Source organism: Lissotriton helveticus, chromosome 9 (genome assembly GCF_964261635.1).
Source record: "Lissotriton helveticus chromosome 9, aLisHel1.1, whole genome shotgun sequence".
Lineage (NCBI taxonomy): Eukaryota > Metazoa > Chordata > Amphibia > Caudata > Salamandridae > Lissotriton > Lissotriton helveticus.
Genome location: NC_136070.1, coordinates 439,793,406 through 439,865,494, shown reverse-complemented (window position 1 = coordinate 439,865,494; position 72,089 = coordinate 439,793,406).

The following is a 72,089-nucleotide window of genomic DNA, read 5'->3' as shown; positions in this document are numbered from 1 at the left end:
ACACTCATCTGTCCACATGAAATTAATTTGCCACAATCTAAACATGTCATTTTAATCTTTCCAAAGTTCTTCTAAATATTTGGGACCGTTTCCCTTGCCTCTGAAGCTCTCAGTGCCACTTCTTTGATGAATGTACTAGCAGGTCAGGGGTTCTCCTCCAAATCTCTCTTTTATGCAGCACTATAATTAATTGGTGCCACCTCTCCATATGACGATGCATGGTATAGTTACCACAACTATATTTTTTTTCGGTTCCTCTGGAGAGTTCATCGTGGCACATGAAGCGTGTAACGTACCGGGCATTTACCATTTTTTGCATGTACAGGAAAGGAAAAAAAAATCGAGCGTCCGAGTTCTAAGGTGTCCCAGGGCCATTTTAGTGGACCAGGCCCAAATCCAAAGAACAGCCATCTCACAGGCTAATGGGGCGACCCACGCCGAGTTTCAGCATTGTAGGATGACCACACCAGTACAGCAACTTGCTAGACATCACCTCGGTGCCATCCGGATCTCGGCGCCCCACTGCAGATGAAGTGCCTCTCAACTATGAAACCACCACGGTGACATCCGGATCTTGGCGCGTTGTGCTGCCTTCGGCCTATTCGCACATCGGTCCGCTACTGACGCCATCTCACAGGCTAATGGGGCGACCCACGCCGAGTTTCAGCATTGTAGGATGACCACACCAGTACAGCAACCTGCTAGACATCACCTCGATGCCATCCGAATCTTGGCAACTCAACGCCTACTGGTATCTTCCATACAGAAAATATTGTTACGCTGCCTTTGGCCCCATTCGCACATCAGTCCGCAACTTAGACATCACCTCGGTGCCATCCGGATCTTGGCATCTCAGCGCCTTGTGGTGTCAGTCAGAAAATATTGTTGCGCTGCCTTTGGCCCCATTCACACATCGGTCCGCTACTGACGCCATCTCACAGGCCAACGGGGCGCCCCACGCCGACTTTCAGCATTGTAGGATGGCCACACCAGTGCGGCAACTTACTAGACACCACCTCGGTGCCATCCGGATCTTGGCGCGTTGTGCTGCCTTCGGCCTATTCGCACATCGGTCCGCTACTGACGCGAACTCACAGGCCAACGGGGCGCCCCACGCCGACTTTCAGCATTGTAGGATGGCCAGACCAGTGCTGCAACTTGCTGGACACCACCTCGGTGCCATCCGGATCTTGGCGCGTTGTGTTGCCTTCGGCCTATTCGCACATCGGTCCGCTACTGACGCCGCCTCACGTGCCAACGTATTTTCTCCGCATTTTATACCCTATGCCGCATAACCGGTCATGTGACTTGTTTATAAAACTTTTCATTGGTTCATTTTACTTTTGGTTTCCTAATGATGGAAGGCTTGATCATATGACCTAAAAACAACACTTTTCATTGGATGAAAACTTTTTTTTTTTCCCAAACGATGAAAGCCCCACCTTGTTTCTGGATGTTTCAGACTAAACTGGCGTCAGCATCAGAGCACCACCATCTCGTAGCTCCGTCGTGGTCATTCCGCGAGCAATCATGGCAGCCGCTCCCTACCAGAAGCCTGCAGGAGTCGGGGCCCCCAAAACTTTTGATGAATTCTCAAGGCGGAGGGGACGCTTTCGAGAATGGGGTCCAAGACCTAGCAGACAAGCGTCCGATTTCCAAGGTGTCCCAGGGCCATTTCAGTGGACCAGGCCCAAAAAGGAAAGAGCCTGCCGCCATTTTGAGAGTCCTGTGACAGCCGCCTATCGCTGCACCGCAAGAGTGGGCACAACTCAGCTGAATTGCGGCTTTTGACACAGTGGACCAAAAACGGACGGAATGGCAACTGAAACGGTAAAGGGGCGCCCCACTACAACAGACACTCCACCTGGAGAGGCCCGTTCACACCGCCTCCCCCGGGGCGCCCCACGCCGTTATTCGGAGCAGCATTGTAGGATACCAAAACCAGTGCGGCAACTTACTGGACATCACCTTGGTGCCATCGTTCTGCTGCCTTGGAACTATTCGCACAACAGTTTGCTACTGATGACCCACCCCCGCGACGCCCCACGCCGTTATTTGCTGGGTGGCAACTTACTAGACATCACTTTCGTGTCATCTAGATTTCGGCGCGTTCTGCTGCCTTGGAACTATTCGCACAACAGTTTGCTACTGATGACCCACCCCCCGCGACGCCCCACGCCGGAAATCTGGACGTTGTGCTGCGTTGGGACTATTCGCACAGCCGACCGCTACTTCGTTGTTTTTCCCTAAAAATGTTTATATGTTATTACTATTTTTGTTTTCTTGTATATATTTATAAATTATTAAAGTTTTATAATCTTACTACTTTGTCGGAGTGCTATATATTTTTAATGTGACACATAATTGTAAAAACTTTGATGTACAAAGAGTCATCCCTGGAATCTACCGCTTCATGCTCGGTCCCCTCCCCAATCACAATACAGGATGGTTTTCAGATAATAGCAACGCTTCTGCTGTGACGGATCTCATCGAGTGTGGGCCTTGATCTACTATAACTCCTTTGAAGAGGGGTGATTCTTTACAGCTGTGGCCATAAACTACATCTGCAGGGCTAGCTGATAGCCTAGGACCGGCCTGGACAATCGGACACAGAGGAAGAGGAGTGTCAGAGGGTGCGGTAGTGAATAGGGCGAAAGGGAGGTGTCGGGCGGGCACAGGGTGTGATTCTCAGGGAAGAGCAGCGCAGATGGGGGGAGGTTTATTACCCATGCATAAGACAGAGAGCGGGGGTGACCACTGCCTGGGTGAGATGCTTGCGAGGGTGGGGAGCCATGCTAAGGATCGACAGCGTGCACAGAGTGGGTCTGGTCAAGGCATCTAAAATGGCTGCCGTGCACGACAAAAGTGTGGCATTTGAAAAAAGACAAGATGGCGCAGACAATGTTTTTCAACACTTCCTGATTTCCTTCGAATCGAACGTTAACAGACGTTGGGGCATATTACCAAAGTTAAGCGATATTTATCCCTAACGATGCATTGCAAAGATTTTTTTACCGTCAGAAATTATCGCACATAAACCTTGCTATTATCAAGGTTTATCGCAAATACGATAAAAAACGACCGCAATGCATTAATATCGCTGAAAACTCAGCGATATTCATGCATTACCGAGCTAATGCTCTTAGCCATGTTATCCACCTCCCATTGGATAACATGGCTAAGAACTGCTCAGGGCAGCTGTTACTTTTTGGAGATATTCGCGCTTATCTCGAATATTTCTAAAAGTTGATAATAGGAGATAGCGATGTTAGCGACTGTTTCCAGTCGCTAACATCTTGGCATGCCCACTTTGCATGTCATTAGTGATAAATATCACTCACATGCAAAGTGGGGCCCAAGATGGTCGCTATCTCCTACTAGCCGTCGCTAACTGGTGTTAGCAACAGCTAGGTAATACAGATATAATTTTATCTCCGCGAAGCGGAGCGCTGTTACAGATATATATCTTGTTTTTGAACGTTAATTTCTCAAAATGCACTGAAGCACATATATTGAGACCTAGCAAAGGCACATCGGGCTACCAGTCCCTAATATTTTACCAAGTTTCGTGCAAATCCATTCAGCCGTTCGATTATTATTATTATTTTTTTTTTTTGCCCCGCGGGGCCCTTTTAAAACCTCCACATCAAACCTAGGGGGTCAGCGAGGATCTACTATTCCCCCTTATGGTCATTTGCCCCTTCGCTTTGGCCTCCTCTTGTCTCTCGATCCTACCGAGAGACAAGATGGCGGCCGCTACGTACTGTTTGGAATGTTTACAGACACCGGAGAGCCAATCAGCTTCGTTTCGCAAAGCTCCGTAACGCGAAAAGTACGCGAAGCGGTGCGCTGTTACAGATACATATCTTTTTTTGAACGTTAATTTCTCAAAATCCACTGAAGCACATATATTGAGACCTAGCAAAGGCACATCGGGCTACCAGTCCCTACAATTTTGCCAAGTTTCGTGCAAATCCATTCAGCCGTTCGATTATTATTATTATTTTATTTTTTTGCCCCGCGGGGCCCTTTTAAAACCTCCACATCAAACCTAGGGGGTCAGCGAGGATCTACTATGCCCCCTTATGGTTATTTCCCCCTTTGTTTTGGCCTCCTCTTGTCTCTCGATCCTACCGAGAGACAAGATGGCGGCCGCTACGGACTTTTTGGAATGTTGACAGACGCCAGAGAACCAATCAGCTTCGCTTCACAAAGCTCCGTTGCGCGAAAAGTACGCGTCCTGGGACGCTGCCCGGTCCGCTGTTACAGATATATATCTTTTTTTAAACGTTAATTTCTCAAAATCCACTGGAGCACATATATTGAGACCTACAAAAGGCACATCGGGCTACCAGTCCCTACAATTTTGCCAAGTTTCGTGCAAATCCATTCAGCCGTTCGGGCTAAAAGTGAGGCCAACCGCCCTATGGAAAACTCAATGTTAAAAACACGTTTTGGGACCCCCCCTTTTTTCTCAGCCCCCCCTTGACGAACCCCCCCCAAATTTTCAAGGGCTGCTCAGAAACAAAATGTGCCATTTTCCTGAAAATTTCAGCCAATTCCGTCCACAAACGCCAAAGTTATTAGACATAGAATTTTCAAAAATCCCAAAGAGAAAAAATCCTAACTATATATACCTACTGGCGACCGCCAGTAGGTAATATATATATATATATATATATATATATATATATATATATATATATATTGCAGAAAAACTCCCTCCAAGAAAAGAGTAGAAGCCACAACGGGGGAACAGGAAGGAGGCAGCTTTATTCAAACACAAGGCAAATGCATTTCGGCGAGGTTGCCTTCTTCAGTGCCAGGTGAGTGTTTCAGGAGGCGTGTCCCTTCCCCGTTTAAAATAGTCCTGCTCTCTGCTGATTGGTACACCCTTACACCTATGCTCCAAGTGGATAGGTGCGCCCTTACGAAGCTGGTCCACCGTGTAGCAGTAGACCACAAGTATATATATATATATTTTTTTTTTTTACAGCACTTTCTCCCCCTTCAAGGAAACGATGAGCCGCACACGCAACACGGTGCTTTCAAAGCATTTATTCGAGCAATTTTGGGCGATATATATATATATATATATATATATATACATACATATATATATACACAGTATGTACATTGTGCTTTGTTTGTAAAAATAATGCCTGTTCAGAGATTATCATATTTCACGAGATATACATGCAAGATCCTCATTTTTTCTCTCTTTCTTTCTCTTTTGTCTTTCTTTTTTTTCTGACCTATGGCAAGCATTTCACTTTGTTCGTCAAGTACTGTCATCCTTTATTATGGCACTCGCCATGCTATGTAGAGTACAGATTTATATATGAACAAATAGTAAAGTTTAAGTTGACCCTGTCCAATCTTTCACTGTGTCGTTTTTATTTTCTTGTTGGTTCCTAAGACCTCTTTACGTGTCTCAGAGCTGTCCTCTGGGTAAGCTTCTATTGATCAAATTCACACAGGGTCAGTACATCCCACGTTTTAATCTACTTTTACGATCTCCTTCCTCTGGAACTAAGACCTTGTACTGGAGGGACAATGCAATGATGTGGCAATGGCCTTTTCCGAAAAAAGTAGTCGAGCCGCGGCCTGTGCAGGTAAGAGCGATGGGGCCGGGTGAAGGGGGATTTTGAAAGACAGCAGGGGGAAATTAAATACAAAATTAATTTCCCCTCGTCATCATGTGTCGAATACCCCCCCAACCAGCCTCACTGCCCCAATGCTCTTACCTGCATAGGCCGCGGCTGTAAAGTACTCATTAAAGATCAAATCTCACCACATCCTTTTATATAAATTTCTCTGTGCGATCTGTCTACAATGAATTGTGAGCATTGCTTACTGTAATCTATAAAGTTTATAGACAATCTTCCCTTTCTGTTTTAGCCATCTTCAGTCATAGAGAAAAATAGGAAGTGTTCCATACTTTCTGGCTGTTAAATCAGAGTTATTGATCACTAATTCTGGGTCGGCAGTCGGCTGGGCAAGGGCTGAACGGGAGGTAGGCAGGGGAAGACGCGCCGCAGCAAAAATAGCTCTGAGAGCTGGAGGCGGCCGTGGCAGGGGACAAGAGCAATTACCTACCATAGACGCCAAAGCAGGGAGTAGCAAACCAGCTCCCTTGATTGGAACTCACACTACAGGTACGAGGGCGGATTCGGGGAGGGCCGCATATGTATTAAGGAGCGCAGGCTTGATAGCAGTAAATAAGGTAGAGGAGGGAGATTCTCAAAAACAACTAATTCTGGGTTAACTAAGGTGCAATAGTGTCAGAGTTAAGGTGTTGTATTATATAGTGCATAAGACGAAATTCTCATTATTAGATCTACATTTCTCAGGGTTATCCTAAGGTGCAAATTACTTATTCAAATGCCTGATGTCATACTTTATCTCCAACTCTGGATACTATTCAGCACACAGCAAAATTGCTATATCTTCTTTTCTTCCATTCTGATTGACTAAAGTGCAATAGTATCAAATTTTTAAACATCATAAAAATAAGTACATAAACCGAAGTTCCCTATTATTTGATCTAAATTTAACAGGGTTCTTCAAAAGTGCATTATGCTTCAGTCAAAACGCTTAATTCACTTATTCTTCCTAAAGTTCAGGATGCTTTTTTACGTATAGTACTTGATCTTAAAGTGCTCTGAAATAAAGTGCTATATATTCCTTTGCTTTCTTTTATCTATGAGTACCATGGAAGTTCTAGATACCATGTGATAAAACATCCAGATAAGATAACAAGTGACAAGAGAGAAAAAATAATTGTAACTTAAATACCCATGTCTCAAACAAACACTAAGACATGCTTTCCTTATTTCATATATAAATACATATCATAAAACCTCTTAAGTGCAATGCAATAATCTAGATATTCATATCCTGTATACCAAAGCTGAGTCATAACTCCTCCGAGAAAAGAGCGGAGGATGGATAAAAGGGAGGTAACTTTTCATTTAAAGAGGTAAAAACCTTAAATAAACAGTCCCATCAGCTGATATAGCGAAGAGAAAAAAAACCAGGGGAGATGATATTCACAAATGTATATATAGTTCAGCATCTGTATTTAGGCCCCACGGTATTTCAGTCCCAATGGTAACCATCCATCTTGACTCTGTGCTTCTTAATGCTGACTCACAATCTCCACCTCTTGGTTTAGCTCGGATGTGTTGGATTCCATTATAACATATTCTACTTTTGTCACCATTGAGTTCCTCCCACATGTGCTTAGCCATCACATAAGTGTAATCTCTGTTAGCACATAGACCACATGTGATGTTTCACAGAGTGTTCATTCTTTAATGTTTCTGATCGTAAAAGTTATTCTGTTTTGTCCATATTGGCAGGCCTTACATTTTTGACACTTAAAAAAGACAGATATTTTTAACTAGCTGCCATTCTCTGCCTTTCGGGCCGGTAGATAGCTTTGAATCAGAATGTCACCCAATGAAGATGTTTTTCTGTACGTGATGTTTAAATAGCCTGGAATCCATTCTTTTAAATCTTCATCCTTTTTTATAATACTCCAATTATTTCTCAATACCTTTTTGATTTCTCCATCTGAGAGGTTGAAATCCATAATGTATCTTGTTATTTTTTCCTTTCTATCTTTTTCTGTGATTTTTGGAACTAACAAGTCTTCTCTGCTTCGTTCCCTTGTTCTCTTCCATGCATCTTCCAATACTGAGGTTGGATATCCTTGTCGTTTAAACCTCTGGAACATCTCTTGCCCGTGGATCTCAAATTCATGTGGCTCCAAACATATGTATTGCCATTGGCTGGCGAGCGTTGCGTCTCCCGCTCGTCCTAGAGCCGGGGATTCTCGTCTGTGAAGAAGATGCCTGCCATCTTCCCCGAGGTTGGTGAGGGGATACATGGTCCTCTTGTGATGGACACTGGCGTGTCTCGCCCAACCTATCCATCTATGTTGTTGCCATCGCTCTTTTGAGACCCAGAACAATGAGTTTGCCCTCAGCAATGCTGTGATGGTTTTCGGCAGCTCTCAGGACTCTGCCCAGACGCCCTAGAGGCTGCAGTCCCAATGATCGCTTGTCTGCAGTGAGCATCCAGTTGCGCACGTTTCTGCAGCTCACCGAGTAGTTTACCTCCCTGACTTCCACACCACTTCAAGGCACCCGCCCTGGCACTCGCAAGCCCAGGTGAGCTCTACAGTGAGAAATAGTGGAAAGCAGCCAAGCACTAAGGGAGACTGTGAAGTCGACTAGCTGTCTAGTGACCTGGACACTCAAACAGGAGCTGACCGGCGAAGCACGTAGCTGACTCCGGGGTTGCCACCATCCTGGGAGCGGACTAGGCAGAATATACAAGGACACCATTCTGGGCTTGCTCTCCCTGCTAAAACCACGAGGACTAAATCGGAATATGGAGCTCCCCTCACACTCTGACTAAAACTAATGTAGGACTGAGGCCATGAAGTCTACAGAAAACATCGAAAGACTAAGTTCCGTGGTATGTTTATCCCTAGTTGCTAAAATACGGGCCATTTTGTAATGGTTTAGATGGTGATCCCCTTTTCTATTTATTCAACCTCTACAAGCCTTAATGGTGCAAGGTCTTTTGCACATTTTTATTATTTGTCATAGTTTACACTTTCACCGCCCCCTTATACATACTGTATCTGTAAACATCTAGAGGCATTTCGCAAGTACCTTTATGCCTGTTGACATTTGGGTCCGTCCCTCTTTATTATTGCTCCCTGTTTCACACACCATATCAGTAGGTGAGATCATATTTGCCTTTCCCGAGGTCCGGGGCACAGTTGGTATGTGCACCCACTAGGTCCATTGTTAACCCATTGATCGGGACGCATATGGCACAGAGAGTACTCTGCATCAGTACCATCTTCACCCCAAAACCAAGTGGACTCTGCTTAGTTACTAGGATAACAACAGAACACAATATCAACAGTTATAAATTGGTCCCAATTGACCCGTCCATTTAGTGGTTCTTATTCTGGTCACCCAGATGTAGAGACTAACCACACTAGAGCTCACAACATTATTTTGGAACAGGTAGGCTTAAAATGCCTTCAGAATTATTTACCTTCCTAGTCTATCAAAAAAACCTTTCAAAACCTTAAAAAACAGATTTCTCAAATTACATCCAGAAACAGTGATTTTGGACCCTTATTTCTGCTCCAAAAAGGAGTTATAATTACCATTCTTATTTTCTACACAAAAAAGAAAAGCTCAATGGAGGAAAGCCTTGGTCTCTCAGCTCAGGATCGCAACATCTAAATTCCACATAGACTCAAACTCTTGGTAGCCCACTCACCGAATTACAGAGCTGACGCAACCATCACACTATACAGTAATGGGATAATCCTCATACAGTCCTCAAACCACAACCTAGAAGTTTTTGATTAAACCTTCTCTATCATCAAAAACACTACAAAGCGATTATCAGGCCACCGACCGAGGCTCACTTGTCTCCAAGGATACCCTTACCTCACACATCTCCCCCATGTTTACAACACACATTACATCACCACTCAACCAACACATGGGGAACCGGAGACCGTACCCTTGAATCAACAATCTGGAATAATCCCTTACTACACCTCTTTAGGAACGACAGCAGAGATACACACCAATGAAAACAACCATTTCATCATGACTATTCCATTGTTGGCTGAACACACTCCTGGGGATTCAACGACTACACCCAAGACACCACACGGGATCCAAACAAATGCTCCTGCGAGGCCTGAAAGCCCTAATATGAGCAATACCTTACACCAAAAGACCCAAACGCTCCTACCCAACCAGCTCACATGCTCTCCACCTCAACTCACTATGTCCCAGTCTATCCACAATCCAACATCTACTCCACTGGTACACCCTGGCCAGATGCACACTTACACTACAGTCATTAGCACCCTCCCTTCCGTGGGCATTTGGACTCAATTATCGTCCACCTCTTCTCACACATCTTTAGAAGCCAGACTTAGCCTGATGGCACAGGACCTCCAACTACTTAGGTCAGATCTAAAAAGCCTCATAAGCATCACCTCAGAGTTGGTGAGCAACAGAGGTAACAACCTTACTCCTGAGAGGATTAGACTCAACCATATCCTAGATTTTAATTTCCGCACTATGCCGAATTCACACCCTACAGACAACGGGATCTCAACTGTCTTGGCATACCCCCACCTGAAATGGCAAACGATACCCTACCCCAATGCCTATTCGCTGCACCACAAACTGAAGGATCACCTTTCGGATAGGGACATTCACTCCCTCCTCCTCTCATATGATCCTACTTACTCAGCTAACAGAGGAGGTGTGGCCCCTATCGAAACAGTCCCTACAGACCCACTCAGAGATACAAGGCACAATCACAGAGCCGTACACAAGTCAAAGCTTAAGCAAGTGCCCAGCACTTAGCTATCCTCCGCTGCCACCAAACCATACCTGAAATGCATGCTACTCAATTGCAGATCGGCAGTGAAAAATGCAGCGGACATTGGGAACCTCATCCTCACATACGAGCTAGACATACTAATCCTGAATGAAACATGGATAAATGAGGCCTCCTCACCTACACATGACCTTCTAGTTCCACCTAATCACAACATCATTAGATTAGATAGACCAAGCAGGCCTGACAGAGGTATCGCCTGCATATGAAGAAACAATATGGTAGTGAAATAGTCACATAAAATGGACATATCCTCATGCGAATACCTACGCATTGACATTTGGAGTAACAACAATCCACGGTGCAAACTGCACAAATTCTATCACCCTCCAGGTGACAACAACACTTTTATAGAAAAAATATGGAAACCATCTCAACCAATGTATGAAAACATGGCACCCAAATCTACCTTGGTGATTTTAACCTGCACTGGAACAACTCTAATGACAAAGCAGTCAACAGCCTGAAAACCTTCCGAGCAGACCTCATCCTGACTCAATTCTGTGACTGTCCTATACAGTAGACCTTTGTACTCTCTACCATTCCTATGTGACTCTTAGAGTATATCCATTTGTATCCCTTCCCTTTGTATATAGAGATAACTCTAATCACTATTATATGAAGTAGACCTTTGTACTCTCTACCATTCCTATGTGACTCTTAGAGTATATCCACTCGTATCCCTTCCCTATGTATATAGAGATAACTCTAATAACTAGCATATGCAATAGACCTTTGTAGTCTCTACCATTCCTATGTGACTCTTAGAGTATTTCCATTCGTATCTCTTCTTTCTGTTTGTATCTCTTCCTTGCGTGACTCTACATCTTGTACATTTGCAATTTTTTCTGTATGTATCTTTTATGTAACACATATAATCCTTAGTCCTTATGTTTTGCAACTGGTTCTTATGTAAAGCGCTCTGACACATTCAGGTAAAGTTCACGCTATATAAAATCGCATTAAATAAATACATTTAAAAAATGTAAAAACCTGGGTGCGATCCTGGACCTTATCATTGCCAAGAGTAACACCATCCAACTTGAGTCTCTCATCCTCTGTCACTGGACAGATAATCACTGTATTACCTTCCTCATCACAGAATCAGTGAAGACACAAATCTACCTTGGTGATTTTAACCTGCACTGGAACAACTCTAATGACCAAGCAGTCAACAGCCTGAAAACCTTCCGAGCTGACCTCATCCTGACTCAATTCTGTGACTGTCCTATGCAGTAGACCTTTTGTACTCTCTACCATTCCTATGTGACTCTTAGAGTATATCCATTCATATCCCTTCCCTATGTATATAGAGATAACTCTAGTTACTAGTATATGCAGTAGACCTTTGTACTCTCTACCATTCCTATATGACTCTTAGAGTATATTCATTTGTATCCCTTCCCTATGTATATAGAGATAACTCTAATCACTAGTATATGCAGTAGACCTTTGTACTCTCTACCATTCCTATGTGACTCTTAGAGTATATCCATTCGTATCCCTTCCCTATGTATATAGAGATAACTCTAATCACTAGTATATGCAGTAGACCTTTGTAGTCTCTACCATTCCTATGTGACTCTTGGGGTATATCCATTCATATCCCTTCCCTATGTATATAGAGATAACTCTAATCACTAGTATATGAAGTAGACCTTTGTACACTCTACCATTCCTATGTGACTCTTATATCCACTCGTATCCCTTCCCTATGTATATAGAGATAACTCTAATCACTAGTATCTGCAATAGACCTTTGTAGTCTCTACCATTCCTATGTGACTCTTAGAGTATTTCCATTCGTATCTCTTCTTTCTGTTAATATCTCTTCCTTGTGTGACTCTTCATCTTGTACATTTGCAATTTTTTCTGTATGTATCTTTTATGTAACACATGTAATCCTTAGTCCTTATGTTTTGCAACTGGTTCTTATGTAAAGCGCTTTGACACCTTCGGGTAAAGTTTGCGCTATATAAAATCGCATTAAATAAATAACTAAAAAAAAAAAAAAAACTGGGTGCGATCCTGGACCTTATCATTGCTAAGAGTAACACCATCCAACTTGAGTCTATCATCCTCTGTCACTGGACAGATAATCACTGTATTACCTTCCTCATCACAGAATCAGTGAAGACACAAAAGGGTCAAACAAAGAAACACAAACAATGGAAAAGTAGCATGCATAATATTAACTGGAACAATCTGATATCCATCAGCAACAACATCCTGATACCTCCCTTGGATGTGGCAGACGTCCATGATCTCACAAATCATTACAACAACTGCATGTTGAACATTTTAGACTCAATAGCAACCCTCCAGCTTAAAAGAATGTCTACCAAAGACTCCAAACCTTGGTTCAATGGCAGCCTTAGTATAGAAAGACGTAAGCTTAGACAAGCTGATTGAGAATGGAGAACCGCACTGTCCCTTGAAAAGCTTAAAACCCTGAGAACACGGAGGAGCATCTACAACTAACAAATCAGAAGCTTGAAAGTAAACTTCTTCAGAAGTCAATTAACTGTTCGAACTGGTCAAGTACAATATAATAAGCAACCCAAAACTTCCCCACAAGCTCTAAACTTCAGCCAAATTGTGAGGATTTTGCCTCTTTAATTGAAAAGACAAGAAAGATCTGAAATGACATGCAATCAGCTACAGAGCACCTTCTTCTAACACCTCCTTGTAACACCCCACAGCCCTGATTGCGGCGATACCAGGTATCCCAGCATACTCCACCAAAAACAATGCTACTTGGAGCATATTCAAAACTTTTGATGAAAGTGTCATCCACAAAATCCTTACAACACTAAAACCCTCAAACCACTTTAGCAACTCTCTACCAACGATCATCTTTAGTGAGATCAAAATGTCCTTACTGCCTCTCTTGACTAAAATCGTCAATGCCTCATTACGTCAAGGATCAATACCTGACTGCCTTAAAGCGGGGCAGGTTACCCGCATTGTTAAAAGCTGACAGCGGACCTCTCAAACCTAAACAACTTCTGCCCAATCTCCACGATTGGAACACTAGCAAAACTCCTTAAAAATGTGTACATGTTCAACTGTGCAACCACATTGACCAATTCAGTCTCTTAGATCAATCCCAATCCGTCTTCCGCCATGGCCATAGCACTGAATCGGCACTCACATACATTGTTGATGTGTCACTAAAATTTTTGGATAAGAACAAATCCAGCCTTCTTATCCTCCTTGACTTCTTGTCAGCCTTCAATGATGCCAAACATGACAGCCTCCTAAACCTACTTAAATGTAGGAAGGGACTATCGGGGACCTTTCTTAACTCATTTGCCTCTTTTCTCCAGAACAGAACTCAAAGAATCAAGGTGAATATGTCCCTTTCCACCCCCTCACAGGTCACTTTAAGAGTCTCTCAGGGATATGCGCTCTCACTCACTCTTTAATCTATTCATGGAACCTCTAACCAATTTGCTGAATTTATCTAACATCTACTATCACATGTACGCAGATGACACTGAACTGTACTTAAAAATCTCTTCCCCTGAAGATATTAGGTCCCTGAACTCAACCCTACAAAATTCTCCCAGGTGCTATTATGGGAGTGCAGCCCTTTGTGGCCTACCCAGAGCTAAGCTGGAGCCACTAAGGTCCTCTCTTAACACTGCTGCTAGGCTCATTACAATCATGACAATGATTTTGAGAGCAATCTGTTGGACATGTCAAATAGATTTCGTAACAGAGGTTACAATGAGGAGACAATCAGATTAGCTGTATCTAAAGCTAGAAAAATTAAAAGAGAATCCACCCTGAAGAGACACAATAAGGATGGTAAAATTGGTGATCAGAAAGTGAGACTAATTACGAATTATGGCGTAGACAGCTCTAAACTATTCACAATTTTGCAGAAACACTGGCACCTTCTTACAATGGATAATGATTTAAAACCACATTTGTTTGACAGACCAAGCCTAACCTTTAGGAGAGGTATTACTTTGAGGAATTTATTAAGCCCAAGCTACCCTAACAAATTGAACAAAACTGATTGGCTCAATAGTTTCAAAGGGTTTTATAAATGTGGCCGATGTGTGTCCTGTAGATGGGCCAAAAAGAAGGTGTTAACCTTTGAATATAACAATTCTGGTATATATACAATTGGGATGTTTATGAACTGTGACACCACATTTGTGGTTTATGTGATATCGTGCTCCTGTGGGATGATTTATGTAGGGAGCACCATCAGAAGACTTAGGGACAGAATTGCAGAACATTTTAGAGCTTTAAAAAATGGTGATACACGCTATCCGATTGCATCCCATCTAGTACAGAATTTTGCAAATAAAGATCAGCATTGTTTTACATATCATGGTATAGACCACATTAAAGCAGACCCACGTGGTGGGAACAGACTTTTGCAGTTGAGAAGACGTGAAGTTCAATGGCTGATCAAATTGAAAGCTGTAGAATGCGGTCTTAACGTGGATCATGAATTTGAATTCTACCTGGGTAATTAAATTTTAGTATTATGTACATTTTACAATATGAATGAAGAGCTGGAACATGTCCTTAGACATGTCATGTTGTTGTTGTGTCGCCTCGAAGACATACTCAATATCCGATGTGTACATTATATTACATAGTACTGTGGAGATGCTCTATTGTAAATTTGACCAAAAATTATAGCGCTAAGGACACCTATCTTTCAGCTACCTCTCACCTTGTGTTGGTAATTTGTGACTTTGATATGATACATTATGGTTCGTGTAACTCACATGTATCGTGGACCGCTTGGTTATCGCATTGCAGTAAATACTTGTGCATTAGAATACTATTGGGATATAGACATATTAATAATTTGAATGAATATAATTAATTGAATTTGGCACTCCCATCACATTTATTTGTAATACATCATAATTAACAATTTATAGGTAGAATATGGCACGTAAATATAAACTTGATTACTTCGATTTATTGGATATGGTGCCCCGGCCAATGCAATGTAGACAAACGATTGTGTGTTTTTTCATAAGGACCTCACCATTCGTAGATGGCGCCCGTAACACTGGTGCGTTTTACGCGCTTTTGGTTACTTACATGAAGTCTTTATATGTTGGCGTAATTAGTTTATTTAGCCGCCAAGGCTCAAAGATAATTTCGTATCAGTATTATATATCACTATACTAGTGAAATGTCCAAATTAGGGTCCGAGTACAGTCAGGTAACGAGAAGTCGATATATTATATAGGGCAGTAAACACCACTACAAGATGGCGCCCGTAATAATGATGCTTTACACGAGGTTAACTTTTCTATATTAAGCCATTACAAGATGGCGCGCATGCAGTACGCCACGAACTACGCGACTCGGGAGATACTGAAGGGTAAGTCTTAGACTGGTGGGACTATTATGAGAGATAGCATCAATAGATATATTTATAATTGTATGGTTTGACTTTCAGATACGTACTCGTATGGATTTAGAATTTTGGAGTTTGAGAACTAGGAATATAGAAATATTCAGAAGGATTGACAACGTACATTAGGTGAGATTAAGTACTTAACGGGCTATAAGGTGCCAGATACAAACCTATTTATGTAAGCTGGTTTTTCTGATATTCGATAGGAGACTCACATAATTTATTATATTTTTTGTAGATGTGCTCTTACCCCATAAACATGTGTGGAGAATATGACTACTTTTTGAATCTGAATTGAGAACCTTGGATATTGAGATTTGGCTTGACATCGTACATTAGGTGAGGCCATGATCCAATTAAGGGATATAAGGTGCCATGTATCTATTGATACATGAGCTAGATATGCAACTCATTTATTTAATGCATTTTTGTAGAAATGTTCGTACTTCACTACGTTTGAGGAGAATATGATTATTTGAACCTGGACTGAATGAAATAATAATGACCCGGTCAGTTGCTGATCTGCTCTGACAGATAACGCCAATATACACTTTTTGGTGAGTTCCTACTGACTTTCTGTCTCATGTATGAGACATTATCAACTTTTATACTTAGTTGAGGAGTTATCTTATTACTATGGACTTTTTTGTAGGGTTAGATATATATTTATACCTGCATTGAAAATTACTGCTTAACGCAGGCGGAATATTGGATCAATTGTGACAGTTTCTGATTGGATCACGTGTGATTACACAGAGTTAAGGGTGAGTGTATTATCTCATTTATAGATATTATGCAATGCCATATCCGGCTAACCATGCATCATGTGGTGAACACAAACCATTCATTAGATTTAATTAATTTAAATAGTTAATGCATATATATATTTATTATATATTTTTTATGAATACAGAATCACGAATTTGGCGATTGTTTCTTCTTTATCATTCACATTGATATAGCTGTGAATTTACCTTTGGTTTGAGGGTGTTTCCCCTTTATTTATTTTGACTGCTTCTTGTGGAAGCAAATGTTGACAACGTATTTGATACTGTACTTAGAATTAATTGTAACTGTTTTGGGTTGCAGCCCTGAGGAAGTCATTGTCTTACAGACAGACGAAACACGTGTTGGCTGCGCATTTGAATAAATTGGAACTTTTCAGAACTTTTCAAGACAATTTATCTATTTTGGATTGAAGATTTGATGATACTGATGATTGATGATCACTACTGACAAAGACATTGATTGCTGAGTGCTCGGAGGATTATCTTTACATTGACTTTGGTCTCTTCAGAGGTTGTGGTAACCAATCTCTACTCTCTTCCAGAGCACCAAACGTACAGATTACTATTGTTATAGACTTGATACCTATACTTTGCTGTGCGCTCCTATAAACCGTTACCATTTGCTATTGTAGGCTCATTACATGATCAAAAAGGAACAATCACATCACTCGTGACCTGAAATCACTAAATTGGCTCCCATATAAGGCTAGGATTCATTTGAAAATTTCCTGCATGACACTTAAAGCCCTACATTTCAACACTCCGAGATACCTTGCACAAAAACTAGAGCTGTCTGGTGGCATAAGAGCCTCAAGAAGCACCAGTTCCCTACTGCTGAAACCACCAACATTTTCATAAAAAGAAAACTTACAACCAAACCTTTTCAAGCGTGGCCCGAAAATCTGGAACGCCCTTCCCTATGAAATCAGAATGAATCCCTCAACTGCTTTATTCAAGAAACAAGCCAAAAGGGTACTGATGAATTAATCTATGCTGGTGAATGCATGAACTATACTCCAGACCATGATTTAACCCTTGCCTGCACGCATGATTATTTCTTGCAAACTATGTTCTTACTCTGTTTCACTGGTTGTTCTCCTCCTGGAACCTGTGGTTTTCTCTCTAGGAGATTCTGTCATATCATGTCCATCCTTGATGCACCACCATGCTGCAAAGACACCTGCTGGTTCACTACTGGTTGGGGGATGAAGTCTCCTTGGATGATGAGGGTCCTTGGGGGGCCACAAACTCCTTCTGTCACCCACAATAAGTCCCACACAGAGGGATTCCTGAGAGGCGTTTGGAGGCAACTCCCCCTTTCTCAACCACTCTGCAAACACGCCTCTTGGCGCACTACTGGTTTGGGGTGAAGTCCTCTTGATTGTTGAGGGGCTTGGGGTCAACAACCCCTCCTGTTACCTCCAGTAAGTCCCACACAGCGAGATTGCTGACAGGTTGTCGAAGGCCATGCTCCCTTTCTCCACTACTCTGCAAATTTGAATACTAGTTAAAAAACCATTGATTTTGACTTAAAAAACAAAGGTTACAAGGACTTTATATTTAGGAAATAGAATTTAATAATAATAATAATAATACTGTAATTTGTTAAGCGCGACAGCTACCCCCAGCACAGGGGTGTCCCGGCGCTGAAAATACAATTTAAAAAACCTTAGGAATTCACTGAAAGAACAAAAGGTTACAGGGACGTTATAGTTAGGCTTCAGATATATATATATATATGTACACACATATATACTATATGACAGCGGGCAGGGAAACAGATGAAAACTCCACTATCAGCAAGCGGCAGTGATTTCACAGCTCTCGCTTGCTGAGATGGAGTTCGTGTATTCTCTGACTTGGCGGGAGCTGCCAAAGCTCCCACCAAGTCTGGGCAAACAGCAATGTCTTGGGGTGGCAACCCAGGGACATAGCAGGAGCTGGCCCTGGGTGGTGGCTGTCCCCAGGGCCATTAATAGCTCCAGGAGGGGGCAGTGTGCACCCCTCCTTTGACCTGCAAGGGCTGGTCCCAGGGAGGTGGTGGTCCTCGGGCTGTATATGGCTGGGGAGGGGGGCAGCACAGCCCCCTCCCAGTTTTTTAAGTGATTTGGCCCCAGGGAGGTGGTGCCCTCCCTCCATTGATCTGTCCAGGCCACCCCCGGGGAGCTGGTGGCCCCTTGGGCCATATATGGCCACCACTTCTCCTGGGCCAAATCTCTTAAAAAACTGGGAGGGGGGCTGACTTCATATGTAGCCCCCAGTGGTGGTCACCGGGGCTTGTAGTAAGCCAAGGAGAAGGGTCCACACGTCCCCCTCCATAGTTATAAGGAAAGCCCCAGAGGAGGTGGTGGTCCCTGGGGCTCTCAGAAAGCCCAGATAGGGGTCTGTGTGACCCCCTTCCATTATTTAAATAAAGCCCCAGGGAGGTGGTGGTCCCCGGGGCTCTAGGAGCCTTAGGAGGGGGGCCTGTGCATTCCATCCTTATTTCTAAATTGCCCCTGGCCTTGGCCCACCCGGGGGCCCATTTCAAAACAAGCACGGGAAGCCACGCTTGGTTTTTTGTTTTTCAATTTTGCTGCAAATCCACAGACCCACCACCGATTTTGTGGAAAGATTGAAAAGAAATGCTTTTTAACCTCGGCGGGGTCCCTCTGGGACGCCACCAGCACATCTAGGGGGCCATCTAGAGACCCCACAACCATATCATATTTTTTACATTTTTTGTGGTATTCGGATGACTTTCAACACTTCCTGGTTGAAGTGTTGGCAGCCAATCAGATTACAGCACGGAGACTGTCAGATCCGCGGAAGATCCACGCCCACAGATGCACAAATTTGGATTTCAGTTAATATCTCTAAAAGTACTAAACGGATTTACATTAAACTACCAAAAGACACTACTCTGGGCCAAGATCTTCTGCCAAATTTGCTGTAATTCCGTCCAGCGGTTCAGGCTGAAGTCATGTTTAAAGTCCCTATCGGAATTAACATGGTAAAACATGTTTTGGGACCCCCCATTTTTTTCAGCCCCTGCTTGATGGACCACCCTAAAAACTTTCAGACAGCAGCTGAAGAGGGTGTTGAATTAGTTTGGAAGATTCATTAAACAGAGCCAAAATTATGGACAACTACCTAATGGTGACTGCAGTACGTTATATATATATTACCTACTGGTCGCCAGGAGGTAGTTATAATTAGGACCCTGTTTCAATTGAAAAAGCGTTTTTTCTTTGCAAATATCTTTGGCGCCGTTTGACGTTCAAAACTAATGGCCAGCTCACTTCAGCTGCGTGTGTTGAAAGTTTTGGGGTGATTCGTGAAGCGGGGGCTGAGAAAAAGGGTGTTCCCAAAATGCTTTTTGCTATGGCACTGCTCCTGCCATGCCATAGCAAACTCTGTTTTGCTTCATGGAAGCGAGAGCATTGAACATCCATGAAGCGAAGCAGAATTACTTCTGGGCAAAGGGAGCTGCGTGTTAGCAGCTCACTTTGACCAAAAGCAATGCTGACTCCCGCAGGAGTCGGGGAGGCGTCAGAGACCGCGGGGGCATTGAAGCTCCTCCTGTGGTCCCCAACGAAGTGGTCATACCCCAGGGGATGGGGTCCCCGGAGCCATTGTAATAATTTTTTTTTAATAGCTGGGCCCAGGGGAATGGGGTCCCCAGGGCTGAAATCGGCCTGGAGAGAGGGGCCATGCAGCCTCCCTCCTTAAAAAAAAGTTAATAAATGGCCAAGCGCTGGGGGATGGGGTCCCCACGGTCGAAAATAGCCTGGGGAAGGGGGGCACTTAGCCCCCCTCCATGAAAATAAATATATAAACAAAAATGAATGAGCCTCAGGGGATTGGGTCCCCAGGGTTGAAATCAGCCTGGGGAGTTGGGCCCTCCTCCCCTATGAAAAACAAAGGGTCAGCTTGGGAGATGGGGTCCCTTTGGCATATATCGGCCTCTGGAGGGTGGCCCCCTGCCTTTCTAATTATTTAAAAATGTAAAAATAGGTCGGGCCACAGGAGATGGGGTTCCCGGGGCCCAGAAGAGCCAAGGGAAGGGGGGCTACACAGCCCCGTTTCCTAAATTAAAAATAAAATAGATGAACCGGCAACTCACCAGAAGCCCCGCCCCCTTTCACCACAACTCTACAAATGCACCTCCAGGCACACTCTTGGTTGGGGGATGAAGTCCCCGTCGCTACTGAGGGTCCTTAGGGGCCAACTAGTCCACCAGGGTACCTCCAGTAAGCCCCATGCAGTGGGATTGCTGAGAGGTGGTCCGAGGCCATGCCCCTTTTTACAACACTCTGCAAATGCGTCTCTGGGCGCACTGCTGGTGGGGCGATGAGGTCCCCTTGTGCTATGAGGACTTCAGGACTAAAGTGGACGTAATCCCCCAAGCAGCAGTGCGCCAGGAGGGGCTTTTGCAGAGTGGTGTAAAAAGGCGGCGTGCCTTCTGACCACCTCTCAGCATATCAGCTGTGTGGGGCTTACTGGAGGTAACAGGAGGGCAAGTTGACCCCCAGGGACTCTTAAGAGGCAATGGCCATTTCACCCCCCAACTTAGAGCTTGCCAGGAGGCGCGTTTGCAGAGTGGTGGAGAAAGGGGGCATGCCCTGCAACTACCTCTTAGCAATCTCACTGTGTGGCGATCACTGAAGGCAACAGGTAGGCTAGTTGGCCCCTAAGGACCCCCAGGAGCAAAGGAGATTTCACCCCCAACCAAGAGCATGCCCGGATGCGCGTTTGCAGAATGGTGGGTCAAAGGGGGTGTGGCATGGTATCAGAACTCAGCAATCCTGCTGTGTGGGACTTACTGGAGGTAACAGGAGGGGTAGTTGGCCCCCAAGCATGTCCTTGGGGGCCAACTACCCCTCCTGTTACCTCCAGTAAGTCCCACACAGTGGGATTGCTAAGAGGTTTTCGGAGGCCACGCCCCCTTTTTTCCACCACTCTGCAAACGCGCCTCCTGGCACACTACTGGTTGGAGGATGAAGTCCACTTTACTCCAGAGGGGCCTTGGGGGCCAAGAAGCTCTCCTGGTAGGTCCTGTAAGTCCTACGCAGCGGGATTCCTGAGCGCTGCTTGGAGGCAAGGCCCCCTTTCTCCACCACTCTGCAAAAGCCACTGCTAGTTAAAAAACCTTAGAAATTCACTGAAAAAAACACAGGTTTCAGGGACGTTATAGTTAGAAATTAGCATTTAAAAAATCTTATAAATTTACTGAAAAAACCCCAAGTTACAGGAGTATTATAGTTAGGCTGACATTTTACTGGTACAAAACCAGAGAAATTCAGCTGTTATAGTTATCTGAGTTAACTATAACTCGGGCCCCCGCAATGCACTGCTGATGACATCACATATTGCATCACTCATGACCTCGTGACCGAGCCCACGCACTCAGCAGGACACACCCTCTACCCCCTCTTCACTACAGGAAACTCCATCACCTTCAGCCACACCACCGAACTCCCATGGACCGACCATCGTTGCGTCCACTTCACCTTCAGAACACCCACCATCCACAGACACCAGCACCTGCTTCCACAAAGAAACTGGACCAAAATCACCGATGACCAGCTCACCTCCTCACTCAACAACTCCACCCCAACCATCGCGGAAAACGACGACCCCAACACCGCAGCCCGAACCCTGCATAGATGGATCTCGGACAGCACCAACACCATAGCCCCCCTCAAGAAAAACAACAATACCAGTGCCAAGAAAGCCAGATGGTTTACCACCGAACTTCGAGAGTCCAGGCGCACATGCCGCAGCCTCAAAAAGGCCTGGAGAAACACCAAATCCACAGAAGCCCACAATAACTTCAGAGCCGCCACCAACGCCCACCATCAACTCATCAGAGAAACGAGGAAAAAAGCGATTGAAGACAGAATCTCCACCCACGCACACAACAGCAAGGAACTCTTCAGCATCATCAAGGAGTTCGCCCAACCCACCAGCGAGTCTACCGACATCCCTCCCTCAAAGACCTCTGCGACAAACTCAGCATCTTTTTCCACCACAAAATCAAGAGCATCTACGACAACTTCGACGAAGACAACCAACACACTGAACCCTCACCAACCACCCACGACACCCGGAAACCAGCGATTGATGACTGGACAGCCCTCACCACCGAAGACACACTGAAGACAATGAAGTCAATCCACTCAGGGGCCCCCACGGACCCCTGCCCCCACCACATCTTCAACAGAGCCGCCAACACCATCGCACCCATGCTCCGCCAAACCATCAACCGCTCCCTGGCGACCGCCTCATTCCCCGACGACTGGAAACATGCCGAGGTCAACCCCCTCCTAAAGAAACCCTCAGCGGACCCCACCGACCTCAAAAACTACAGACCCATCTCCCTGCTCCCGTTCCCAGCAAAAGTCATCGAGAAAGCCATCAACAGCCAACTCGCCACATTCATTGAAGAACACAACATCCTCGACTCCTCCCAATCCGGCTTCAGAAAAAACCACAGTACGGAAACCGCCCTCCTCGCCGCAACAGACGACATCCGCACCTTACTGGACAAAGGAGAAACAGTAGCCCTCATCCTCCTCGACCTATCAGCGGCGTTCGACACAGTCTCCCACCGCACCCTAATACGCAGACTCTACGATGCAGGAATCCAGGACAAGGCCCTCGACTGGATCTGCTCCTTCCTCTCCAGCAGGACGCAGCGGGTCAGACTCCCCCCTTTCCTCTCGGACCCCACACCTATCACCTGCGGAGTCCCCCAGGGCTCCTCCCTCAGCCCGACGCTCTTCAACGTCTACATGGCTCCACTTGCCCCCATCGTCAGAACCTACGGACTCAATATCGTGTCATATGCAGACGACACTCAGCTCATCCTCTCCCTATCCAACGAGCCCAACACCGCCAGACGCAACTTTCGAGAAGGCATGGAAGCCGTCGCCAAATGGATGAAAAACAGCTGCCTACAACTAAACACCAACAAAACAGAAGTACTCATCATGGGCCCAAACCCCGACGCCTGGAGTGACACCTGGTGGCCCACCGCCCTCGGAAACCCGCCAACCCCCACAGACCACGCACGCAACCTGGGCATCATCCTGGACTCCGAGCTCAAAATGGACCGCCAGATCAACTCTGTCTCATCTTCCTGCTTCCACACCCTCCGCCTCCTTCGTAAGACCTTCAAATGGATCCCCCTCGAACACCGAAAGACAGTCACTCACGCCCTGGTCACCAGCAGACTCGACTACGGCAACGCACTCTACGCCGGAATAAACAAAAACCTCATCCGCAAGCTACAGAACATCCAGAACGCCGCCGCAAGACTGGTCCTCAACCTGCCAAAACACTGCCACATCTCCCAGCACCTGCGCACACTCCACTGGCTCCCCGTCGAGGTGAGAATCACCTTTAAGATGCTCACCCACGCACACAAGGCCCTCCACGGCACCGGACCAGCATACCTGAACAGCCGACTCAAATTCCACGCACCCCAAAGGACCCTACGATCAGCCCAGCTTTCCTACGCTGTGGTCCCCCGCACCAGAAAGACCAGATCGGGAGGCCGCTCCTTCTCCTTCCTCGCGGCCAAGGCATGGAACGCCCTTCCGCTCCACCTCAGACAGACAACCTCGCTCCCCATCTTCGCAAGAAACCTCAAAACCTGGCTCTTCGACAGACCCCCTCCTTGATGGAATGGAACCTGCACCCCCCCAACTCCCCCCCACCCCTAGCGCCTTGAGACCCTTACGGGTGAGTAGTCGCGCTTTAACAAACTCCTGATTGATTGATTGACTCATGACATGTTCAGTGACATTACTGATGACATCACTGATGACATCTCAAATGACTTCACTGATGACATCATCCAGTGGCTGAGTGTTTCTAAAAAGTTTAGGAATTTTATATATATATATATATATATATATATATATATATATATATATATATATATACAACAAGGTGTATTAGAAGAATGAGTGGGTGTATGAGTGTCTGTATGGATGATTTAGGGGGTGCGTGACTGACTGCATAAGTGATTAAATGTGCCTTAGTGAATGTGTGGGTGAGTGACTCTGTGTGAATGTGTATATCAGTCTCAGTTGGTGTGTACATGGTGGCATGGTTGGTGAGTAGGTGCATGAGTGTCTATATGGGTTATTGATTAGTTGTCCGAGTACCTGTATGGGTGCCTGGGTGTCTGTGTGGGTGGGTGAGGGGGTTGTGTGACTCCCTGCATGGAGGTATGTGTGTGTGAATCCCTGGGTGTGTGGGTGAGTGAGTGTGTCTGTGATGGACTGTATGGGTGAGTGAGTGTGCGTATGGCTGTGAGTGAATGGATGTCTCAGTGGTATGTGTGGTATGTGTGTGAGTAACTGCATATGTGAAAAGCAGTATATGAGAGTGTTTGAGTATATAAGTGAATTGCTGTGTGAGTGAGTGATTGTGAGAGTGGCTGCATGGGTGAGTGTATGCTTGTGTCAGCGACTGTATAGGAGAGTAAGTATTTGTTAGTATCTGTATGAGTAGTGAGTGTGTGTGTTTCTGTATGGGTGTGTCAGTGGCTGTGTGATTGAGTGCTTGGGTGACTGAGTAGGTGTGTGAGTAGCTCTATGGTTGACTCACGGTGTATGAGTGGCTGTATGGGTGCATGAGTGGATATATCAGCAGCTGTATTGGTGAGTGACTGGCTGTTGAGTGCCTGTATGGGTGAGTGAGTGGATGTGTATGTAGACCTGACTCAGTGAGTGGGTATGTGCATTCAGGTATAGGTTTCAAGAAGGGTAGTCTGAAATTTGGAGTGGGTGTATGAAAGGTTATATAAGGGTGTAAGTAGGTGCATCAGAGATTATGTGGATGATGTCATCAGTGATGGCCTTTGAGATGTCATCAGTGATGTCATTGACATGTCATGAGTGATGTAATATTTGACCTCATCAGCAGTGCATTGCGGAGGTGCGAGTTATATAACGGCTGAATTTCTCTGGTTTTGTACGAGTGAAATATCAGCCTAACTATAACGTTCCTGTGTGTTTTTCAGTGAATTTCTAAGGTTTTTAAATGCTATTTTCTAACTATAACGTCCCTGAAACCTGTGTTATTTTCAGGAAAAAAATATTTTAAAAAAAAAATATATATATATATATATATATTCACTGAAATAACCAAAGGTTACAGGAACGTTATACCACCGATTGGCCCTGGCAATGCCCCCCTAATCACCACTTTGAAGGCTTCTCACTCAATCCCGGTGATCAACCTGGTGTCCGCTAGAGCCGTTGGATGCAGCCTCCAAGTAGGTATTATGGAGCACTCCGCAGTCAGACGGAGTGTCAGCAGGAGTGGGTTGTCTTACATAGCACGACCAAGGTATTCTGAGTGAGAAACAGACTCACTCAATGCCCACAAGCACACAACTCAGTCAATCTTGGTATGCACCTGGTAGAGGGTGGAATAAAATAAGTAGTCTCTCTATGCAGATTGTTGGGTGCGCCAAGTGTCCTCCAGTGTGTAAGCCAGACCCTGCAAAGTGGCAGCCGCCCTATGCATCTGTGCTCCGGGCAGCATAGTGGTGGAGCATTCCAGGGTGGTGTTGAGAACGCAATTAAAATCGCCTCAGAGAAGCAGTGACCCCTCCCCCCCACCCCAAGTGGTTCAGTTGTGCCAAAAGAGAAGCAAGAAAGAGAGCCTGGTCTTGGTTAGGGACGTAAATGCTACCTAATACTATCTGTCTGCCATAGAGTCGTCCCTCCACAAACACAAGCCGACCGTCCTTATCTATGTCGATCATCAAGACCTCAAAAGGGACCCTCACCCAGACAAGTGCTCCTTTAGCATAGGCTGAGTAAGTTGTGGCATGTAATTGGCCCCTTTCAACAAAGGTGGCTGAATGCACACTGCATTAATAATGTTTAGTTGATGATCAAAGGCTTATTTGAATGTTAAAGCGTGCTACCCTTGAAACATGCTCTGTCCTTGCGCGTGAATTAATTTTGAAAATAAGCTGGAGCCTCATCAGGTTTGTTCTCATGCATTCACATTTGCGTAAATGTATTTAGTATGTTTTGTAGTTTAGCCATTGAATTAATTTTATATTTTTGGGGGACTGAGAGACATTTGATCTTTTGTGTTCTAAAGTAGCACATTACTTTCACAGTAGTTTCTTTAGCTTCGTGGTGTTAGTAGTCACGCGTCTTGGTCTACTCACGTGGTATGATTTAAATTTGCTCATGTCTATTTAATCAGCACACACACTTCGGTGTTCAGAAAGTTTTGGTGCAACCTTATTTGAAGGTAAAATGAGTCTTTCGACAAGCAGTGCATTTAAGTTTTTGGTTTTTAACATGCTTTGTTAAGATAGGTTTTCGTTGGGTACACTAGTGTAGCAGCACATTATGGTTTCAACTTTGGGTGATTGTGTCTGTCACAGCAGATTTTTTTAAATATTAGGCACATGTATCTTTTCACAATGAATGTAATGTTTACTATTTTCAGATTAAATGTACGTGTATATTGGATGCATGATACCTGTGGTTAGATGACATTAGAGGGGTCTTATACCCGGCAACAAAAGTATACATGATCCTGCGATCGGTATTTGTGATCTGTTTTATCGTAGTCACCCCTAAGGAAGGGCATTGGTTTCTCAAAATGCATTGGTTTATACATAGCTCCATGTGAAACGGTGAATCTCTATGTACTTTGGATGAAGCCTGGAGGGACATCTGTTGAATCTTTTGTCAAATATTGCATATGAAAATGCTTGGATTAAATATGGATTCCGGATCACACATTTGAGAAATTAAAAGGATTAAAAAGTGAAGGAATTGTTTGAACTAATTTGTTCGTGTAATTTAGCTGTGTGTCCTTTAGTGGGACCGGACGAGGCTCCGCAGGCGCATTGTCTCTGAGACTGTGAGTTGGGTCTCTCGGAGTAAAGCAATATGCCCCCCCACCACTTGAGGTACATCCAGACTTTATGTCAATCAATAAAATCAATCAATCCACTTTATTCAATTTTTGTAAAATCATAAAAGTACAAAAAGACAGGATTCAATAACACATTGAAATCTCCCCCGAGGATGTAAGGCGGTGACTCCAAAGTCAATATAGATTGTAATTTGAGCAAATATGAGGGGTCATCAATGTTGGGGCCATAGAATGAGGCACATGTTATGTCTACGTTATTTAGTGTCATTTTGACCACTAACCATCTCCCAGATGTATCTGTTTGAATCCCCTTAATGGAGCATGAAATGCCTTGTTTCACCAGTATTGCTACACCTCTACTATGTGAGGTCTGATGGGACACATTAAAGTATTTAATCCAATGGGCTTTGGAGAAAATTAGCCGACTTTCTATTAGGCTCAGATGAGTCTCCTGCAATAGAAAGATTTGAGCACTTGACAATTCCAAATATTTAAGGATTAATCTCTGTCTACGGGGACACCTCATATCATTAACATTCCAAGTGATAAAAGTGGTCTGTCTGCCCCTTAATCCTTGGTCCCCCGACATCTCTTCTGTTGCCTGCACAGCTTATATTCCTGACTGTGATGAGGTGAGGCTACATTTTTTCCCCCTATGCTCCCCACCCATGTGACCCCCCCCCTCCCCTTCCCCAGGACCCCGGTGCCTATACCACTTTACCCCATGAGGAACCCTCCCTTCCAATAGGCTAAGCCTATTTGGCTCTCCCTCCCCTCCTGGGATGCAGGTGTTTTTATAAAATTATGTTCCTGCGGATATAACACTCTGAAGTACTATATTATCTACAGATGTGAAATTCTTATCTTCTCTATTTCAATCACTATTTAGGTAAGGTGTACCAATCCACTACCTCTTCACTCCCTGTTCCTCCCTAATTTTCGCAATCAAATCGCCGACCTCCTCTCCGGATTTAATCAGATGCATACGGTTATTCCACATCCCCCGAAGGTGTGCAGGGAATTTAAGCTGTGCCTTTGCCCCCAGTCCATTCAGCTCTTCCAACCTTTTCCTTAACTCCCACTGTCTAGTTGCTGTTACATGGGAAATGTCAGACCTAATTTGGAAGGTGAAAGGGTTAGAACTATTGAATATGATTGACTTTTCCTTCAGGGCCAAAGACAAGATCTGTTCCTTTAATGAGTAGGTCAGGAAGTTGGGCAAAATTTTTCTTGGTTTCTGCCTAGCTCGATTCCTTCTAAAGGGGTCCCGATGTAACCTTTGAATTTCTCGGGCTAAATCCACATCATTGACTCCTTTTAGGACAGTTCCCATCAACAGCGAGATCACATACACCTTCAGGTCTGCTCCTTCAAGAGACTTGGGGACATTTAATAGTTTTAAGTTGTTCCACGGAGAATGGTTTTCTAGGCGCTCAATATCTTCTTTTAACTCTTTATTCTGTGCACACAGTTTCGCTACTTCCACTTCTGTAGTTCGAATCGAATCCCGCATCTTCGGAATTTCCTTTTCCATAGCTTCTGTTCTTAAAGTGACATCGTCCAATCTCTTGGCTAGCACTTCACAGGAAGCCTGAATTGCAGCCTGGTTTGCTTCGGAAGTTAAGAATCTACTTGCCATCTCGGCTTGATTGGATTCTGAGACAGTAAATCTGCTGGTTATTTCCTCCTTCATAGCCAGGAGGATGTCCGCTAATGTGGATGACGTCACGTCTAATTTACTGACATCTGATTTGCTGGAACTTGCCAGAGTTGTTGATGGGAGCTCACCGGAGGTGTTGTCGTCATTTTCTACTTCCACTGAAGCTTCCCCTGGTGCTCCTTGCTTTTTCAGCTCTTCTGGAGATAATCGGGCTGTAGGGCAAGCTTCGGAATTGCTGATTGCCAGAGCTAAATATTTATTAGACAGACTTACATCTGAGTGTATCATCATGGAAACATCTGCCGCTTCCGTTTCACTTGATGCTTTATTTGCTGCTCCGCTTACTGATTTTATTTTGTTACCAGGACTACTAGTGTCAAAAATTGTAAATTTCCCCCGCTCTGCTTTGAGCTGTGTAGGCGTTTTTAAAGGTATTGAAGCTGTAGGCGCTATTAGAGGTGTTTTAGTGCTACTGGTGGCCATGACCTTATAATAGGTTTTAAGTGAGGGCGTTACTTTTATCTGGGGTGGTGTACACTTCTTGGCCTTCCCCCTCCTTCTACTGACACCAGTGTCACTCTTTTTTGCACTAACCTCAACACCCTCATTAGATTTACAAGCTTTAGATTTGCCCTTTCTGTTACTGATTCTGACCTCAGAGACGGGGGGAGATATACGAGGTGGGTACCCTGATGTTTCCTGTAGGGGTCTAAAACCAACCTAACTCGAAGGGAATATCGATTAAATTTATTATTCTGTGCCTGAGCAGGAACTTTTTTTTTTGGTGTCCCTTCTGCAGATTTTGTGACCTCCTGTCCAGCTGTATCAGCAAGCTTACTGATAGCACCATCCATCCATCCATCTGGCTGTACCCCCGGGGTCACTTTCCTCTCTTTTAAATCGATGGATCTCTCTATATGTAAAGAGCTTCGGTGGGTACTTTTCAGAATATACTTTCTTATATGCCGACTTCCTACCTTTTCAGCAGCATTCTCCTCGATGTCTCCTTCTAAACCCACAGATCTCTCTGCCTCCGTCCCCACAGTACTCACGCCACCTCTTTCTCTGCCATTGCCGTCTCCCCCACTAGCGACCCGGAACAGGAACAGGAGCACAGCCGAGTTGCGTCTCCTTTGCGCTAGAGCCGCCTCCGCCCACCGCGCACACCGGCCGCGTCCTCCAAAGCCATCGATGCCGTGACTGCCCTTGCTGCCCTCGCCGATCTCCTCGGACCTCTCCATCTCCTCGTGGCACAGTAAGTTTACTAAATTCATAACAATTGGGGAAAGGAATCTCCGCAGTCCGATGGCTATCCGCAGAAAACACACATTAAATCCTTCACATTACTGCATCCCCCGGGGAGCCGAGCCCCGGCCGCTCAGCTGGCGGCCGCCATGTTCCTCCAAGAATCCTCTTTCAATGTGTTATTGAATCCTGTAAATGATAGGTCTAACTTGAGCCACTATATAGGGGCTCCTAAGATACGTGGAACGCTGTTAAATCTGATCCATGATTTAGACTTAGTGGGTGTTTGGAGAGCTAAGGAAGGTGCCCGACAGGGCTTTACATTTTACAGTAAGAAATTCGGGCATTCTTCCAGGATCGACTATGTCTTTACAGATAGACAATCTCTTATTAATATCAAGGAGATAGTCGTCAAGCCTAGTCATCTCTCGGATCACGCTCCCCTGCAGTTCGCTCTCCTGAGCAGAAGTTTGCAGGTACAGTCCAGATGGACGTTGAAAAGAGCCATGCTTCTTAACACGGATGTAATCGAATCCATCAAGTCCTTTTGTCTAGAATTATTTCCACAAAATATTGGGTCTTCAACCTTTGATTTTATCTGGGACGCCTATAAGGCCTGTTTAAGGGGGAGATTACACGGCATCATATGTGCTAAGAATAGGGCAGAGGCTAATATATTGAAGGACATTGAGGGAAAAATTAGTCAGCTAGAATTGGATAGAATCGGCCTTAATAGAGAAGATTCGGAATTACTTTTGCAAAATCTGCAGGAACTGGACGAGGCAAGACAGCAGTATAGAGGAAAACTAGAAGCAAGATGTAAAGCTCAATGGGATTCCAGGAATATGGAACATTTTGAGTATGGGGAGAAGGCAGGAGCATTATTGGCTTGGAAAGCCAGAGTAGATCGAGGTAAGAACGATATTAAAGAACTAATCGTAAATAGCAACGGGGATACATCGAGTAAAGACGAGGACATTCAAACCTGCCTTCTCTCGCTCTTCACAGATCTATATAAAGAAAATACTGCCCCATCCCTCGAAAATATACACATATGGCTGAGCAATAAAACACTGCCAACACTGTCTGAGGAGGGCAGGAACAGTTTAGATGCCCCAATCACTGTGGATGAGATAACAGAGCAGATTAAGAAATCGAAAAACAAAAAAGCTGCAGGCTCGGATTCCAAGTGAAGTGAAGTTTATAAACATCTAGTAGAAGAGCTGTCCCCTATGTTGGGTACAATTTTTATTTCAGTGTATTCTCCTGCAGGAAGAGTGCCCAACTCATGGAAAGAGGCAATAATTGTTTTGATTTTGAAGCCAGGTAAGGACCCCTTACGGGCGGACTCATATCGGCTAATCTCCTTGCTGAATGCCGACTATAAGATCTTTATGGGCGTTCTAGCTGGGAGATTGGCCAAACTGGCTCCCAGGTTGATTCACACAGACCAGAAGGGGTTTGTGGCAGGAAGGCATATTGAAGATCAGACTCACCTCTTGATTGGGAATATAGATCTAGTCATACAAAGATCAGATCCCTTGGCCGTAGTCACACTGGACGCGGCTAAGGCGTTCGATAGAGTCTGCTGGGTGTACCTCTGGGCAGTCCTGGAGAAAATGGGGTTCGGCCCTGTATTCATTCAGACTTTACAGAATTGCTACAGGGGTGCTTCTGCGCGGATCCTCCTCAATGGCTTATTAACATCTAGCTTTAGCATACAGCGTGGAACCAGACAGGGGTGCCCTATTTCCCTGTTACTATTTAACATATATATCGAACCCTTAGCACAAGCCATAAGGTTAAAAGAATCATTTTCCCCGTTCCAGTCTGGGACTTATAGCTCCAAATTGGCCTTATACGCAGACGACCTGATACTATATACAAGTGATCTGGTTGCGGCGATACCTCAGATTGAGGAGTTGCTGGCAGAATTCGGGTCTATGTCAGGCTATGAGGTTAACAGATTAAAAACGGAGGTCATGTGCTGGAACTTGGATCATTGGAGGGGCACAGTGAGTTCTGAGTTCAGATACTTGGGGGTATATATCGTGAAGGAACTGGACAAAATCCCCCAGCTAAATCTAAACAGGGTGACCAGAAAAATTGACCGTCTATTTAGTAGATGGAGGAATCTTCCATTAACCATTTATGGTAAAATTAACCTTGTGAAAATGGTCATTCTCCCCAAGCTTACCTATCTATTTTCCACTTTACCTTTACCCTTTCCAAAAAAGAACATCAGTAAGGTGCAGAGCAAGATAGGAAGCTTTGTATGGGGGGACAAAGGGGTTCGTTTGACCTGGAAAAAGCATAGACGAAGTCTGCTTAAAGGAGGGTTGGCTCTTCCCGACATTAACCTGTATGCAGTGGAATTTCAGTTTAAGAGTATTCGGATGCTACTTATTAAACCAGATGGGTCAACTTGGGGCAGAGTGTTGGGTGAGATGGTGAGAGCAGAAGGAGGAGGTGGAGGAGAGGCCTTCTTGTATAAGTTTGGATCCCCGAGATTTTTCAAGCCTGTTCGTCTGAAGGTTCTAAGGGCAGCCCTGGAGGTGTGGTATAGGGTAAGGATCAGCTGGGGGATCGGCTACTATTCAGATCTTGCTCCTGTTTGGGACTCACCCGGAACCCCGGAATGTCTGAGAGATACCCTGGCAGCACCAATAAAGAGGGCGGGAATTACTACTTGGACAGAATTGACTGATGATGAAGGGGTATATCCATGGGAATATCTGAGGGCAAAGGTAGGGACCGGATTATCAAGATTTAAATACCTCCAGTTAGTTTCCTGGTTTGCTGCAGAACGGGGTGAGATAAAAGGAAATGGAGAAATTGAGAGGCTGTGTCAATCCATTCTACCAGTTAAGAAGGAAATATCCATTTGGTATAATCATTTATTAAAGACTGAAGATCTTGGGATCCGAGCTTCAGAGGTGACATGGAGCCAATCCCCCATGGCACTGCAGGCAGAGACCCTCTTTGAACCATCTTTAAAGACACTATATACGTTTATAAAACCTGCCTGCTTGAAAAAGAACCATGTTTTTGTCATCAATAGACTCTATTATACGCCTTATAAAATAGCAAAATTTGCCCCAACACCTCCACCCAAATGTCCAAGATGTCATACTTTATTAGCTAATGACATCCATATTTTTTATGAATGTACAGAGTTGGAACTCTTTTGGGAAGGGGTGGGGGACACCCTGTCGGGAGTTTTCAAGACCAGAGTGGAGGTAAATCTCCCCCTGATCTTATTTGGGGATGGTGGTCTTTTTTGTCAGACTGCTCCATGGCAGGATGAAGGTCTGTTATTATATATGATCCTACTGGCAAGGAGAGAAATCTGCAGGAGTTGGAAAATCCCCCTTCCCCCCGAAAAGAGAGGACTGGCTTAAAGCAGCTTTCGCCATGGCCTGGCTGGAGTATGAGGGTGTAGAGGATAAGCCATCTAACATCTGGCATCCTCTAATGAGTTGGGGACAAAATCTAAGACTCATCCAGTTGGTCCAAGGATTACACCATGTCCCCGTACTAAAAGGGGAAAGGTCAGGTGACCCAAGTGAATGCGGTAAGCCATGTGGTCCCCAGCTAGAGTATAAGGCTGTACAAGATCCGCAACGACTTGACAAGGTGAGATGAGGACAAAAAAAAGTACAAAAAGACAAAGACAGCAACACATCCTTTAAAAACCATTTGGTCATCTCAGACTTTATGTCACTTGGTCACTCATCCCAGCCCCAAAATATTCCATGGCATCAATTTGTAAGTTGCAGATGTGGAGGTCACAGTATGTGTTGTGTCTCAAACAGAAGCATGTCAACCCCCGCTCCACCCACCCCATAGGTTTCATTCACCCCTGAGACAGCACTGAACAAGAAAATAAATCAAAAAACCCAACTCATCAACTCTAGTGCATCCCAACAACAACTGACCACCCAAACTGTAGTGTTCAAAAGCGCAGAGCCCACCTCATCACCATTCCGATATCTCTGGCTTGGCGATATGGGGGAGAACAAGTACAGGACAGTATCTCAACCTCTGTAAGCTGCTCCAGCACTAACCCATTCTTCAATGTTCACGCAGAGTGATGTACCCCGGATGGGGGAAGTCCCCTAAATGATGTTTGCCGCTGTCTGGGGTTCTCAGTGGGCAGTTGGTCTCTCCCTAGGTGAAACGATTTTGAGTCTGATGCTGCGGAGTGGCGCTCCAAAGTCCTGGTGTCGTCAATGTCAGAGGCCTTCACCTGGTGAGTGCCACTGCCACCCTGTAGGCCTGCCATGCGGTCCATATCTTATTGTGTATGGGTAGGCCTTGTTTGTCCACCATGTTGGGAAGCTCTTAGCAACCTATGCCTCCTCCAGGCCGGACTTCAACCGAGTAGCTGAGAGGTCAGTCTGTTCCAGCCCGGTAGGTCTCCAGCTAGGCGTACGCCTCATCCGGATCTTGGCAAAAGCAGGTGGTTTCATCTAACATGGTCTTTAGTTTGGCTGGGAAGATGAGCAACTAGCGGATCCCCTCCACTCGTAATGCCCTCTTCACCTCCAGAAAGGAAGCTTGCTTGGACTGAACGGCTGCCGTAAAGTCTGGGAGAATTGACACTTGGCTGTTACCCACTCAGAACGGGCCAGCCTCATTTGCTTGTTGTAGCAGTGAGTCCCTATAATGCAGGAGTTTGCCAACCATGGACCTAGGTGGGTGACCTGGGCAGGCGGCCGAGCAGGGACTCTATGCACTCTCTCAAGAGCAAAGATTTGTGTGAGCTGGGCCGGAGCCACTTCTTATCTGATCCAGGTTTCTAGGTATGCCACCATGTCCGGCCCCACTGTGCCCCCAGGGAGGTCTATGATGTGCACATTGCTGCATCAGTTACTGTAAGTAAAAAGTAAAAAAAATACTTTATTTGATTTGGTTTAAATCATACAAAGAGCGGAATGACCGCTAAAAACACATAGGCACCTGTAACTTAAAATTTTATATTAATACTGGTTTAGTAAGTAAGCTTTCTTTTAAAACATTTTGATCAATAAAACAAAGGAAGCGAGGGTTCAATTAGCGCCTTTTGGTCTTTTGAGGTTATACTAGCTCAAGGAATCCGGTTCTAGTACTTATGTTTACTTGAGGTAAATGTCTAAGCATTTCCTAAATCCTGTTGCGCCTCTTTCTTTTCTAGCGCTTTTGAAGCTAGACTTAAAAGTTTTAGTGATTTGCATGCCAGTTGCACTGTTGATCCTCCTAAACATTTTATTACTGCTGATCTGCATGTCCTTATCTGTTCTTTTATCATCAGTTACTGCCTTCGACGTCTTCAGCGTGGTGCTACAGACCGTGAGATGTTGAAGCCTGATCTGACGGCTGCAGTTCTGTTAACAAGGTTTAAGTGTCTTTGACTCTATCCGCTAACTTGTGGTGGCCAGCACGTAACAGGACCAACTCCACTGAGACAGTGCCTATCCCACTTTGGAGAGTAGTGTTCAAATCTTCTATGGCCTGGAAGATTTTGTCCAGTGTTAACTGCAGCATTGGAGGAGGTGGGTCAGGGAGCATTTTAGTTTCTGCCAGATCTGGTTAAGAGGGCTGGGCTCCCTGGTGCAGCCCCTGTGTTTTGGCCTTTAGCTTGCCAATGGCTGTAGTCGGTGCCACCTCTGGCTGGCAGCACCCCACTCAGGGTCCCTATGTGAGAGTCCCTACCCTCCAGCCCCACAGTTGGTCCCAACACAAGGCGGTTGGAGGGAGCTCCTATATCACACTGGTTAAATGCAGGGCTGAGGAACGGTCCGCACTGCTCGATTGAGGTTCCCAACTCGGAGCAGGCTATGTCACCCTACCATTAATAACCAGGTCTCTGGATAAAGACTGGGAGGCTCCAGGACAGTAGGAAGGTCTGAACACTGGGAGAGCCATTTAGCAGGGCCACCGGAAGGGGGAAGCATCCAGCCACTCAGCATATGAAGAGGGCCCTTGGCAAGCGTTCCCATTGCTATGTGTTGACAACCCTTAATTGGGTCACAAAATGGGGAGGACCAGCCTGCATGAGACTGCTGCGGCTCACCCCTGGTGCTGTTCAAACCACTGTGTTCCCTGCTCCTGCCAATGCTGCACTTATCTCCAGGGGGCCGCAGTGTAAGTGAGTCCCTGTGGTGGCATCGCACACTTTTGGGGGGCAGCCTCTCACATAGGCAGGCGCACCGGATGCCAATTGCTCTCCCGAGGTCTTGTCCAATGGGGGAGAGAATCTCTGCATGAAGGTAAGTGCTACCAGCGACTCAGCCCACTGGGCCCCTACAAATGGCAATCAGGGGCACATGGACTCACAAGCATGGCAGCGTGGATGGAAGGGGTGGTCCCCAACTGACCACTGTCGTGCTTCCCAGGAGCCTGCCCCCTACACAAGCAAATGTGCTGGAGGCCGATAGCTGTCCCAAGGTCCTTTGAACAGGAAGGGGGGAGAGGCGCTGGACCCAGTGCCACCAGCAAACCTGCCTGTTGGGACCCAGCAGTCTAAAAAACAAGGAGAGAAAGGCCTCTCCGGCATGTCCTCAAGGATGGGAGGAAGAGGGGAAAGTACCCCACTCACTGCTAGTGCAATCCGCTTCTGAGGGCGCAAGGCGAGGGGGCAGCCAATCTGCTCTTGGGGCCGTGGCCCAACCACGTCTCCAGTATTGGTGGCTGGAGTCCCCTGTGGAAACACAGGAAGTGCAGTGTGCCCAAGGGTCAGTGCTAGCACAGTCCACCACCATCTGGTCACCCCTTTTCAGCTGCCAGATGAAGCGGCTGTGTGGTAGCACTTGGCCAACGCACCAGGGCTGGTCCACTGTGTCAGGCAAAGTTGTTGCAGCCCCTCCATCTCCGATCGGCAGCAGTAGGCCTTCTCTCCATGTTCAGGCTCCCACCAGGCCCCAACCATCTCCAGAGGTAGGGGTGTCCCAAATCGGATCTTTAGCTTGCATCCTCCACGGTTGCGGGAGCAAGCACGGTGAGAGGTTCAAGTTTTGGGACAGATGTCTGCAGGATTAAATTAGGCCTGCGATGAGCACTGGGCTCACGCATCTACCCTGTCAGCCATCTTGGCCACTCTTCCCCCTAATTATTTGACCACTGAATCATTTAATTTTACATACCTTTGTGATATATATGGCTGTTGTAAATATGTTTTCCATTACACTTTTTCCATGATGGGCAACAAATGAATGTAATTGAAATGTAACTATTTATGGTGGACATGTCATAATTCACATGACCTTGACAAAGCTCATGGATGTGAGTAAATCATTGGCTGTGTGTGGTTGCACTCAATAAACATTTTTCACTGTTACACTTTGCAGTAGTAGATATGAAAATATAAATAAAACATTTTTTTATCTTTGGATCCAAAAGGCAATCTTTGTCTTCTACTGGGCAAGGACTGTATACATGGTGTACTTCTACATTACTGCATTTTTACGATATTTTACATGTATTGTATTATTACTGGTGCCTAGGGCCAGATTTAAGACCATCACGGTTTGCAACTTGCAAAATGCAATTATTAGCGCCTCGCAAAGTGCAAGTCGCAAAACCTGAATTACAACAGTGTCCGAGACACTGTTTACGATTCCCAACTAGGCTGCAAGGGACCTGCCTCATTAATATTCACGAGGCAGGCAGCAATTTGCGACCCATTGGGAATGGCCAGCACTCACAGGGATGGTGGCCTACTGGGGTCAGCAGACCACCATGTCTGTGGCGACTTTTTAAATAAAGCAGTTTATTTTTTTGAAATGTAGCCCATTTTCCTTAAAAAAAAAATGTGATGCTTTTCTAAAATAAAAATGAAAAGCATTCTTTTCATTTTTTCAGAGGGAGCACTGCTCTGCTCTGAAAAAAGTTGGTAACCCCATTCATAAAGGGGAAGGGGTCCCCTTGGGACCCCCTCCGGTTTGCGAATGGCTTGCCACCAATCTGAAATTGAAAGTAAACTGCAAATGTTTTGCGGCCACATTCATGGTTGCAAAACATTCCTACATACCAGTACAACTCACTATTAGGGCTGGACGCCCCTTTCTAATAGTAGAAGATGTGGAGAAGTGTGGCTCAATGGTTAGAGCGGCAGACCCTGATGCAGAGGTCTGGCCCGGGATCAGGGTTCAATTCCTGCCTTGGCTGGTCTCGGCGGATCTTGGGCTCATAATTCCTCGGACCTGATTTCTCGCCTCGGTGCCTACTCTAAGCATGAGTCCCACGCTGCAACTCTGGGCAATAGCTTGCTTAGTCTCCACAACGGCCCCCTACAGCGCTAGGGATGCCTGGTTGCACCCTGGGGATGCCCAGGAGTGGACATTTCACGGGGAAAAACCAGGAAGGGTTCCCTAGCGGTATGAGTACAGCGCCAGGACACTCAGGAGTATCAGTGCGCTTTACAAGTACGGCTACATTTACATTTACATTTAATAGCGACTTGCAAACCCCATTTTGTGAGTCGGTAATAGGTTACTGACTCGTAAAATAGGGTTGGTAAATTTGAAAATGCATTTTAACAGTCACAAACGGCCCAATGGGCCATTTGCGACAGGTAAAATGCGTTGTACATCTGGACCCTAGTCCCATATGTTGCAGGATATGGAAGTGGACGCAGATTAGTAAAGACATCCAGGTATATAACCATAAGGTTGTGTTGCAAATTCTACATATGTGTAAATCAACATTATTACCCTGAACCAATGGCGGTCTCAACGCTCCAACATTCTAATGTATTGTTCTAATAAGCAATCTATTCTTTCATGACAATGATCCTGGACTAGGGATATGAATCCGTTTGTTGGAACATTTAAAGGTAAGGAACTCCCTTGAAGACAAAGCAGTGGCTCAGGGCTAATATTGGATTGTGTAGACCTTCTGCTTCAACATTCCAGTGTTTGTCTTTCTGGTGTCTGGTCAAGACCAAGAGGAAGAGAGGAAGAGAGAGAGAGAGGGAGAAAGAGGAGAAAGAGAGAGAGAGAGAGTGTGGAAAAGGGGAGAGACAGAGAGAGGAAAATATGGATATCCTCAGCAGGTGTATGTGGATGAAATGGGTGTCACTTTGGGTATCTTAAACAATGTAATTGGTTTCTGAGTCTAATCTGGTTTGACTGCGGATGCTAAAGATTTTTCATTTTTCATTTTCACATTTGGGACTTGCACTAATTATTGTGCCATTTTTAAATAAATGTTTGACAATAAATAGTAAATTATTTTCTTAATATGTAATTCTTGTGATTTGATTTTATGCCAGGTAGGCTTGCAAAGAGCTTTTCAACAACTAGTCTATTACACTACTATAGTAACTAGCATTACATCTATCACAACACCTGTTAATGATATTACTGCTGCTGTTGCTACTACTACTGCTGGTACTGAAATAATAATCGATATGTTTTTTTCTTATGAAAATAATTGAAAACTGTGGGACAATGGCCAGTGTGCTCATGTTCTTACATTTCTCAGCACATCTACCAACAACAGCCATGGGCACTTTTAACCATCCTGGCCACATAGTTTGAGATGGTGCTGGAGTCTGGGAGACTTCCAGAGCTGCAGGAATTGGTAGCCGTTCAAGGCCCCACCAAAAGAGTGAGTTCTGTCAGTCCCAGGTATAGTCCAACCTTGACAGTTCTGCCAAGATAGGAAACACATTGACTAAAGGTGGAATAGAAGGATGGGATTCTTTGCAGTGAGGTCTTGGAGTATGAGTCTGTTTCTAGCATGAGTCTGATTTTCCAGGTACACGCTTATGAAGTTAGACTGGGAGGTACTTGTAAAGATAAAGTATGCAGCATAGTAGAAAGAACAAATGTATTGTTTGTCCACAATCCACCAGTCCAAAGAAGTGAGACTTTCAACTGTGATTCACGACCTTAAAGTGCACATAAACAAACCACAGTTTAAGGTTCCACAACTCCACACCCCAGAAGAAATAGAGCAGAGACACACCAACCAAACTCTAAAGGAAGAGTCTGGCATATGTAAGTGGAGTGGGGTTAGCTCGACCTCAGAATGGACAAGGCTGGCCTGTCATGTTTGAATGTATTAGATGATTTTGGAATAGGATCTGTTAATAGAGGAATGCCTACTGATCCTCAGCCAAAGCCACTTTTAGAACTAGGCTTTTTTCAAGTATTATTGATCAGTTTGCTGTAGAATGGGGAGATTGCTCTTTCATTAGGAATATCTGGATGATCCCAGTTGTAGAACGGGATCACTATGCTTATGTACAACAACAAAAATCTTTATTAGCATAAATATGACATAGCACTACAAGCTAAATTGCACAATGATAGACACAATAATAAATATCCAACCATACATTGTTTTAGAAACTAACATCAACCCTCTTATTCTTTGAATCACCAGTTTCCATAATTCACTCTACATAGTTAGCCCCATAAAGAGGCATTTAATAATAGAAAACAAGTTTTCTGTTGATTACATAACACTCTATGAAACAACAGACATATACTTGGCGCAAGGAAAGTGTCAGCCTGGTAGAACATTAGCTCGGACTTAAACCTTGAAATTACTTCTCGTGACTGTCCAGGTAGCCTGGATATAGCTGGACACTGCAATGTAGATCACTGCATTATCCATTCTATAACAAAGTGCAAGTGCTTTAGTGCAAGTTGCAATTGAGAACTGCTAGAACAATAGTATAAGCCATTTAATGCGAAGGTCCTTAATTTTTTAGCAAAATAGCATACAGTGTTTTAATGTTGTCCGCCCTCCATACTTCCAATCACTGAAATTATTGACAGCCAACATTGGCCAGATACACCCTGGTAGGAAAATGCCCACGTGAATATTTGAAAACAGAGTAAGGCGTGTATAAGGGACAGTTTCAATTAAATATTGTTCAATGCCCAATGCATATGTGTCTTCCAAATAGTTAGCAGCCAGGCATGAAGAGTGAACCTGCCCAATACGAAACTTCAGTTTCCAGCTCCTGAAGATGTCTTTTACCAAACCAAACGTGGTACCATCTATGAGAGCTGGATTGTGCCAAAGATGACAAAGAAGACACCTTTTAGCATAGAGTAGCTAGGGATTATCCTGGAAATTACATGGGGTATATGCTTTCATAGCCACTCTCAGATATGACGCCCATTGGTGTCCTTATGTTGATTTTCTTGATTTAGATAGGAAGTGGCTGCTCACATTGCCACCCATTGCATGGTCAATATGGTTAAACAATTTTAGTTGGTTGACATGCACATGTGTTAGCCTTAGTAGTTTGATGCTTATATATCTGTGAGAGACCAATAGTTAAATGGACTTTGACACACCGCACGTTATACACCTCAAATGTTACTTTCTCTACAAATGAGTGAAAGATTACGGCCCTCATTTAGAGTTTGGCGAAATAGGAAGAATGCCATTAAGCAGCAGTATAAGTGTTCAAGATATCATGAAATAATGTTAATAAATGCGCAAAGCTAATCAGACATGAAACATGAATTGAATGCAAAAGTTGCACAAGGCAATCATACTTAAACATGCTAGGCCTAATGCACCGAGTCACTGCCGTATTAAATGTAATAGAGCTAAGAAATAGCATATTAAGCATTTAAACTTGAACTTGACCTTTTAAACAGAATTGATTTTACAATGAAACATTGCTGCGCAAAATGTTTTCTTTTCCTTGCATGGATGTTTCGACTTCCAAAAAGACCATTGTTAGCTAATGACTTGTTATTTTGAATGTTAGGAATGACGTTTCCCACATGGGAATGTACACAAGAATGAGAAAATGGATTGTGTGAACTTTAGAGATGGTGAGACTTAGTTACTGTCTAAAAAAAATGTTTTCCTGTGAGCAGACAGGGAAGGAACATGTTCCCATGAAGGTTGAAACAATATTTTGCTATTTATAATAGTATGAATTCTTAGAGTGCAAATGAAACTCAGTGTTTTTACACTTTGTTAGCTATTTAGGGACTCTACTGTGTTTCTTGAAACTCTCTTCATGAGAAGTTCTGCTTTGATTCATTATTGATTTATTCAATTGACTTTTAATTCTGAAGCTTTATACTTTATGATTTCTCTCAATATCAGAGCTCTATATAGGTCACTGAGACTGACACCTGATCCTTCTTTTCCTTAGAGGAGGGATTTTCTTTCCTTTATGGAACACGGATAAAGCACTATATTGCGATTAACTGTTACTTATTGATTTCTAATAGGATTCTAACAACTGAGATTGATTAATTTAACTTGTAACTCTTATAAAGATGACTTACTAAGATTTTGAAAAATAAAACCCTTTAGCTCATAACAACCCCCTTTATTATCTGATAATAGATTAAAATGTTGATAAATTTGACTGCAAATATTTGTCGACCTAAGTAGAAAAATAAGAATAGAGCGGATTAGCAGATAATAATTTAAACATCTCCGCTCTAGCACAGCAGTCCTCCTATCATGCCGAACCAGAAGTACCCCAGTTCCATTTAGAGATGTCATTAGCGTTTGGTTAGCCTTGGCAGAGCCTCAAATGAATCCCCAGATGATAACCTAAACTTGGCAGTCCATTTGCCACAAGATGACTCAGTAATAGAGTTGGTCACCACACTGTATTTAGGGCGGTAGAGCCATTGCTAACCAGTGAAGAAAATGCATGTGTCGGGCCATTCATATTTTTTGTTTAGAGAAAAACAAACTCCAGCTTTAGGTCTTTGTTTTCTTTAAACAAATAAGTGTGTTGGATGGGTGTTTTAGATATGGTACTCATTTGGCAAACCTTCAGTGCTATGAAGGGAGACATAGTTATGTCCGCCTGGCAGGTGGGAATCTTTAAATAAGGTAGGCAGCAGTCTAACACCAGAGTGGCGGAGACCATGTTGTGCAGAGCACTGACAAATCAGCTTTTAGGGTCTAAACGACCCACTAATCAGCCATCTGTCCAGCCCCATTAACCCCTCCATCAGTCCATTTAACCATCTGGACATGTGTCTGTCCTACCCTATATGTGCCTGTGTGAATGTTTTCTGTATCTGTAGGAGTATTATCCGTGGCACTATATTGTATAAGTGTCTATATGTACATGTGTGTGCTCATTTTGCATAAATACTGTTAAGTGTGGCAGATTTCAGGGGGGCATGTATGTTGTTTGATATTTGTTCAGGGGTGCAAGATGCCTGTATGTCTTTTGGTCTCTGCATTAGGGTGCCTGTCAATCTGTTAATCTGTGCGTATGGATGTCTGTAGATATAGTGGCCTATGTGCGGGGATACTAGCAGATCTGGTCCTTTATGTTTACAACTGCATCCATGCTTGTTAGTATGTGTGCACAGGTGCATGTAAGTCTTTATCTGTGAGTGTTTCAAGTCAGTACACAACAGAAAGGTTTCCGCCACACACACTACACAGATACTTTTCCCCAGATGATTGCTTCACCCGTGCAGCTTAACTTCCAACACCCTTTTCCTACTTTTAGGCCTTGCATACAGACATCTTTTCGCTGTTTGTTGTTGAAGCCCTATTGTGGAAATACCAATACTTACAGTGGTATTTGGGTAAGCACATTGCTTACCATTGCTAGGCTGTCTTGTCAATCTCAATTGCTTGCTTCTTGATCATTGGTTGTGCTTCCTATTCTTGTATTTGTTACTCCTCTGGAGCTTAGGTCTGGTGCTAGCATACAATATACTCACTTGTAGGAGATTTCAACCAGCTCTCTTCATCCGTTGGTCTATCAATGTGTTTTTCACAAATTTGTTCCACCCACAACAGTACAGAGCTGTAGTCACAAGGTCAGTCCACTACACACACTCGCGTACCTCTCTTTGAGTTGTGGCATTCTGCTTTTACACAACATGCACTTAAAAGCAAAGTAGACCCCTTGTCCAGTTTTACAAGAAACACTCACAAACATTGGCCAAGCTAAATGTTGGCAACCAACACCAACCACCTTGGCTTTTCTCACTGACATCCCCCTTGTGCACTCCATGTCTCTCCCCCCTCCTCCAAGCTTGTCTGTTGCTTCTCCAGCTCATCCCCATCTTGCACCCCTCTGTACCCTCTGTGTTGCCACCCCACTGTTTGTATTTTGCTTCTTCTTTGTCCCACGCAGGTGTTTTGCATTATTTTTTATTCATTTTTGCAAGGCTCAGAACATGCAATTTACTACCAAGCAACTCCTTTATAGAATAAATGTGCTTTGGCAAACTTTTTATTTTTAATTTTCCATTCCAAGATGGGTGTCCACCATCTTGGCTGGGTAAATGAAAACAAAACCAAAATGGCCACTACATCATGAAACATACATGGTGACACATGCACACGTACGCAACATTGTGTTTCTATTATTTTGCTCATGCTTTTCATCATCGGCAATAATGGGGTTTTTCTGTTTGTTGTTGCAGAATGGCATTGACAAAAAAAGCATCGGCAAAGCCAAAAGGCAAGTCCTAGAGGTTTGCCGGTACTTGTTTACTGTTTTCTTGGCACCCATTTCAGTCCACAGCAGTGGAGTTTATCCATGACCAAGAAGCAAAGAAGGGTTTTTGACTGTGGTCTGTCTCTCTTGCCTGGCTCTGTCCCCTTTTCCCCTTCCTCTGCGTTCTTTTTTGTTTACTTGGATATGTCTTCCATTACCCTCATACATTACTCTTTTTTAATTTGTAATAGGGATGCACCCATGAGCCCCCATTCTCATTTTTTCTTTTAATGGAGGTCCGCCCCACCTTTTCTGTTTTGTTGTGAATTATACAACAGGTAGGTGCTGGTGGGAGAATCACCCAAAGTATGCTACTGGCAGTGAAATGACTGTATTCCATCTGTGTGCATCTATGTGTGATCTATATGCAGGGCCACTAGAATTATGTGTAAAGATGCTCCACAATTATTTCCCCCTGGAATATACTCTATAATAAAAGTGTACTCCAAAAGTTTGGCAGACAATCTTTGTATGCAGGCAGTGGTGTGTTTCACTTTTTTACCAGATAAAATATCAACCAAGTTCGATCAGTTTTTAACAGAAATGGTCTTCCCCACAAGTATTGTTGTTACATTTCCACACTCCACACACCTGCTAAAATCTCTTTTACAATGACAGAATATTTGTGTTCAACAGGGCTTAAAGTTATTGAGGCAAAACCTATGGTGCTGTCAGTTTTTCCTTCAGTTTGAGACAAGACAGCTCCCAAACCTTACTCCTAAGTGTCCACTGTTACAACCGTTTGTTTACCCTCCACAAATGACTGCAATGCAGGTGCTTTGGTAATTTTCTCTTTTATAGTTTGAAATGCTTCCCCACAATCTTTAGATCATTTAAAGTTTGCCCCCTTTTTTTTAGAAGGGCCCTAAAACATTCAGTGTTCTTTGCAAAATCTCTCATTAATTTAGCATAGAATTCACACATGCCTAGAATTGACGTAAGTTGCTCCTTATTGTTTGGAGCAGGAGCCTCTACTATACTTCTAACTAACCCAGGTCTGGGCTTAACTCTTTGATCCGAAACAATGTGTCCCAAATATTCTATTTCTCAAGTTTTAAAAATACATTTGTCCTTTCTCAATGTCACTCCCCTTTTTTCTAATACACCAAAAACCTCAATGAGGGCTTGATCATGCTCTGCTTCATCCTTCGAAAAGATGTGGATATCATCATGAAAGACAACTACATGCGGATTGTTTTGAAACATCTCTGTTATCAATCTCTGAAAGACGGCTACTGCTGAAGCTAGACCAAAAGGTAACTGGCAAAATTGAAAAACTCCATCAGGAGTAGCAAATGCTGTGAGGTGAAGGGATTGTACATCTAATTCTACCTGGTGATAGACAGCCTTGAAATCTAATTTTGTAAACCAGCTAAAAGATCCAATTTTAGCTATCAAGTACTCAGTTCTTGGAAGAGGAAAGCTGTCAGCCCATAGGGCTTTATTCACTCTTCTCAAATCAGCACACATGCGTAAGTCACCAGTCTTCTTCTTCACACGAACTATAGGAGAAATCCAGAATGTTGCCTCTACCTTTTGAATAATGCATTGGGCTCACAAATCTTTCAAAACCTTTGTTAAATATGTTCTAATAATCAGCGGGACATTGCACAATTTATGTTTACAAGCTTTGCAATATGCTTGACTTTAATGGTGTGAATAAAGTCTGTTATTTTGTTGAACCAATCTTGAAACACTTTTTCAAACTTTTGTGCCCACTAACCCGCAGTATTAATACTGACAAGAGAATTTACATCACTTCTATCTATATAAAGAGGATATCCTGTCCAGGTTTCATAGTTAAATTAAACTCTGCCTGGTGCACGCAACCAAGAACATTTATTCCTTTTTTCGCAACATACATTTTACCCTTAATGGTCTCTCCTAAAACTCCAATAGAGCCCCAAAATTACAAATCGATTTTGCTCCCTTCAAAAGCTATTGTTAATATATCAATGGGATGCAATTCATGTTCCCAGAATTGAAAAAAATTGTCCTGTGAAATAATAGTGATGTGGGCACCAGTGTACACCAAACGCTTGATATGAATTGAATCAATTAAAACATCCACATCAGGATCAGCGATCATTCTGGTGTTAAGATTTTTGGTATTTTGATCCTTGGTATCTTTAACTACTAGGACATATTCCATGCTACTATTGTCTTTGTCAAAATCAGAATCTCCAGTATCATTTAGTACACACCTCACACTATTTCTTTTCGCACCCCTACAAACTCTTAAAAAATGTCCCATCTTCCCACACTGTCCACATTGTTGATTATTAGCTGGCCAATTCTTGAAAGATGACACTTAAAAGGGCAAACCACTTCTATAGCAACACATTTTTTGGTTGAAAGATCTGTTTTGACTAAATGATCTACCTCCTCCTGTAAAATTTAGTTTCTTTATGTCAATCATCTTGATCGGTAACATTTTATTTGCTACCACTCCTGATATAGTGGTGTTAGATAAAGATACTTCTAGTTGTTTTGCATCTTTCAAAGAACATTCAATGCTTTTTGCAATGTCAACAACCTTACCTAGAGATAGGTTTTACATCTAAGCAACCTTTCTTGTATTTTTTTATTATGACACCTTGCAACTAATTGATCTCTTATTAGTTGCGAAGTGAAATTTTGAAATTCATCTTTATTGTCATAATAAAAGTGTCAATGCTTTCAGTAGGTTTTTGCACTCTTGGAAAGAATGTATACCTGTGTACAACAATGTTTTTTGTTTTAGTAAAATATTTGTCCATCTGGGCTATCGCTATTTTAAAATCATCTGGATCTTCACTTTCTGGGGGCTCGTATGGTGGTAAATGGTCAAAAACATTTTGACCTTCAATCCCCAAATAATAATACATTAAGCTTTTCGTTCTTTCAGGTATAAACCTCTGTCCTTCAATATCACCTAAATATGCCTTAAAAGTTCTCAACCATAACTTCCATTACAGTGGTAGATCCCCAGGTTCCTGGAGAAAAGGTGCAGGAGGAGTAACAATTTGCATATTTGTAATAAATAGTACAAAGTTAATTATAGTGAATTGTAGGTACCAGCAAAGCAGTTATGGTTAGTACAAATAATAATTTTGACCTGAAACAAGAAAAAAACAGACTAAAAAGAAATACATTTCATGTAGAGAGAGTATTAAAGAAAGGAAAGAGAGAGAAAGAAGAAAGAAAAAACTGTTCTGAGCTCTATATAAAACACCATTCAACAGTATTGTTGAATTTGACCCATAGTACTTGGCCTCTGTTTATTTCTAGGAAATCATCCACAGTGGTCCAATAGGAACAATGGAGAGATGATGCAAGTGTACCGGAATCCGTGCTTTCCAAAGCAAGTTGCTGATTCGCTAGTCAAAGTCAGCTGATAAGAACCAACAGAATTGAATGTTTCACTGGTGATTTATTGTTAATGTTGCTGCTGTCATGGTATAACACGTTGAATAATTGACTAGAAATGCAGCTCATGAGCACTGCTATGTGCCAGAATCAAAATGTGACTTTGTGCTGAAACACGCGCTGTGCTTGAACATCGCTGGACATCGGATTCTATTACAGGACCGGAGGCTTCGGATTATGCTTCTCTTTCTTATATTTGCTACTCACAGCAGCCAATGAAAAACGTTTTGTATGCAAATAAAACTACATTTCCCATGATGCTTGTACATACATCACATCCTGTATAGCCCCATAAGAGCTGCTGTACCCTGTGTCTCCTCCTCTTTCTTTGCTGCTCACGCAGACAGTTAAGTGCTCACAACATTATGCTATGATTAATGTCTTAGTTGACTGTTGGATTATCTTTGATGTTATTACCAGTATGTTTGCGCTCATATCGCGCTATATTAAATGCTTTGCGCTTATATCGCGCTATGTTAAAATGCTTTGCGCTTATATCGCGCTATGTTTAATGCTTGTGGCAAGAAGGTGTTTTTGGTACTAGGAGTTTGTATTTGTCGACTTAAGCAGAATTGCCATACTTTTCTTGAGTCAGCGCTCGCGGGCGCCATTGGTTGTTTTTATGGTTAATGAGGGCGGAGCGGCTCCCGCTGGGAGCGGCGTACTCCGTGGACGCTTTTGCTCACTTAACGGTTCGGCCTCTCCAGCCAGGTTTTACGTCCCCCGATGGCCTGCGGGCATGGCAGTGTTTTATCGCGGGGAGCGGCGTACGGGTGTTGCGCCTCCTCCCGCAGCAGAGTCTGTGGATTGCTCTGTTGGCCCGTCCGGGCGCAGCTTCAGTCCCTGTTGGCCGCTGAACAACGCACAGCTTCATGGCTCACTTAAATAAAAGGCAGGCGCGCGTCGCCTCGTTGCCACATCCTGGGACTGTGGGTACGGCGGTGTATCCTCTACGCGGGTGGCCTTATCAGGCGCTCTGTACTCCCGCTGATCCTCAAATGGTTTACACGTGGCCTCGGGGCAAGGCTGTTGCCTCTTATCTCCATGGTGCAGGGTTCGATCCCAGGTGCCCCGAGTCATGTTTTTCCGATTATCAAATGATGTTTAATGTTTATACTTTATATTTCCGTATTTTTCCTACAATTTAGGTTTAATATTCTCCTGGTGTATGTTTTCATTATTTATACTGGACAGCAGTAGTGCGCTTGGTAGCGTTTTTTGTTTCACCCACCGATACAACTTTCAGATCGCTCCTGCGGGAGTGGAGAGGTCGCTCTGCTTATGCCGGCGACATTGATCCTCATGGGAGGCCTGGGCTCGGCCGCAAACTGAATCAAACGCTCCCTCTAGAGCTGAAATGCGGCGCTAGCGTTGCGCCATGATGAAATGGGTAACTGTGGTTTGTGTCTAGAATTTTGCTCCTAGATTAGGTTCCAACGATGCTGTTTCCAAATTGCAAAAGATTTTCCTGTCACTTCCATAGGGTTGTTTGAATTATTGCGCGTCCTCGCGCTTTCTCCGCCAAAGGCTTTCCCTAGTAGCCGAGTGCGGTTATGGAGTCATAACGCTCCGGTGTGCGTAACCCACTTGGGCTTAATTTTGGGCGATTTGGCCTACGCATGTCGCACGCGTCCCCTGTTTGTTTTGTTTCGAGGTCTCAGTGCCTCCTGCTTTGCCTGAGCAGATTTCCTGGTAGCCTCCAGTCTTTAACAATAGGCTGGCCCTCGGAGTGCGCACACGCTCCTTGTATTTTACAATGACTCCGACGCCCTTTGGCTGGTATAATGACTACAGCTTTGCTGAGGAGCCGATACATTATTCATTTCTCTGTTTTAGTGTGCACAGGGTTGACTCCCCCTCTACTCCTCCATTGCGCTGTGCTTTGCACTACTATATATATTGAATACGGATATCCCTTGAGGGTGATGGTGGGATATATATGTGTATATATATTGGAGGATGACAACTAACCGATAGGAGCGCAAGAGCCTCCTGAACTAATTATGTTGACACCCAGGTTCTCCACGTTCTTGTGTGGTCAACAGGGCCTCGAGTATGACTTTCCCTAAAATCAGGGTTACAGGGCTTGATTGACGCCCATTATCGTTCTGCTACCACAAATCCTTGAGCATGATTTTGTTTTTATTTATTTATTATTTTTTATTTATTATTTTTATTTCGTATTTCCTTTTCGCCAATACGTAAGGGAGCCGCGCGCGTGTGACGGGATTTAGCCTAGGGCGTTGCGACCGCCCCCTTTTGGGTATAGCTGAGGAATTGCCCGACGGCGTCGCCAGGCTTCTTTTTTTCTAGTCGTCTCAGAAAGGGATTCCCAGACTTGACAGGCTGAAAATGAATGTCATAGTCAGCCACGATCGGCGATAGGCGTCGGTATGACGCCATTTGCGCCAGATCGTCCGAGAGGCGCAAAGCCTTTCACAAGGTTGGGCATCAGGACACCCGATCCAGGTAGGCCTTTTGCGACAGGCCCCTCTGGGACAGATTTGTTATTCGTTGCGTATATAAAGGGTAGACGTATTTTGCTTGTGGTCACATTCCTACTAGTTGATCAGTTCTTTTCCCATCATATTCCACGGCTTCTTGCATATGTTTTCCATCATTTTCCGCAGCTTCTGGCATATAGCGTTCAGGAGAGAGTCTGGTGGTCTCCTCCTTCCCTACATTGGCAGTTGTTCCGGTGGCGGTTCTAATGGTTGATGCTAGGTATAGGTTATCCCAAGCTCTCAGCTCTCTAGTACTCTCCGAGTACCGAGTTATTTTACATTTCAAGTTAGTGGGATATATATGTATGGATAGGTCTATCTTAACAGGCCTTGGCCTCACACTTCCAGACATCGGATTATGATGTGTTGGAATAGCCCGGTTATACCTTCATACATTTGTGGCTCTTAGATTAGGTTTCCAGGTTTATCTCAATCCTACGCGACTCAGTTGTTGTACGACCCAATCTACAGTGCGAGGAAGACTTTCCGATGGTATCAGTGCAAGAGTTTCCATTCGGGTGAGTGCCACAGTAGCGGTGCGGTGGGCACCGTCATTCAAACAGTTTTTCCGATCTTTCAGTTATTCGGGCTCTTTATCGTGCACGCCTCTGGAGGCTTACTGTTCAGCATGCGCAATATCTCGACTGCGAGAACGATCAGCGGGTATGGGCATATAGGGCATCTTCTTAGTGGACTTGTTCCAGGACTCAGGCCATTCTGCCGAAATTCTCATATTTAGGTTGTTGCGGAATACCTCCTTAGCGTACAGGACAGTAAAGGATTGTTCCATCCGGTTTCCTTGTATTTCCGGCGACTGGGTCGCAACTTTCGCGCATGGAGGACTCCATTTTGAAATTCCAATGCTCCTTGGGTCGGCGGAGACCGGCTCGGTTTCCTGCCTTACCTTACAATTTTCCCTTTTTCTCAAGAAGTAGCACTCATGTAGATCAAGGCAGATGCCTTTATGGTTCACCAGGGAGCTACCGCTCGCAGGTTCATCGTTGCCGTTTAGTAAACACGGGTCTGGGTTTGACACATGGCAATGTGGTAAGTACAGTTTTCCCCAGGTGGTATGTATTCCGACTTTGCTTTATTTACGATCAAGTTTCTGGTATCTACAATACTTTCCAGGTTTTCGAATGCGCTGAGGGCGTTCATTTCGTATTGCTGGGTCCTTCCACTCCCGCCATACGTTTCGGCGATAGAGGGTCGCTTTGTTGATATGTACGCCATGTGGCGGCTTTGTGAGGACTGATTTCTCTACTTGTGAATTATTTACCAAATAATGTACGGGGACTTCAGTAACGTTCACCTTATAGCGTCCATTTTGGCCGTTTTTCTGCAGCTCATTCTCGGTTCAGGGCAGGTTGCTGAACTTGCGTCGGGTTTTTCTTTCGAATTCTTTTTGGTGGCGTAAATATCCCGAACCGGAATAATTCTCGTGATTTCCTTTTTATTAATAGACATATAATAGTATGTCGACTGGTCATTAAATATTGTCAGGCTGTGTTACGAAGCATTCCACCTTTAGGTGTTCCTATGGCGAGGCAAGCCCGCGTTTTACAGGTACAGTATATACTCTAGGAAGTTGCTCTGTAAGCAATGTCTGAACTGCATGTGGTCAGGGCCTGGTCACACGAATTCGAGATAATGCACTTTATGGGTGTTTCTTCCCATTCCTTATGGCTTACAACGATGATTCTCGGATTTACTATCTGAGGTTTTCGCGTATAATTGTTCATATGATTGTTGATGATTATTGACATTTTATATGTGAGTACGAGGCTATTATAGCAGATGGCTGAGGGCTTTTTGCCAGAATGGGTGTTTAGAACCAATTGTGAGACGCAGTTTGTTCAAAGAACAATACTTATCATTCTTGTTTTGATAATTCCCATTGTTGAGCAAGTTTTAATTCTTCTGATGGAGTTTCTCAGACTCTATTTAAACAGTATATTATGTACCGGTGGGAGATTTAAGACTATAGTTGTGTTGATAAGCGTTAAACTAGCATAATCCGAAGCCTCCGGTCCTGTAATAGAATCAAAAATTAGCTAGCATTCGCGCCAAGAATTTTCAATTCTATTAAGGACACGGAGGCGAGGATTATCCCACCCGGTTTATTGCAGTATTGATAATAATTACCCACCCGCATGTACTTGATATTCTATCAGCAGAAGTTACGGGTTTTTCCTGTCTCATTCCTTTCAGCTTCGAGTAAAGAAGAAGGAGCAGGTGTTCTTCTGGCTTAGAAGACGTAATCTTTCCAGTTTGAAGATGGTTCTCCATGTAGAAGGATGTTTATTGGGACTCATATTCTGTGGAATGGACTGGATTTATTAATGTGTGGACTATATAAATTCGAGCAAAGAAAGAGGAGGAGACACAGGGTACAGCAGCTCTTATGGGGCTATACAGGATGTGATGTATGTACAAGCATCATGGGAAATGTAGTTTTATTTGCATACAAAACGTTTTTCATTGACTGCTGTGAGTAGCAAATATAAGAAAGAGAAGCATAATCCTCGCCTCCGTGTCCTTAATAGAATTGCAAATTCTTGGCGCGAATGCTAGCTAATTTTTGATTCAGCTACGTGCTTGCACTGTCCTACGCCGCCCTCTTCAAACGCATTTGATGAGCACTGAGGTAAGCTGTAAAGTGCTTGTGCTGCACGAGCTCGGCTGTTGTAACCGGCTAGTGGCGCGGCAAGGTGGAAGCCAGTTGCATAAATAGAACGCACAGGCCCAGTGGGAAAAGCTGACAAGCGGTGCCGCAACGCAGAGGTAGGTCGCAAGCTCCGTGAGAGGAATGGATTACGGCCACTGTAACTGCCAGCCAAAAATCATAACACTAGTGGTATAAAATAAACAGCACTAAGAAATAGAGTGGAATAGTAGAACAAACTAGTAAGCAACGTTTTCTGTGCTCCTTCGTTGTGCCCCCTAACACAACGATCTACGGTAAACTGAACAGTGAGTCAATAAAATGCTGAACTCACTATAGCGTTTTCACAGATATTGGTGTTCCTCTGTCGCCATTGTAAAGATGCTCAACATAATCTTTACAGGTTTGATTAATATGTTTATTACGGAGACACAGAGAAGCGTCCTACCAAGGGGTGGCACAGCAAGCAACTGTCAGTGTGAGTCGAATGGAACCCTTATAGCTCATACAGTTCCAGACGTGACAGCATTTTATACTTCAGCAGATACCTATTACAATGCCATGCCCACATTATGCTAATCTATACATAATTATGGGTATATTGCACCTGCAAATTTCAACTACAAAGACTTTTTGTTTCTAGCTGAAACAGATCACAAGTGTTAATATACACATGGTGTTGAGCAGAGGCAGACCCTTTGTAAAGATCAAATGGACACCTTTCAGCTGCTGATTGCCGAATTCAGTGTTAACCTGATACTAATTAGGTAAAACCTTTGCCAAGGCAGTATCAATGCATGTTAAAATGCCAAAACATTAAAAAAACTACCTGAGGATGTCCACAATTGTGCTGCATAGTTTGCCCTCTGGCCTCCTAGTTTAGCTAATCCTGCCACATAACCTGGTTCCCCATTGGGGCCTAATTCCAGTCTGCATGTTAGTGAGTGCATCTGCGTTGTTGTAATGACCCAACCCGAACTGTTGTGCTGGGAATTACTATCCAAAGCAAATTAGGAATTGCGTTGGATAATTTCCTCAAGTAACGTAAGTTTGCAATACGCGCCGCTTTGCATTACTTTGTGTCAAGGGGTGACATAGGTGGCACATTTGCATTACAATGCAACCACCTATGGATTTTGACTCAAATCCCTATTTACAAACATTCGTAGCCAGGGATTTGTGCCACAATATGTTGCCTCCTCCAGGCAGGTGTAACAAGTGGAAATATTATTTCTGATCCTTTTTTCCTACTGTACATGTGTGCTGCATTGTACTGCACACATGCAACATAGGAAAAGCGTTAGAGGATAACTTTGTACAGGAAGAGTCCCTTTCCAATACAAAAACGATTCCTCAGAGAACACACACACCCTGACGCCACACGCGTCAGGGTGTGTGCTTTGGCACATGGCAGCTTAAGCTACGCCAATGCAGGGAGAGAGAAAAACACTTCAATATTTTAGTAGATATGGTGCTTTTTCTGCTCTCTTCCTTTCACACAACGCCAGATAGCAACTTTGGCTGGGTTGTGTGTATTTTTCGTAAACCTGGGCCTCAGTGTGCACAGCTCTGTGAGTCTGTGTGGATAGACTGTTCTCCTGCAGCGCTAAACATTCAGCCAGGAACATGATGTTGTTCAGGTTTCTCCTTTCTTTCCTCCAGAATGCTGCAAAACAGATTTTAGAACTACAGCTAATGTACAATATCACAGGTCGAATGATTTTTGGACTGAGCGCCAGTTATTCTAGCATCCCCTGGAGAGAATAACTTTCTTTACGAGATTGTGCCTTAAACCATCCATCAGTAACCAAATCAAGGCCCCAATTATTTACCTTAAGGAAAATTTTCGGAGATATATTCCCAATCTTGCTCTTTGCTCGACATCTGATCCTAATTTGATGACACATCTTTTTAGGAACGCGCGACGGAGGGGTGGGCGTGCTTTTAGTTTACTAGCAGCCGAGCATTAGAACTCCCTCCCTCGATTTCTAAGGGTCATGAGTCATTGTTTGCAGTTTAGGAAATCTCTAAAAGCTCTCTTGTTTCAATAAGTCTTGTGACATTTATTTGGCTGGTCTCCCAGCTCGTTAGCTCTGAGTCAGGGCACCCTTCTGGGGGCAGAGCGCTCTACAAATTTTAATTACGTAACTGTCCCCCACTGGTAGTAACTGGAGGTTGTTGGGCCTGTTTGCAGCTGCAGTGATGGCACTCTATTAAATACTCATAATTTAAATACTACTTATTATCGTTTCTTCAGTTGCCTGCCTCTATGTATATGCACCATAGAACAGAAAACATTGATTTTGTCAATGCTTGTTCTTTCTAGCATTTTTGCCAGAATAACAGCGTTAACATTTGTCCTGGATTCATATTTTTATTGCTTCGATATAAACAATGTTTAAAATATCCACAGTGTCTGTTCTGTTAATAAGTAGTCGCCTTTGAGAGCCCAGGCCGGATTGTAAACAGTTCTGTGATCAAGTAAATATGTACTTGATTATTGGTTTCCCACATACTGTACTGAACAAGCGAGTTTGAGAAAAAGTGGCATTGAAAGAGATGGAATTACAAGGCCAAAAATAAATGTTCATTTTCAAAATCAAGAGAACAATGCGGCGAAAACTCCTTCCAGCTCAATTCAATTTCTTGAAAACCTGGCCACAGTTGTAGAATCCACCAGTCCAAAGAAGTGAGACCTTCGACTGGAATTCACAACCTTACAGTGCACATAAACAAACCACAGTGGCAGAACAGAGACCCACCAACCAAACTCTGAAGAAGTAGTCTGGTGTATGTAAGTGGAGTGGAGTTAGCTCGACCTTAGAAGGGACAAGGCTGGCCTGTCATGCTTGAATGTATTAGGTGATTTTAGAATGGGATCTGTTAATAGAGGAATGAATTCTGATCCTCAGCCAAAGCCACTTAATATACTAGGCTTTTTTTCAAGTGTTATTGATTAGTTTGCTGTGCAATGGGGAGATTGATCTTTCATTAGGAATATCTGTATGATCTCGATTGTAGAACAGGGTCACCATCCTTATGTACAGCAACAAAAATCTTTATTAGCATAAATAATCCATAGCACAACAAGCTAAATTGCACAGTAATAGACACAATAATGAATATCCAACCATAAAAAACGTTAGCAACGGACATCACCCCTCTTATTCTTTGAATCACCAGTGTCCATAAATCACACTACATAGTTTGCCCCATAAAGAGGCATTTAAAAATAGAAAACGAGGTTTCCGTTGATTAAATAACACTCTATGAAACAACAGACATATACTTGGTGTAAGGAAAGTGTCAGCCTGGCACAACAATAGCTCGGACCTTAGCTGTGAAATGACTTTTTGTGACTGTCCAGGTAGCCTGGATATAGCAGTACACTGCCATGTACATCACTTCATTATCCATTCTATAGCAAAGAGCAAGTGCTTTAGAGCAAGTTGCAATTGAAAACTGCTTGAACAGTGGTACAAGAGATTTAATGCGAAAATGCTTAAGTTTTGCAAAAAATAGCATAAAGTATATTAATGTCTCCCCCCCTCCAAACTTACAATCACAGCAATCAATCCCGAAATGATTATCAGCCAACTTGCCCAGGTACACTCTGGTAGGTAAAATGCCCAAGTGAAATTTCAAAAAGGGAGCACTGCGTGTATCAGGGACAATTTCATTTAAATATTTTTCAATGCCCAATGTGAATTGTACTTGCAAATAGTTCACAGTCAGGCATGAGGAGCGTGGCTGTCTAATACGAAGCTTCAGTTTCCAGCTCCTGAAGATAACTTTTACCAAACCAACCATGATACCATCTATGAGAGCAGAATTGAACCAAAGATGACAAAGTCCAAGTTCATTCAGGCACCTTTTAGCACAGACTAGCTAGGGATTATCCTGGAAATGGTATGGGGTTGATGCTCCATAACCACTCTAAAATATGACGCCCAGTGGTGTCCTTATGTAGATTCTCTTGATTTAGATAGGGAGTGGCTGCTCACATTGCCCCCCATTGCATGGTCAATATGGTTAAATAATAATAGTTGGTTGACATGTATGTGTGTTATCCTTTGTAGTGTGATGCCTACATATCTGTGAGTGACCAATAATTAAATGGGCTTTGACACACCACACGTTATACACCTCAAATGTGACTTTCTCTGCAAAGGAGTGAAAGATTACGGCCCTCATTTAAAGTTTGGCGAAATAGGAAGAATGCCACTAAGCAGCAGTAGAAGTGTTTAAAATATCAATAACAAATTTAACAATGTGTGTTTAAAATATCAAGAAATAATGTTAATTAATGTGCAAAGCTAATGAAACATGAATTTAATGCAAAAGTTGCACTAGGCAAACATGCTAGGCCTAATACACTGAGACAGTGCCATATTAAATTTAATTGAGCTAAGAAATAGTACATTTAGTATTTAAACTTGATCTTGACATTTTTAACAGAATTGATATTATAATGAATGATTGCTATGCATAATGTTTTCTTTTCCTTATATGGAGGTTTCAACTTCCAAAAAAGACCATTGTTAGCTAATGAGTAAACTTGTTATTTAGAAGGTTAGGAATGACGTTTCACACATGGGAATGCAGACTAGAATGGGGAAATGGTTTATGAGAACTTTATAGATGATGGGACTTAGTTGCAGTATTAGAAGTTACCTTTCCCATGAAGATTCAAATAATATTTTGCTATTTATAATAGTATGCGTTCTTAGAGTACACATGATACTCAGTGTTCCCCATTTTTACACTTTGTTAGCTACTGAGTTCCTTGAACCTCTCTTCATGAGAAGTTCTGCTTTGATTCATTATTGATTTATTACATTGGCGTTTAATGATGAAGGTTTATACTTTATGCTTTCTCTCGATATCAGAACTCTATATGGGTCACTGAGACTGACACCTGCTCCTTCTTATCCTTACAGTAGGGATTTTCTTTCCTTAATGGAACACGGATAAAGCACTATATTGCGATTAACTGATTACTTATTGATTTCTAATAGGATTCTAACAACTGAGATTGATGAATTTAACTTGTAACTCTAATAAAGAGGACTTACTAAGATTTTGAAAAATAAAACCCTTTAACTCATAACAACTCTCTTTATTGTCTGATAATAGATAAAAATTGTGATAAATGTGATCGCAAATATTCATTGACCTGAGTAGGAATAGAGCAGAGATTAGCAGATAATAGTTTAAACATCTATGGTCTAGTCCTCCTATCATGCTAAACCAGTAGCGCCCAGTTCTATTTAGAGGTGTAATTACCATTTGGTTAACATTGGCAGAGCCTCAAATGGCTCCACAGATGATATCCTCAAACCTGGCAGTCCATTTGCCATAAGATGACTCAGTAATAGGGTTGGTCACCACACTGTATTTAGGACAGCAGAGCCATCGCGGACCAGAGAAGAAAATGCATGTGTGTCGGGCCATTCGTTTGTTTTGTTTAGAGAAAAACAAACTCCAGCTTTATGTCTTTGTGTTTTTTAAACAAATAAGTGTGTTGAGCGGATGTTTTAGATCTGGCACTCATTTGGCAAACCTTCAGTGCTATGAAGGGAGATACCACAGTTGTGCCTAGCCTTACGGAAGAGTTATGTCTGCCGGCAGGTGGGACTCTTTACATAAGGTAGACAGTCTAACACCATGGTGGCAGAGGCCATGTTGTCCAGAGCCCTGCCCTACACCTGCTAGGGTCTAAAAGCCCCCTAATCATCCATCTGGCCTGCACCATTAACCCCTCCGTCAATCCAGTTAACCATCTGGACATGTGTCTGTCCCACCCTCTGTATGTGCCTGGCTGAATGTTTTCTATATCTGTATAAATATTCTCTGCGGCACTATATTGTATGAGTGTGTGTGACCATTTTGCATAACTACCGATAAATGTGGCAGATTTCAGGGGGACCTGTACGTTGTTTGGTCTTTGTTCAGGGGTGCAAGATGCCAGAGTGTCTTTTGGTCTCTGCATAAGGGTGCCTGTCAATCTATTAATCTTTGTGTATGGATGTCTGTAGGTATAGTGGCCTATGTCCAGGGATACTGGCAGATCTGGTCCTTTATACAACTGACTCCATGCTTGTTGGTATGTGTGCACAGGTACCTGTAAGTCTTTATATGTGAGTATTTCAAGTCAGTACACAACAGAAAGGTTTCCACCACACACACTATGCAGATATTTTTACACAGATGATTGCTTCAACTGTGCAGCTCAACACTCTACACCCTTTTATTACTTTTAGGCCTTGCCTACAGACAGCTTTTTGCTGTTTGTTGTTGAAGACCTATTATGGAAATACCCATACTTACAGTGGGATTTGTGTTAGCACATTGCTTACCATTGTTAGGCTGTCTTGTCAATCTTATTTGCTTGCTTCTTGATCATTGGTTGACCTTCCTATTCTTGTATTTGTTTCTCCTCTGGAGCTTAGGTCTGGTGCTACCATACAACATACTTCCTTGTAGGAGCTTTCAACCAGCTCTCTTCATCCATTGGTCTATCAATGTTTTTTTCACAATATTGTTCCACCCACTACAGCATACGGCTGGAGTCCCAAGGTCAGCCCACTACAGACACTGGCTTACCTTTCTTTGAATAGTGGCATTCTGCTTTTACACAACGTGCTCATAAAAGTAAAGTAGTCCCCTTGTCCAGTTTTACAAGAAACACTCACAAAGATTGGCAAAGCTAACAGTTGGTAGCACAAGCCAAACACTTTGGCTTCTCTCACTGAAATACCCCTTGTGTGTTCCATGTCTCTTCCCCTTCCTTCTCCAAGCTTATCTGTTGGTTCTCCAGCTCATACCCATCTTCCATCCTTCTCTACCCTCTGTGGTGCCCCTCCACTGTTTGTCTTAAGCTTCTTCTCTATCCCTCGCTGGTGTCTTACTTTATTTTTTATTCATTTTTGCAGATCCTGCAATTTGCTGCCAAGCGACTCCTTTATAGAAAATATGTGCTTTGGTGAACTTTTTACTTTTCATTTTCCATTCTATGATTGGTGTCCACCATCTTAGTAGGGGGAAATGAAAATAAAGCCAAAATGACCACTGCATTATAAAACATACATGGTGACACATCCACGCGTCCCCATCATTGTGCTTCTATTTTTTTGCTGATGCTTTTCATCATAGTGTGAGAAGTTGGCCTGGTATATGCTGTCCATTAATTAAAGTGGGCACCTTGCACCAGTCCAAATGACCCTTATTGATGATTTGGTCAAAGACAACCTTTAAGGAAAGCTATCCTGGTGGTAGCTGCGGAGAGCAGCCTTCAGGTTAAGTCTCGAAGGAATGTAAAGCAGCTTGTTTTACCAGATTAGAACCTCCTGAATAACCAAATGAAAAGAGAACCACACAAGAGATATATAAAATATATGTATTTATTACTAAACATCTTCTACTAACCTCTTTATTAAAATTGAGCACAAAGCACACAATATTAAATCACTAGAATGACAGTAAATAGCACAATACACAGTGAGCTCCAGGGGGAGAACAAACCATATACTAAGAAAGTGGTATTACAACCACAACTTAACTAGACACAGTGCCTAGAGCATGTAGAATCCCTGGGACCCCAAGGAACCACCCAAAGTAGTGACACAGGGGACCCACGGAGGATGGGTGCAGTGTGAGAACACAGATGTGAAACTAAAGATTAGGGACACTTCGGAGAGGACTTCAAGCAAACCCTTTGGGACATAGAAGGTTCTAAGGTGAGCGCCCTTGTGAGTACCGGAGTACCCGTGTTACCTATCCCAGGGGAGGCAGGTGCATAGGTGTCAAATGATGTCGGAAACTTTCATCGTTTTCAATGGCATGACTCAAAGAAGTGCTGCTGCCGGGAAGATGAAAAGTGTCCAGTTTAATACAAGCCTGGATACGAGGTGAAAAGAACCTGAAAGCAGAGAGGACAGAGTCTGGGTCACTTCAGGGTGACCAGGGGCTCAGTAGACGAATGCCCACCGATGTCGGGTGCTTCAGGTAAGATGATGGGGAGCTTGACTCTGCAGCCACGGGGACCAGGAGATGTTGATGATGACCAGAGTCCGGAGGTGAGCTGTCCCACAAAGGATGTCGAGTGCTGAGGGGTCAGTGTCCGGATTGAACACCAACAAGCTTTGGCAAATGCACCCAACGCTGGCAGAGGAAAGCAGGCCTGGTGTAGACCAGCAAGGTCCATAAGACTCTCCAATATATGGGGAGTCGGTGTACATCTGGAGCAACTAGGTGTGCCTAAAAGACATCAAAGTTACCTTCACAGGGACCCACAGGCCAACAGACCAGGGATCATGCGAGGGACCTCGAGCTAAATCACAAAATACCAGCCCACGGAACACTCGTGGAGTGTAGGCCAGAAATCTTCAGTGCAATTACTACTCAGGGTCAGGACTATACGTACCCTAAAGCACAGACTCAGGGATCGCCAAAAAGCATATGCTGCTGCAAAGTACATAGTGCACATGGGTTCAGGTTGCACGGTCCCCACGAGGGAAACTGGTCTCAGAATTGCTGAGAGGGCAGATCAACCTCAATGATGCTCAGGAACCCACCTCCTGTGTTGCAGAAATCTTCGGAGTCCTCAGGGGCTCGGGAGATGCAAACCAGTCAGATGCGTTAAATGTTCCTGCAGCGCATGGGAGTAACTCCTTTACTCCAAGGGAGATTCTTCAGTCATCTAGCATAGTGTAGATCATCAAAGTACTTGGTTTCTGCTTGCAGAGTTTAGTCCAGGTAAAATCTAAAGTCCCGTAGTCAAGGCTTCCTACTTTATACCCACGGAACTGGTGGGAGAAACTCTGGGGACCCACGTATGGGAGGGTCAGGACAGATGTCCTTTGTCCAGTTTCGCATTAGAGCAGGAGCAAATGTCTCCTGCAACCGATTTGAACTGGACTATGCACAGGGACACCAAATGTGCCCCCAGTGCAGACTGTCAGGCACTCTCAGAGCGCACCCACCCAGCCCCAATACATTAAATCCTGTCTGGGAGGTGGTCACACCTCCCTGTGATAGGAAACCTATTGTCAAGCCTTCCCCTGCTCGAGCTTGGCTCAGCAGCAGGAGGGCAGACTCGTGTCTGTGGCTGGCAGCATCCATTTTGTGATGCCCAGGTCGAGAAAGCTGGTACCGGGTGTACCGGTGGGTCGCTTTAGGAGGGTGGAATCATGCCTCCCCGTAAGTTACTGGCGAGGAGGTATGATTCCAAGGTGTTTGACACCAAACACGACATGTTTCCAAGCAGCTGTTTTAAAGTTAGCATCTACCGCGAGGTTATAATGCACTTAAATATGTATGGTTGGCTGCATCACAAACAACCTTGGAAAATAGTTTCCGAAGGCTGCAGCGGGCCTCTGTTCATGCATGGGCACCCTCTCACATAAAACCCAGCACCGTGCCTTCAGGATTGGTAAGGCCTACCATAGGGGTGACTGATAGGTTTATATGTGCAGTGATTTAGGATAGATATAGTGAACCTATATGTAAGTAAAGGGTGCATGCACCACTTCACACAGGCTGCAGTAGCAGACCTGTGGTATCAGTTTGAATGGTCTCTCAAGGGTGGCATAATACATGCTGCAGCCCCTGAGAGGCCTCTAGGGTACCTATGCCCTGGGTACATAGTATACCATATACTAGGAACTTATAAGGGTACCCTAGAATCCAATCTGTAGTGTACCTAATGTACATGCAATTAATTTAGAGGACAAAGCAGCTTGACTGGAGTCCTGGATAGCAGGATCCCAGTCAGTCTAAGTCAAAAACAGTGAAACATCAGCAAAAAGTGGGGGTAACTATGAGAAGCAGATCATAAGCTCCTACACATAGGCAATACCATTTTTTTCTGTTTGTTGGTGCAGAATGGCATTGATAAAAAAGCAGTGTCAAAGCCAAAAAACAGGTCCTAGAGATGTTGTCAATACTTGTTTACTGTTTTGTTGGCACCCATTTCAGTCCAGATTAGTGGAGTTTATCCATGACCCAGAAGCAAAGAAGGGTTTTTGACTGTGGTCTGTCTCCCTTGCCTGGCCCTGTCTCCTTTTCCCCTTCCTCTGCGTATTTGTGTTTACTTGGATATGTCTTCCATTGCCTTCGTACATTACTACTTTTAATTTGTGATAGGGGTGCACCGCTGAGCCCCCACGTCTCAATTTTTTTCTTTTAATGGAGGTCCCCCCACCTTTACTATTTTATTGAGAACGATACAGCAGGTAAGTGCTGTTCGGAGAATCACCCAAAGTATGCTGTTGGCAGTGAAATGACTGCATTCAATAAGTGTGTATCTATGTATCATCTCCATGCAGGGCCACTGGTATTATGTGTAAAGATGTTTTTAACAGAAACGGTCTTTCCCACAAGTATTGTTTAAACTTTCCCACACTCCACACACACGCCAAAAGCTCTTTTTCAATGACAGAATATTTGCGTTCAACAGGGCACAAAGTTCTTGAGGCAAAACCTATGGTGCTGTCAGTTTTCCCTTCAGTTTTAGACTAGACAGCTCCCAAACCATACTCACAGGCGTCTACTGTTACAACAGTTTTTTTACCCTCCACAAACAGCTGCAATGCTGGTGCTTTGGTAATTTTCTCTTTTATAGTTTGAAATGCTTCCTCACAATCTTTAAATCATTTAAAGGTTGGTCCCTTTTTTAGAAGGGCGCTAAAACATTCAGAGATCTTTGCAAAATCTCTCATGAATTTAGCATAGAATTCACGCATGTCTAGAACTGACATAAGTTGCTCTTTATTGTTTGGAGCAGGAGCCTCTACAATACTTCTAACTAACCCACATCTGGGCTTTACTCCTTGCTCCGAAACAATGTGTCCCAAATATTCTATTTATCAAAGTTTAAAAATAAATTTGTCCTTTCTCAATGTCACTCCCATTTTTTCTATTACACTGAAAACATCAGTGAGGGCTTGATCATGCTCTGCTTCATCCTTCGAAAAGATGAGGATATCATCTTGAAAGACAACTACATGAGGATTGTTTTGGAACATCTCTGTTATCAATCTCTGAAAGACAGCTGCTGTCGAAGGTAGACCAAAAGGTAATCGGCAAAATTGAAAAACTCCAACAGGAGTAATACATGCTGTGAGGTGACAGGATTGTACATCTAAATCTACCTGGTGATAGGTAGCCTTGAGATCTAATTTTGTAAACCAGCTAGAAGATCCAATTTTAGTTATCAAGTCCTCAATTCTTGGAAGAGGAAAGTTGTCAACCCACATGGCTTCATTCACACTTCTCAAATCAACACACATGCTTAAGTCGCCAGTGTTCTTCTTCACAAGAAGTATAGGAGAAAGCCACAATGTTGCCTCTACCTTTTCAATAATGCCATGGTCACACAAATATTTTAAAACCTTTGTTAAATCTGTTCTAATACTTAGCTGGATTTTGCGCTATTTATGCTTTACAGGCTTTGCGTTATGCTTGACTTTAATGGTGTGAATAAAGTCTGTTATCTTGTCCGAACACTCTTGAAACACTTTTTCAAACTTCTTTTCACACTCATTCACAGTATTTGTACTGACAAGAGAATTTACATAACTTCTGTCTATAAAAACAGGCTTGTCCAATCCAGATTGAATAGTTAAGTTAATCTGTGTCTGGTGCGCCCAACCAAGAACATTGATTCCTTTTTTTGCAACATACACTTTAACCTTAATGGTCTCTCCTAAAACTCCAATAGAGGCCCAAAAGTGCCCGAAGCAAATGGATTTTGCTCCCTTCAAAAGCTACTGTTAATTAAGGGTGGGCAGAGTTGACAGAGTGGCACTATGTGGAATTCCGAAGAGTTGCCTTAAAACTCAGTGGAATTCTGCGGTGTTCTGCTCAGCCCTATGGGAGCAGCAGACTGCCTCAGGCTGTCACCGGCTTATCTCCCAGCTGATCTAGGTGCACGGTGCTGTCATCCCTCCAGCCGCCATGGCTGTGATTCGCTGTGTTTCTTCTCCTGCAACTAATGAGACCTTGAGGAACTCGCGAGGACTGCGCATGCGCGTGCATGGAGCGTAGAGACCATAACCCGATCTCCACTCCATGCGCGTGCATGCGCAGTCCCCCGAGTCCTGCAAGAAAGTGGTTTCCTTAGCTACAGAGGAGAAGAAACACGTGGATCACCGCCACAGAGAATGCCAGCAACTCATCACCAACATCCAGGTAAGGCAAAGAAGCTCTAATTATAAACTCAGTGTCTTCAGAATCCTTGTCGAGCACGGGAAGCAATTGATTTTTGTGCAACGGTTCCTTTGAGGCCCACCAGGCAGTGGGGGCCTTTTTTCAGCCGGAGGGCAGCCCTCGCCTCTGACACGTCCTCAGGCTGCAAAATGGGGTCCTAGTTTAGACACTTTAGGGAATCTGGCGATTGAACTTGATAAGAGGTGAAGCCCTGCCCCTATTAGCCTAAAATGATGCCCCTATTTGACCCTGTTGAAGAATGTGAGGCACCCAAGAGCATTCCATACCTCACAGATATCGCAGGGGTTGGCGTTGGGGAGAAACTCCGCTACACAGCGGAATCAGAGTTTTTTTGCCAAACTCAGTTGGCAAAACTTTGCAAACTCTGCTGGCGAAGCAGAGTTTGCCACCCACCCCTACTTTTTTTTTAAACATCTTTTTATTGAAAGAAAAACAGTTCCACCATAATACACATCCGTAGAGCAGTGAAAGAGCACAATTAGCTTACATTGCCAAAATCACAGCATTCCAATCATTGACGGTTATTGGGATGATCCACCTCTAGTCCAGTGTGCCCTCTAGCCCAACTCCGGTCTTCAGACCGTCCCCTTCCCCTCTTACCATCCTCCCTCCGGACCCCACCCACCCCTACTTTTAATACATCAGGGGTATGCAATTCCTTCTTTTTCCAGATTGAAAAAATGTGTCTTGTGAAATAATAGTGATGCAGGCACTAGTGTCCACCAAAGTTTGATTTGAATATCGTCAATTAATAAATCCACATTGAGATCAGCAATCATTCAGGTGTTAAGATCTTTGGTATTTTGATTCTTGGTATCTTTAACTCCTAACACATATTCCATATTACTATTGTCTTTGTCAAAATCAGAATCTCCAGTATCATTTAATACACACCTAAAAACATATCTTTTCACACCCCGACAAACTCTTGAAAAATGCCCCAGCTTTCCACACTGTTGATTAATAGGTGGACAATTCTTGAAAGATGACACGTGAGAGGGCAAACCACATCTATAGCGACTAGTGTTTTGGTTGAAAGATCTGTTTTGACTAAATGATCTAGCTCCTCCTATAAATGTTTGTTTCTTAATGTCAATAATCTGGTTCGGTAACACTTTATTTGCTCCCACTCCTGATATAGTGGTGTTAGATAAAAATACTTCTAGTTTTTTTGCATCTTCCAAAAAACATTGAATTGTTTTTGCAATGTCAACAGATTTATCTAGAGATGTAAGCAACCTTTCTTGTATTGTTTTGCCAACTGCCAACTAATTAATCCCTTATTAGTTGCGAAGTGAAATTTTCAAATTTGCATTTGGCTGCCCAAACCTTTAGTGTTATAAATAAAAGTGTCAATGTTTTCAGGAGGCTTTTTCACTCTTGTAAAGAATGTATACCTGTGTACAACAATGTTTTTTGTTTTAGTAAAATATTTGTCTAACTGGGCTCTTGCTATTTCAAATTCATCTCGATCTTCACCTTCTGGAAGTTCGAATTATGGTAAATGGTCCAAAACATTTTGAGCTTCAATCCCCAAATAATAATACATTAAACTTTTCTTTCTTTTAGGTGTAAAGCTCTGTCCATCAATAGCACCTAAATATGGCTTAAAAGATCTAAACCATAACTTCTGTTCCAGTGGTGGATGCCCAGGTTCTTGGAGAAAAGGTGCAGGAGGAGTGACATTATGCATATTTGTATTAAATAGTACAGAGTTAATCCCAGTGAAATGTAGATACTTTCAAAGCAATTGTGGTTAGTACAAATAATAATTATTACCGAATATTAGAAAAATGTAGAGAGAGAAAGGAAGACAAGAAAGAGAGAAAGAATAAAAAACAGTTCTTAGTCCTATATAAAACACTATTCAACAGTATTGTTGAATTTGACCCAAAGTATTTGTCCCGTTTTTTTCTACAAAATCATCCACAGTGGTCCAATATGAACAATGTAGAGATGATGATGCAAGTGTACTGGAATCTGTGCTTTCCAAAGCAAGCTGCTGGTTCGCTAGTCAAAGTCATCTGAAAAGAACCAACAGAAGTGAATGTTTCATTGGTGATTTCTTGGTAGTGTTTCACGCTGCCATGCCATAACACGTTGAATAGTAGAAACATAGCTCATGAGCACAGCTGCTTGCCAGAATCAAAATGCGACTTTGTCCTGAAACATGCGCTGTGCTTGAACAGCACTGGACTTCGGATGTGGCTTCATGCCTACGCTGTCCTCTGCCTCCCTCTTCAAGCTCACTTGATGAACACTGAGGTAAGTTGTAAAGTGCTTGGGCCACACAAGCTCAGCTGTTGTAACCGGCTAGCGGCAAGGCGGAATCCGGCCGCATGAATAGAATGCACAGGCTCGGTGGTAACAGCTGACAATTGGTGTTGCGACGCAGAGGTCGGTCGCAAGCTCCATGTGAGAAACGGATTACGGCTACTAAAAAAACCAGCCCAAAATCAGAACAATTTTGCTATAAAATAAATAGTGCTTTGAAGTAGAGCGAAATAGTAGAATAAACGAGTGAGCAACGTTCTCTGTGCTCCTTCACTGTGCCCCCTAACAAAACAATGTACGATAACCTGAACCGTGAGTCAGTCAGTCAAATACACTTTATTCGATTTGTTAAAATCATAAAAGGAATAAAGCATTTATATACAATTAAAAGATCACTTATTTCATAAAATATACCCATCGTAGTAAATTCATTGTGAGTGCATACTTTAGACAATAAAATGCTGTACTCACGATACCGTCACAGATATTGAGTTTCCTCTGTTGCCACTGTAAAGATGCTCTACACGATCTTTAGAGGATTGATTTTTTTTTTTTTAATATATTTTTATTGCAGAATGAAGAACAAGACCACATATTAAGCCAATCAGTACACTTGCAGCATCACAATCTTAAAAGTTACAGATATATCGTACACAGCCATTTGGCCCACATCCCGGAGGCTGGGCGGCGCTGCAGGATTACCCTTCTCAGTAGGATGCTTCCGTGTCCTCCTTTCCCAGGTATTCGCCCAGCATCACTTTTTAGTATCTGCTTTTACCCCCCCTAAAACTCCCCCCCCCCATGCATCAACAAGCGAACTCAGAATTTTCAGGGAGAAACCGTCAACAGCTCATACCTCGCCCAATCCAGTGCCAATCAAGTCGCTCCAGAGTCCCCCTCCCGGGCCTCCCCTGTATCACTGTCAGAATACCTGCCTGCTATCCCGGGAGCCCCGGTTCCCTGGGCACAACCTACGTGCTATCCTCCTATTCTACTCCGGGCCGCTAAGTCGAGCTACCCTCCTCAAAACGCCCCCCCCCCCCAACTACTGCTGCTGCTGCTAATGCGGGCTGTCCAAATCCGTGCTATCTCAGAGGCTCGCCATCTACCAGGAGTCGTTCGCAATCGCTAAAAGTGCATGGAAGCCGCATGGATCATCACTCCTCGTCATCCCCCACCATGTAATCACGCAACGCTTGCACCACCATCTCCCAAGCTCTTGCCATGTCCAGACAGCTCTCCTTGCCAAGTCTAGTAGCCTGCCGCATTCTAATGATGCTTTCACAGCCCGCCCACTTCAACAGCTCATTCATCCACCTCCTCGCTGAAGGGCCTTCACTAGACTTCCAGTGCCAGGTTATCTCTCTTTGTGCCAATATAAGTCCCAAATCAATAAATTTACTGGTGATTCTCGTCTTTTTTGTATGCGGGAACCAGAGCAGGAGACATGCCGCCATATCAAAGTCCACCTCCCTATCCGTTACCGCATTCAAGAGCACCCCCACCTCCGGCCAGTACCCAGTGTCGGACACACCCACAACATGTGATCCAAGTCAACCTCGGGCGCCAAGCATCGTGGGCACACGGCGTCATGCACCTGGAAGTACCGTTTTATCCTCTCCGGAGTCAAGTACGCCCTATGCATTATAAAGAAATGCACCTGCTGAAACCGTGCGTTCCTCGTGCCCTTCCACGTTCGCCGCAGGACCTGACTCCAGACCGTGTCCGGAATGGGCTTGCCTATGCTATCCTCCCATCGCGACTTCAAGGCCAGCAGTGAAGCTAGCCCCTCGTTCAACATTCTCATGTGGAGACACGTCACCGCTTTAACAGTGCCCGCTGCCATCACCACATATTGGCATGCCATGGTCACTTCCGGCTCGGCAAGCCCTACTCCCCAATGTTTTTGCAGCGCCGCCACCACTGCCGCGTGCAATAGAAAGGTACCGTCCGGCAAGCCAAACTGCTCCTGAAGCACTTGATAGGGAACCAATGCTCCATCAATGTACAGGTCCCCCACCATCTGTAGACCCAATTCCTCCCATTCCAGAAGCCTGGACCAGTCACCCCCATGCGGCAGCGCGGTCAACATCCCCAGCGGTATCTCCGGTGCATACGGCCGGACCTTCCTCGCTCTTTTCAGACTCCGCTGCCAGCACATTCTAAGCGTCCTTTCCTCCACCATTAGCTCCCTCGAATCCAGTTTCTGTTGCATAACTATATAAGAAAGGATGTACTTTGGAATACCAGCGCCACGGTCACACTCAGGACCCCTGAATTCTCTAGCCACATTCTGCGTTAGGGTCTGCAGTTGCGCCGCTAGGTAATATAGCTCAAAATCGGGGACTGCCATTCCCCCTTCAATCTTAGGCCTGATCAGAGTTTCCAATGCCACCCTCCGCCGACCTTGGCCCCAAAGGAAGCCAGTCACCAACATCTTCAGTTCCTTAAAGACCCGCTGCGGAATCCATACCGGCAGCGTTCGAAAGTAATAAAGCAGCCGGGGAAGCGCCACCATCTTCAACAGTGCTACTCGGCCCAGTACCGACAGAGGGAGAGAGGCCCAGAATGCCATGCAGCCCTTCAGCGCACGTATGCATCGCCCTACGTTCCCCTCCAGGAGATCAGCTGCCTCGTGATAAATTCGCACCCCGAGGTAGGTGAAGCCAGAAGGCTCCCATACTACCTCCCTTGCTAACGGGGGACAGGGCGTACCTGCCCGCAATGGGAATATACAGGTCTTAGTCCAATTCACCTTGAGGCCCGACAGCCGACCGAATCCAACCAGCATATCTACCGCTCCCTCCAGTGACCGTTCAGCGTCCGCTAAGTACAGCAGCAAGTCATCAGCGTATAACGAGATATAATGCGACTCCGGCCCTTGCGTGATCCCTCCATACACTGTACCCATCCTCGCCTGCGCTGCCAGCGGTTCCATCGCCAATGTGAACAGCAGGGGGGACAATGAGCACCCCTGTCTCGTCCCCCTACAAACAGGGTAGGCCGAAGATATCAGCGGGCCCAGGCGCACCCTTGCCCTAGCCGACGTGTAAAGGACCCTCGTCCAGCTCCGGAATCCCTCCCCAACTCCGAACTTCAGCAGCACCTCATCTAAATACTGCCATTCAAGGCTATCAAAAGCCTTTTCGACATCGACCGCTAGCACCACGGAGTCAAGAGCCGAAGACCCGGCACTATCCAAAATTCGGACCAGCCGTCGTATATTCATGGAGGTATTCCTAGTCGGGATAAACCCCGCTTGGTCCCTATGCACTAGCTTCGTCATGTGCGGCAGTAACCTGGTGGCCAGGATTCGACTCAAGATCTTGTAGTCCACTGTCAGCATCGATAAGGGCCTGTAAGATGTCACACTCAACGCATCTTTGCCTGGCTTCAACAGTGGCACCACCAGTGCCTCCCTCATTGACTCAGGCAGGCAACCCCGTTGCCTGGCCTCCGAGTACACCACCAATAGTTTTGGCGCTAGGATGTCAACAAATTTGGCATAGAACTCTATTGGCAAACCGTCCACTCCTGGGGTTTTATTTCGAGCCATCTGTTTAATAGCTACTCTCACCTCTGCTAGCGTTATAGGACCTCCCAGTTCCTTAGCATCCTCACTATCCAGCACTGGCAGCGGGAGCAAGGCCAAGTGTTCGCCTATCTCGTCCCTCCCCGCCTCCAGGTGGCATTCATACAGTCCCGTGTAATAGGACTGAAAGCACGCCAACACAGCTGACTGCGAGTAGACTACCTCCCCCCCTTCTGCTCTTATACTCATGATCGGGCACCCCCTAGGCTCAGGATCCGCATAGAGGATTGATTAATACGTTTATTACAGAGACAAAGAGAAGCATCCTATCAAGGGGTGGCACAGCAAGCAAGTGTGAGTTGAATGAAACACTCATACCGTCACAGATGTGACAGCATTCCATACTCCAGTAGATACCTATTACAATGACACCACCACATTTGTGATTCTGCAGCGTGGCATTCTATACATAATTATGGATATACTGCACTTGCAAATTTCAACTACAAAGACTTTTTGCTTCTAGCTGAAACAGATCACAAGTATTAATAATGAATGTGGTGTTTAGC